General features: G+C 43.7%; 2 protein-coding genes across 2 annotated transcripts; both read left to right on the forward strand.

Annotated features, from left to right (window-relative positions):
• Positions 1 to 5,111: 5,111 nt before the first annotated feature.
• Positions 5,112 to 31,805, forward strand: LOC112080994 (nucleolar GTP-binding protein 2). The gene is made up of 16 exons (XM_024146944.2): positions 5,112 to 5,309; positions 5,747 to 5,837; positions 6,090 to 6,184; positions 6,486 to 6,625; positions 14,513 to 14,697; positions 14,996 to 15,062; positions 16,279 to 16,437; positions 21,190 to 21,303; positions 22,046 to 22,174; positions 26,750 to 26,854; positions 27,636 to 27,794; positions 28,470 to 28,577; positions 29,143 to 29,642; positions 30,078 to 30,151; positions 30,952 to 31,034; positions 31,204 to 31,805. Exons 1-16 carry the CDS (start codon positions 5,246 to 5,248, stop codon positions 31,345 to 31,347), a joined length of 2,217 nt encoding a protein of 738 aa, XP_024002712.1. The 5' UTR covers positions 5,112 to 5,245; the 3' UTR covers positions 31,348 to 31,805.
• Positions 31,806 to 38,268: 6,463 nt separating this feature from the next.
• Positions 38,269 to 45,227, forward strand: LOC112080996 (smad nuclear-interacting protein 1). Its single transcript, XM_024146945.2, has 4 exons — positions 38,269 to 38,555; positions 43,198 to 43,321; positions 43,500 to 44,116; positions 44,583 to 45,227. Exons 1-4 carry the CDS (start codon positions 38,389 to 38,391, stop codon positions 44,860 to 44,862), a joined length of 1,188 nt encoding a protein of 395 aa, XP_024002713.1. The 5' UTR covers positions 38,269 to 38,388; the 3' UTR covers positions 44,863 to 45,227.
• Positions 45,228 to 51,531: the final 6,304 nt, after the last annotated feature.

A 51,531-nucleotide genomic window follows, 5' to 3' on the forward strand; every position in this document is an offset into this window, starting at 1 on the left:
TCGACAAACTCATAGACTTGTCGATCCGGCTGGACAACCTGCTAGCTGCCCGCGGGCGTTCAGAAYGGGTCCTGTCAGTTCCACCTCCCAGCCCTCCTGCTCCAACTCCGATGGAGTTAGGGGGGGCTGCATCGAGGGCGACTGGAGGAGGAGGCTCCTCCTGCACCCGCTGTGGTCGGAGAGGACACACTTCCGACCGGTGCTAGAGGAGCTCGTCTGGGAGTCGAGATGGCACGCGGAACACTTCTCGGTCACCCCAGGTGAGTCAGCACCAAACTCACCCAGAGCTCCCTGTTGGTCACATGTTTTTATTAATTTCTTTCCCTGCGTTTTCTCCCTCTCTCCAGCATAAGGCGCTAGTCYATTCAGGCGCAGCTGGGAGTTTTATGGATCGCGGWCTCGCCCGTAGGTTGGGGATTCCGTTGGTGCCGATAGATCCGCCCTTCRCCGTGCACTCCTTAGATAGCCGACCGTTAGGGTCAGGGCTGGTCGGGGAGGCCACGGTTCCACTGGACATGGTAACGCAGGGGGATCATAGGGAGCGGATCAGTTTCTTCCTTATCGATTCACCTGCGTTTCCAGTGGTGGTGGGGGTTCCCTGGCTGGCCAGTCACAATCCCCGAATTTCCTGGAAACAGGGGGCTCTCCAGGGGTGGTCAGAGGAGTGTTCAGGTAGGTGTATAGGAGTTTCCATCGGTGCCACHTCGGTGGAGAGTCCAGACCAGGTTTCCACTGTGCGCATTCCCTCAGAATATGTCGATTTGGCTATCGCTTTTTGTAAGAAAAGGGCGACCGAATTCACCACCCCATCGACGGGGGGATTGCGTGATAAACCTCCAGGATAACGCTGCACTTCCCAGGAGTCACGTGTACCCATTGTCACAGGAGGAGACGTTGGCTATGGAGACATATGTCACGGAATCTCTGAGACAGGGGTACATTCGGCCCTCCATGTCACCCGTCTCCTCGACTTTCTTTTTTGTGAAAAGAAAGGAGGGAGATTATCGAGGTCTCAATTCTATCACAGTGGGGTTTAGTTATCCGCTACCTCTCATCGCTACGGCGGTGGAATCATTCCACGGAACGCGTTTTTTCACGAAACTGGACCTCAGGAGCGCGTATAGTCTGGTGCGTATTCGGGAGGGAGATGAGTGGAAAACAGCGTTTAGTACCACATCTGGCCACTATGAGTACCTTGTCATGCCGTATGGGTTAAAGAATGCTCCAGCCGTCTTTCAATCCTTTGTAGATGAGATTATCAGGGACCTGCACGGGCAGGCTGTGGTGGTGTATATTGATGACATCCTTATCTATTCCGCCACACGCGCCACGCATGTCTCACTGGTGCGCAAGGTACTTGGGCGACTGCTGGAACATGACCTATTCGTCAAGGCTGAGAAATGTGTGTTCTCCAAACGAGCCGTTTCCTTCCTGGGTTATCGCATTTCCACCTCGGAGGTGGTGATGGAGTGTGACCGTGTTAGCGCAGTGCGTAATTGGCCGACTCCGACCACGGTAAAGGAGGTGCAGCGGTTTTTAGGGTTTGCCAATTACTACCGGAGGTTTATCCGGGGTTTTGGCCAGGTGGCAGCTCCTATTACCTCACTGCTGAAGGGGGGACCGGTGCGTTTACGGTGGTCGGCCGAGGCAGACGGAGCMTTCAACCGGTTGAAGGCGCTGTTTACTGACGCTCCCGTGTTGGCGCATCCGGACCCCTCTTTGGCGTTCATAGTGGAGGTGGACGCGTCCGAGGCTGGGGTTGGAGCCGTGCTATCACAGCGCTCGGGCACGCCACCGAAGCTCCGCCCCTGCGCTTTCTTTTCGAGGAAGCTAGGTCCGGCGGAGCGAAACTATGATGTGGGGGACCGGAAGTTGTTGGCTGTGGTGAAAGCCCTGAAGGTGTGGAGACACTGGCTTGAGGAGGCTAAGCACCCTTTCCTCATCTGGACTGACCACCGCAATCTGGAGTATATCCGGGCGGCGAGGAGACTGAATCCTCGTCAGGCTAGGTGGGCCATGTTCTTTACCATATTCAGATTCACGATCTCTTATAGACCAGGATCCCTCAACACTAAGGCRGACGCGCTGTCCCGTCTCTATGACACTGAGGACCGGTCCATCGATCCTACTCCCATCCTTCCAGTCTCTAGGCTGGTGGCACCGACACGGACATTGAGCGGGCGTTACGGTTGGAACCTGCGCCTTCAAAGTGTCCTACCGGTCTTAGGTACGTGCCGCTTGGTGTCCGTGATCAATTGATTCGGTGGGCCCACACACTACCCTCTTCAGGTCATCCAGGTATTGCGAGGACAGTGCAGGGTCTTAGGGGGAAGTACTGGTGGCCCAACTTAGCTAAGGACGTGAGGCTCTATGTCTCCTCCTGTTCGGTGTGCGCTCAGAGTAAGGCTCCTAGGCACCTGCCTAGAGGGAAGCTACAGCCCCTCCCTGTTCCACAACAGCCCTGGTCTCATCTGTCGGTGGACTTCCTTACCAATCTTCCCCCGTCTCAGGGGAACATTACGATCCTGGTCGTTGTGGACCGGTTTTCTAAGTCCTGCCGTCTCCTCCCGTTGCCTGGTCTCCCTACGGCCCTACAGACTGTGGAGGCCCTATTTACCCACGTCTTCCGGCACTACGGGGTGCCGGAAGACATCGTTTCTGATCGAGGTCCCCAGTTCACGTCCCGAGTTTGGTGGGCGTTTATGGAGCGTCTGGGGGTCTCGGTCAGCCTGACCTCTGGTTATCACCCCGAGAGTAATGGGCAGGTGGAGAGAGTGAACCAGGAGGTGGGTAGGTTTCTGCGGTCGTATTGCCAGGACCGACCAGGAGAATGGGCGAGGTACGTCCCGTGGGCGGAGTTGGCCCAAAACTCACTCCGCCACTCATCTACGAACATGTCGCCCTTCGAGTGTGTACTGGGGTACCAGCCGGTCCTGGCTCCGTGGCATCAGAGTCAGACCGAAGCTCCTGCGGTGGAGGAGTGGGTGCAACGCTCTAAGGAGACCTGGAAGGCAGTCCAGGAATCTCTCAAGCAAGCTGGTGGGCGGCAGAAGGTGAGCGCTGACCGCCACCGCAGTGAGGCCCCTGTGTTRGCACCAGGGGACAGGGTCTGGCTCTCGYCCCGAAACCTGCCCCTCCGCCTGCCCTGCCGGAAGCTGGGGCCGCAGTGTGTGGGGCCGTTTAAAGTCCTGAGGAGGATAAACGAGGTGTGTTATAGGTTACAACTTCCCTCTTACTATCGTATTAACCCCTCGTTTCATGTGTCTCTCCTCAGGCCGGTGGTAGCTGGTCCCCTACAAGAAGGTGAGGTGCCGGAGGTCCSTCCGCCCCCTCTGGACATCGAGGGGTCCCCGGCGTACACGGTACGAGCTYTTCTGGACTCGAGGCGCCGGGTGAGGGGCCTGCAGTACCTCGTGGACTGGGAGGAGTACGGTCCGGAGGAGAGGTGCTGGGTACCGGTGGGGGACATTTTGGATCCAGCACTACTAAGGAATTTCCATCGCCTCCATCCGGATCGCCCTGCACCTCGCCATCCGGGTCGCCCTCGAGGCCGGCGCGCTGCMGGAGCCGCGCGTCAGGAGGGGGGTACTGTCACGAATCCCGCCGAAGGTGGTTCCTCTTCCTGTTCGGGCGGCGGTCGGAGGTCGTCGTCGCCGGTCTACTAYCTGCCACCGATCCCCTTTTCTGTTTAAGTTAGTTTTGTCTGATTTGTTACACATGRTTTTCTGTTCATGTGTGTGTGTATTCTCGTGGACTATTTTCTCCGGACTGTTTGGTCCTGCTTTTGGGCTGGTTTAAGTGATGCGCCTTAGTGTTTGGTGTTACCGTTACTTGTTGTTCTGGATTAAAAGATCACGATTGAACTACCTCTGCTCTCTGCGCCTGACTCCTCCACCCACTACTCCTAGAAGTCGTTGACAGTTACTTTGTAACTATAACATTGATAAGATTCATACAAAATTAGCTGCTTTTCATAGACAAGTATTCTTAGCGTGATCGTTAATATATAAACATCATTCTTTTCCCCGCATAYGTATTTCATTTGGACGGATATTTTGTATAGAAACAAGTCTTTATTTTTTAAAGAACTGGTTAAATAATCATATCCTGCTGGTGCGTCAACTTTTTAATGCAGAAGGATTGTTACTTAATCATGAGGAATTTTCATCTCGTTACAAAATCCCTGTTACACATTGAGAGTTTGCCATAGTTTTTGATGCTATTCCATCTGGAACTCTCATGTTGTTTAGAGTTGTAACCACACCTCACCTTCTTGAACTACCCTCGCTTAATCCAGTTGACTCTCCAATAGGAATAATGTGTTTCTCCTTGCTCCCTCAGAACAACAGATCTATACGTGCTTTATTTCAAAGGGATATTGTATCCATTCCTTATGTCACAACTTACTGGAATACATTTGTCAATAATATCTGTTGTAAAAAAAGTCTGGTTATTACCACACAAATACCTGCTTGTTAACAAGGTCAAAGAGGTCTCTTTCAGAATGACCCATAAGTATTATCCTGTGAATAATTAACTGAAGAAACTCAAAAAATGCATTAACATTAACTGTACTTTTTGTGTTGAGCATCCAGAAACAGTCTTACATTTATTTTGGCATTGTCTACATGTAAATAAATTATTTGTTTGTATGTATATTCGTAGTTTTATAYTTGTTAATATTCTTGATGAKGTTTGTTTTTTTATGGGAGAGTGTGCTGCTCGGGTTTCCTTAACTATAATCGGGATAAAGAAACATAATTTTACCTCATAAAATCGAATTGTGCAAATGTAAAATTCATATTCATAAATGTAAATTAATTAATAAAAAAAAACGCTCTTCCGTGTTTTCTATAAGGAATTCGAACAGTACATTCTACATTATTCTAATAAGAAAGCTGCTAAAACAATCAATATGTGTGTATATTTTAAGGTCTTAGTATAATCTGTAATTTGTTGTACCCCTTAGCATATGTTATCGTTGTCTGTTTGTATACTTKTTGTATGTATACTGGTTRGTCTGCAATAAATACAATTTAAAAAAAAGACAAATAAAATATATATACACAAAAAAAGAAATACACGTKCTGTCGCTCTCTGATGACGTCTTTCCGGAATGTGCAGGACTCTGAGTTAAAACACGTGGTTCGGGTACAAAGAAGAAGTTGAAGATATAACTTTACATTTTGAAGAGTGATTTCGCTTATTGTTCATCGTCTACGTGTGTGTCAGATAACCTGCCAAGATGGTGAAGCCACGGTTCAAGGGGAAAAGCACGATAAACACCTCGACTTCCAGCAGTAATCCTGGTAAGTTACAGTCCATGCGCGATGTAACGTTACTGTTTGTTTACAGCTAATGTTAGCTAGCTAACCCGATAGACTTTCTCTCTGAAAAMACGAAACGGACAGATCCAACCTTACCTAACTATCTATGCAGAAACATTTGGTCCATATGTGACATTCGTGTTAGCTACAAATGGAAAAGTATACAATATGTTTGGCACTGACATAATTAGTTCGCTACAGTAACTAGCTAATTTAGCTACACATTATGTCTAACGTTATGCCAAAAACACAACATAACTTCCATAACAACATTGAGAACTACACGTTATATGGATTTCCAATATTGTTCTGACACTGACATTTAATTAACCCAAAATACCACCACRTATAATCTCCAACACTGTGTGACATGAAATTGCTATATCACCATAACTTTACCTTATGACTACCTTTTACAGACCGACCCAAGACTCCTGCAGGTTCAGGCAACAGCATGAGGGACCGAGCAACTGTCAGGCGTCTGAATATGTACAGACAAAAGCAGAGATGGTAAATGATGGGTGGGGGAAAAATGTGACACTTCCCCTGTGACTTACATATGAACTATTTCCTTTAATGCTAGTGTAACGCTCAGGTCAGGGTTTGACACATTACCCAGATGGAGCACACTAGTTCCTGGTATGCCACAGTTAGCTCATCTTCATTCTTTCTTGTTTAAAATGATTGTTTTGTAATATATTTGACTGTAACATCATTTCCATGCACCTGCTTTCGTGACCTGACTATTTCCTCTGCCATTAGCAACAACAGAGGCCAGGTGATCAAGCGTTTGTCGTACCAGTCCACTGTGGCTGATGGGACACAGGCCAGAGTGGAGCCCAACATCAAATGGTTTGGTGAGTAGTGCAATTGCCACACTGTCACTGGTTAACCCACAAATTCTCTTCTGTTTTTATTATTGCTTGGACATGTATAATGGCAATTTGTCTAACAATTGATCGGCTCTGAGCAAGTTCAAACTGTATACAGAATGGTGAAGTTCTTGTCAATAATGACTGGCAAACCCTTGATTTAAGAATACATCTGTTTTTATGCCTTTTTAAAAAATATCTGTGTACAGAGAGAAGATTGCAGCCTCAACTCACACACACACACACACACTGGATAATTCTTCCCCTCTGGTCTCCTCTGTCTCAGCAAACACTCGGGTCATCAAGCAGTCATCCCTACAGAAGTTCCAGGATGAGATGGGTGCGGTGAAGAAGGACCCATACCGTGTGGTGATGAAACAGAGCAGGCTGCCAATGTCACTCCTGCACGACAGAGTCAAGGCACATGTGAGTACCAAACAGGGTCGCATTAATTTGGGCACACTATAGTGTGGTCACGATACCAGCATTTTGACCTCGATAGCAGGTCTAGTATCATGATACGGAAACAATACCATTGCAAAAAATGTCACAGCATAACCACTGGCCTTTTTTTAACATATGTTGATAACTAGTTTTATTTAACCTTCATTTAGTACAACATCTAAAATAATATATTCAWTTTCTTTCAAAAAATAAAACACCATATTAATAACCCCCTAGAGTATGTATGTATGTGAGACTTCTTATATATCCTAGATATGACAGACACTTCAAAATGTTGTTCTTTATTTATTTTTTGACTGTCATTTTTGCCATTTGTGAATGTGCTATTCAATTTGTTACTATGGACTACAGTAGTAAATGCCAAATTCAATATTTTATCACATTTTTATACTCTTAAGCATTAAATAACAGAAMAATATCTCTTCTAAAATGTAATTTGAGACATACAGTATCAGGGTTAATATAATCATCGATGGCCATAATATTGTGCCAAATGACATTCATTAGACCTATGATCCATTTTTCATTACAGCTAAATAATGTAATAGTTCCAAAACAACGTAAAGAAGTCTTTGAAGGTCATTTCTGAAGCTTCTATACTGCAGTAGTCTACACCCCTCAAACTCGACCCTGGACCTCGAAGCCAGTTCCACTGCTTGTTTTCATTGTTCCCCTCGAATCAGGCACCGATTTAGACCAGGTGGGTATAGTACATTTTCAGGTAGAACAGCAAACCAGCAGGCTCCGGACCCCGTATAGTAAGAGTTGAATACCCCTGGTCTACGCAGTACACACCATAGGAATACAATGGATTTTACATAGCATATTACAATTCCAAGAGTGTATTTTAACTCCCAGGATGAAATGCTCCGCCCAGGGCTGCTGGCTGATGCTAGCAAGCCCAGACAAATGCAAAATAGTCTAAATATWTTGCCTTCATACTTAAGTTATGCAGCCAACAAGTGCTCAGCATTTGTGGGAACTCCTTCAAGACTGTTGGAAAAGCAACCTCATGAGGCTGGTTGAGAGAATGTCGAGTGCAAAGCTGTCATCATGCAAAGGGTGGATACTTTGAAGAATCTTAAATATGAAATATACTTTGTTGGTTACTACATGATTCCGTATGRATTTCATATTGTTGAGGTCTTCACTATTCTACAATGTAGAAAATAGTAAAAATAAAGGAAAAACCCTGGAATGAGTGGTTCTGTCAACTTTGACTGGTACTGTATGTTTGTRATTGTCACTCAAATCATTCAAATGTAGTTGCTAGTAGAATAACGTTACAATGCAAATGTTCTGTGTACAGTGGCAAGAAAAAGTATGTGAACCCTTTGGAATTATCTGGATTTCTGCATAAAATTGACATAAGTCACAACAATATCCAAACTCGGTGTGCTTAAACWAATAACACACAAATTATTGTATTTTTCTTGTCTATTTTGAATACACCATTTAAACATTCACAGTGCAGTTTGGAAAAAGTGTGAACCCCAAAAGCTAATTGGAGTCATGAGTCAACTAACCTGGAGTRGAATCAATGAGACGAGATTGGAGATTTTGGTTAGAGCTGCCCTGCCACACCCCATAAAAAATACTCATAAAATGTTAGTTTGCTATTCACAAGAAGCATTGTCTGATGTGAACCATGCTTCGAACAAAAGAGATATCAGAAGACCCAAGATTAAGAAGTGTTGACCTGCATAAAGCTGGAAAGGGTTACAAAAGTATCTCTAAAAGCTTTGATGTTCATCAGTCCACGGTAAGACAAATTGTCCATTTATAGAGTTCAGCACTGTTGCTACTCTCCGTAGGAGTGGCCGTCCTGCAAAGTTGACTGCAAGAGCACAGCGCAGAATGCTCAATAATGTTAAGAAGAATCCTAGCGTGTCAGCTGAAGACTAACAGAAATCTCTGGAAGATGCTACCATCTCTGACGAGTCTACGATAAGTAAAACACTAAACAAGAATGGTGTTCATGGGAGGGCYCCATGGAAGAAGCCACTGCTGTCCAAAAAAACATTGCTGCACGTCTGAAGTTCATAAGTAGACCTGAATGTTCCACAGCGCAACTGMAAAAATATTCTGACGGATGAAACTAAAGTTGAGTTGTTTGGAAGGAAGGAACATACAACACTGTGTGGAGAGAAAAAAGGCCCAGCACACCAACTTCAAAACCTCATCCCAACTGTAAAGTATGGTGGTGGGAGCATCATGGTTTGGGGCCGCTTTGCTGCCTCAGGGTCTGGACAGCTTGATATCATCGATGGAAAAATGAATTCCCAAGTTTAAAGGTGTTTGATGGGGTTGAGGTCAGGGCTCTGTGCAGGCCCGTCAAGTTCTTCCACACCGCTCTCGACAGGTGCACTGCCAGAGCCCTGCAAAATGACCTCCAGCAGGCCACAAATGTGCATGTGTCAGCATATGGTCTCACAAGGGGTCTGAGGATCTCATCTCAGTACCTAATGGCAGTCAGGATACCTCTGGCGAGCACATGGAGGGCTGTGCGGCCCCACAAGAGAATTTCCGACCTCCAACATGACTGACCACCGCCAAATCCGGTCATGCGTGAGGATGTTACAGGCAGCAGAAGTTCTCCACGGCGTCTCCAGACACTGTCACGTCTGTCACATGTGCTCATTGTGCTCATGTGAAACCTGCTTTCATTGTGAAGAGCAAGGGCGCAAGTGCGAATTTGCAATCTTGGTGTTCTTCTGGCAAATGCCAAACGCCCTGCAACGGTGCTGGTTAAGCACAACCGACCTGTTGGACGTTCGGGCTCAATACCAACCCTCATGAGTCTGTTTGTGAACGTTTGAGCAGCACACATGCACAATTTGTGGCCTGCTGGAGAGTGATTTTGCAGCTCTGCAAGATGCAACTCCTTGCACAGGCGAGGTAGCGGTCCTGCTGCTTGGGTTGTTCCTTCCTACCGCTCCTCCAACGTCTCCCATTAGATAACTGGCCTGTCTCTGGTAGGTCCATGCTTGACACTACGCTGAGCAGACACATGCTAAACTTTGCCACAGCTCGCATTGGATTGCCCAATCCCTGATGACTGCACTACCTGAGCACTTGTGTGGGTTTAGACAGTCTCATGCTACCATAAGTGAGAGCACCGGACATTCAAAAAGTGACAAAAACATCAGCCAGGAAGATAGGATAATAGAGAAGTTGTCTGTGGTCACACCTGCAAAGAATCATCCTTTTTGGGGGTGTTTGCTTAATTGCTATAAATGTTCCCTTTTGTCTATTCAGTTTGGCACAACAGCATGTGAATGTTATTGTCATGACAGTGTTGCTTCTTAGAGTGGATCGTTTGATTTCACAAGAAGTGTGATGATTTTGGAGTTACATTGGGTGTTGTTTAAGTGTTCCTTTTATTTTTTTGAGCAGTCGTATATGATATTGATGTTAGAGAACTCTCTAGGTTCTGTTGGATAAATAACTCTGCAACCATGTGATGTAAAGCCATAGCAAGTGAGGTTTTTCTTTTTTTTCTCCAATTTATGATCAATAAAAATAAAGGCTTCTAAAATAAAATCTAACAATACAGCTCCACCTATCATTTTATTATCCGTTTATTTTAACCATCAGTCATCTGAGTCAGTGCAGTACAAGTTGAGTGCCCTTCTCTTTATTTTTGCTGAAAGTCAGTAGTTAACTTATTGTAAAATCATTACTCRGTTTTCCTRAGGTAGCTGATTTCTTCGAGCCTGGTTACACCAGATTGAGCATTCTTTCGGGTTCAACCAGGCTAWGTTTGTGACCTATTGGCATATTCCCGCTTGTTTTGCTCCACTTCACAGTGAACTAACCTGCCTGTATCGTGTTGTTTTGCAAGAAATAGTTTGATGCAGTCAGCCAACTTTGCACCCCTGCCACCGGTGATTTTGCTACACAACGTTCCTGTAGAACTTTTTCTAAAARCATTATTTTCTCAACTGTAATAGCCTATGCATTATGAGGATTCCTGCTATGAAAGTATCTGCCTGTCCCTGTTTTGTGGCCGGCTGCTGTGTGTGCGAGCCACTCTCACTCCCTCTCCTAACTGTGCACATGGTGGAGGGAGAGAGGCATTTTGAGAAGCTCAAAACGCTACTACAGGAAAATGTACAGTTTTCAAAGCTACTGTTTTAGTTACATCAAGTAGCCTTCGCCTAGTGCTGGAAATGTTATGTATGTATGTATGTACAGTTGAAGTCGGAAGTTTACGTACACCATAGCCAAATACATTTAAACTCCGTAAAAAAATGTAATCCCTGTAAAAATTCCCAGTCTTAGGTCAGTTAGGAGCACCACTTTATGTTAAGGATGTGAAATGTCAGAATAATAGTAGAGAGAAATTATTTATTTCAGCTTTTTCACATTCCCAGTGGGTGCGAAGTTTATACACTCTTGGTATTTGGTAGCATTGCCTTTAAATTGTTTAACTTGGGTCTAATGTTTCGGATAGCCTTCCACAAGCTTACCACAATAAGTTGGSCYAATTTTRGCCCATTCCTCCTGACAGGTTTGTAGGACTCCTTGCCCGCACATGCTTTTTCAGTTCTTTGCCCACAAATTTTCTATGGGATTGAGGTCAAGGTTTTGTGATGGCCACTCCAATACCTTGACTTTGTTGTCCTTAAGCCATTTTGCCACAACTTTGGAAGTATGCTTGGGGTCATTGTCCATTTGGAAGACCCATTTGTGACCAAGCTTTAACTTCCTGACTGATGTCTTGAGATGTTGCTTCAATATATCCACATAATTGTCCTGCCACATGATGTCATCTATTTTGTGAAGTGCACCAGTCCCTCCTGCAGCAAAGCAGCCCCACAACATGATGCTGCCACCCCCGTGCTTCACGGTTGGGATGGTGTTCTTCGGCTTGCAAAACTCTCCCTTTTCCTCCAAACATAATGATGGTCATTATAGCCAAACAGCTCTATTTTTGTTTAATCAGACCAGAGGACATTTCTCCATGTGCAGTTGCAACCGTAGTCTGGCGTTTTTATGGTAGTTTTGAAGCAGTGGCTTCTTTCTTGCTGAGTGGCCTTTCAGGTTATGTTGACTTAGGACTCGTTTTACTGTGGATATAGATACTTTTGTACCTGTTTCCTCCAGCATCTTCACAAGGTCCTTTTGCTGCTGTTCTGGGATTGATTTGCACTTTTCACACCAAAGTACGTTCATCTCTAGGAGACAGAACGCGTCTCCTTCCTGAGTGGTATGACGGCTGTGTGGTTCCATGTTGTTTATACTTGCGTACTATTGTTTGTACTTATTAACGTGGGTACCTTAAGGTGTTGAAATTGCTCCCAAGGATGAACCAGACTTGTGGAGGTGTACAATTAGTTTTTTTCTGAAGTCTTGGCTGATTTCTTTTGATTTCCCATGATGTCAAGAAGAAGCACTGGTTTGAAGGTAGCCTTGAAATACATCCACAGTACACCTCCAATTGATTCAAATGATGTCAATTATCCTATCAGAAGCTTCTAAAGCCATGACATCATTTCTGGAATTTTCCAAGCTGTTTAAAAGCACGGTCAACTTAGTGTATGTAAACGTCTGATCCACTGGAATTGTGATACAGTGAAATAATCTGTCTGTAAACAATTGTTGTAAATAGGAGTTGTGTCATGCACAAAGTAGATGTCCTAACCGACTTGCCAAAACTATAGTTTGTTAACATGAAATTTGTGAGTGGTTGAAAATTTTGTTTTTTGACTTCAACCTAAGTGTATGTAACTTCCGACTTCAACTGTATGATTTAATAAAAAATAAAAAACAATTGTAGGGACATTAGCCCACATTTTACTAATTGATTAATCAATTATCCTACATGGCTATATAGAAACACTATCATATTTTAGTTATCAATCTAGCTAAATGTTTTGAGTACCCTCCTTCCTTCCTTAGGATGTGAGTATTATCGCTTATAGATGTGCCAATATGCACAAAGATGTCAAATTCTCTGAAGAGCAAAAAATAAGTCTAATAATTCTGGTCCTATTTTGACAGGTTTCACATCAAAATATCTATCATGCATTCCCTGTATATGTTGGATGAAATAATAGCTTTTTTTAATCAAAGTCTACCATCTCGGTCTTACTTGGCACTGGGTAATTGTCCAGAGCCCTGCCACTAATGTGCAGTGAATGTCCTTGTATTTGTTATCGAGGAACATGGTCAAATTATCACAATTTGACTTATTGTCCATTTCGCCAGCCCCCCCAAAAAATGCCCCAAAAGTCTCCAAGCAACACTTCTGTCCAGTTCTTCATGTTCTCTCTGAACATTGTTGTGACTGAGTTCAGTGTATTCTTTTCCCTTCTAAATAGCTCCATATGCGTGCAAGACCTTTCAAGACGCTCAAAGCTGTTGGAAATGAATGGCCTTTTCCTTTTTTACTCTCCCTCCTTTCCCCACTCCTCCTTCCTCCTGCCATTTTATGTCTTACGCCATTTAGGGAATTGAACCCCATGCCAAAGCAATGTGAGCAAGTCCAGATATGTTGCATAAATCATTTTTAATTGGATGCCAATTTTGGTACTCTATCTTTTGATCTGTTCCTGATCTTCACTGTTTGTTGGCAGAGAGGTCTTTGTCAGGTCTCCTATTTTATGGTGATGTTTTCACRATAGTTTCTGTCTTCAGTCGTTAACGCGTATTTGGATTATTTTTCTTTATAGTATTTATTATTATTTAATTTTTGCCCCTCCCCCCCCTTCAAGGGAAAAAAATTTGTCATTTACTGTTAGATTCAAATTTTAAAAGCCAGGGCTAGCAATAGAATACTGCAAAAAAAAGACCAGAAGGGGTGGAAGAATGAAACGGGAGGTGATAGACGCATAGTTTTAGAAAGAACAACCTCAAACATCCTGGCGGATGGTCATAGTGAAGCTGAAATTTTAAACATCATTGCTTTTGACAAGATCCATAAACTGTTTGTTTTCTCTCTCTCTCTTCATGTTGGAATAGGACTAAGGCTTCCTTTTACGGCTGTGTTGGAGGGTAATTTAACTCCTAATCAGATCTGGCTCAGACAATGCAGTTTATTGACAGTTTCACTGCATACTTGGGGTTCTGCGTGTTGTGTTTGTTCTCCACCGTTGTTTATTGGTGGAACCCCTGGAACATGGCCACAGCTCCGTCGCATAAAGCTTTGCGGTTTGKACCAACTAATTATAACCTAACATATACCTCACACGGAACACACATGGAATTCTACATCACTGTTCTTTCTCTCCACTACTGTTCCACCCAAGAGTTTTGTTCCAGCTGTAACCACCTCCAAGCCGCTGGGTTTTTATTCTGCTTGTTTRTTCGCAGTGCGAGAGATAAGCTGTTGCTTTAGTGGAAGCATTTATTTTGCATTGCATGCAGCATTACAAAGCCACACTATAGCCACACTATACAACGCAGGCGGCCATAAATCTGTTGTGCGAGCACAGAGCTGCTTTCCTCCAGCCCCCTGGGTTGTGGTTTGTCTGTAAGGCAGCTGAACAACTTGCAGACATTACGTTTTGAGGACACTTGTGGTTGTAGAGCTCAGACACCCATTGAAAACCATAATAAGAGAGTACAGCACAGACGTAATTGCCTCTATCATCCCACATTTCCACATCCGTCTTTCACGTCTATTGTAAAGTCTTCCCCTTGTCTGTCTTCTGAATGTCTCCCTCCTGCCGCTTCTCTCCTTTGGAAGCAGCTGTGATAGAATAGCCTGTCAAATAGATTGCAAAAGACCATTTTTCTCCTTCTGTTATCTCCTCCTGTTATTTAACCAATGCAGTGTATGTCAAGCAATTTTGTCTAAATTATCTCTCCCCATTTCCTCCCCTTGGCCACCATCTTCTGCAGAACTCTAAGGTACACATCCTGGACACCGAGGGCTTTGAGACCACGTTCGGGCCCAAGGCACAGCGTAAACGACCCAACCTGATGGTGGGAGACATGAAGGACCTGGCAGAACAGGCCGAGGTCTCGGCACAGACCTACAGCGCTGAGAAGGACCGCGACCTGGTCACAGAGGACGACGGGGTCAGGTAAGTGCAGTAGCTCCTGTCACTTTGGCACTGTTAATTCTGTCACTGATGTCACTTTGACTGACAGTGACAATGCCTTCAAACAGTACTGTGCTTTTTCAGGTATTCAATGTCTACCAATAACTACTAACCGTTTTCTATTTACTACTACCCCAATTCCATGATTGATACTCCATAYTTTTCTTTGTTTTGATAATATAGCCTAGGTTTTGACTGTGTCAGACCACATGAGCAGTTCCAGTCTGTGGTTATTGTTAGGGTGTGCGCACCTGTTGAACTGTATGTTATCTACACACAGAGCGGAAGCTCGTGAGGAGATCTTCAAGAAGGGCCAGTCGAAGAGGATTTGGGGAGAACTCTACAAGGTACAGCATCTTTCTATCGGATTGATATAGGAATGTTTATTGTAGTTCACCTTGGTCTTTCCTAATAGAGACTACGTACGGTGCAGGTATCAGGGTTGCGAACTTGCCGCTGTATCTTTCTCATATCGAAGTTAATGACAGAATGCGTCCCTACGCTTCCTACAAATAGAATATCAAAGTTCAMAGCGGGATGTCCGATATGGCATAACAGAACTCTTCATCCAATAAAATGACGTGTGACAGCTGTGACCAGCCATCCCTCGTCCCCTAACTAGCCATTAGTCTACTCAGTTGCTTTTCTCCCTCTGTTCTTTCTGTTTATCTCTATCAGTTTAAAAAAAAAAATGTTATTTAGCCTTGATGGCGAGCTGGGGTGTGCAGGCAGTGATGGGGTTGAACACGCGAGCGAAGTGGATACGCGTCTTTTCATTTCACCTGTAAGGACAAAGCAGGCCAGTCTGACTAAGCTTTGTTGTCATGCAGCCTCAGAGTCACTGCCATAGAGGGAAAATGGAGCACAGTGACAGTCATGCTTGTACCTTTACATCACTGAAAATGAAGTTTCAAACCCAAACCACTTTCTACTGCAAATTGGCGCTAATGTTCTGTAATTTTATAAACCATGTTTTTAAACTACTCCTGGGCCGCACGTTTTTGGTTTGATGACAAGCAACCTTGTTTAGTCATGTTGTTTACCATGTCAACATGGTACCATGGTTATGCAAACATTTGGTGGGCACGGGGATAACGGAATAGGGATAGATGGCCCACTCAAAGAGATGCTTCAAAGGTAGGCTGCATATGCCTAATCAATGTAATTCTAAGTTAAATCTGAATAGAAATGTATTTGTCTGGTGTTCCTTAAATTCTGTTTGGTGCCCAACTTTTGGGAGGAGTGTGTGAATGAGTGAGCGGGAGAGAGGATCATTATGCATTTATATTTCTTACTACATTGAGGCCTTTAAATATGAGCAAATCAGCTATTTTCTGCCTTAGCCTTTTCTATTATACCGTGTGAAGTATGAAGTTGAAGTTGTGTTATATTGAGTAGAAGTGTTTGTAAAATGTTGGTATTGTAACAACCTCGTTCTGAAAATAGGCACATTTTGGGGCCCTCATCAGTTTGCATCCCTGAAGTATAGTGATTTTTAGATCAACTAAGAACTCTCAAACCCTGACTCTGCTTCCTCTCTCAATCTCACTCCTTAACTCGCAGGTGATAGACTCGTCAGACGTCATCATACAGGTGCTGGATGCACGCGACCCCATGGGTACGCGCTCGCAGAGCATCGAGACCTACATGAGGAAGGAGAAGCCTTGGAAGCACCTGATCTTCGTGCTCAACAAGTGCGACCTCATCCCCACCTGGGTCACGGTAAGAGACCCCTTAACTTTATCCCGAGACAAATACACGTGTAGTGGGGTAATAATTATCGTATATGAGTATTACACTGAACAAAAATATCAATGCAATATGTAAAGTGTTGGTCCCATGTTTCATGAGCTGAAATAAGAGCCCAGAAATGTTCCATACGCTCAAAGTTTGTGCACAAATGTGTTTACATTCTTGTTAGCATGTATTTTTTGCCAAGATAATCCATCCTCCTGACAGGTGTGGCATATCTAGAAGCTGATTAAACAGCATGATCATTACACAGATGCACCTTGTGCTGGGAACAATACAAAGCCAGTAAAAAAGAAGGCCCGCACACTTTTTTAYAGGCTCATCTTAAATGTGCAGTTTTGTCACACAACACAATGCTACAGATGTCTCAAGTTTTGAGGGAGATACGAATTGGCATGCTGAATGCAGGAATGTCCACCAGAGCTGTTACCAGAGCATTGAATGTTAATTTCTCTAACATAAGCCGCTTCCAAAATCATTTGCYAATTTAGCAGTAAGTCCAACTTGCCTCACAACCGCATACCACGTGTAACCACGCAGAGGACCTCCACATCTGGCTGTTTCAACTGCGGGATCATCTGAGACACCCGGACAGCTGATGAAACTGGGTTTGCACAACCAAAGAATTTCTGAACAAACTGTCAGAAACCGTCTCTGCGTGCTCGTCGTCCTCACCAGGGTCTTGACCTGACTGCTTTTCAGTGTCGTAACCGACTTCAATGGGCAAATGCTTACCTTTGATGGCCACTGTCGCGATGGAAAAGTGTGCTCTTCAGGGAAGAATCCCGGTTTCAATTGTACCAGGCAGATGGCAGACCGCGTGTTTGGGCGAGAGGTTTGCTGATGTCAACGTTGTGAACAGAGTGCCCCGTGGTAGGGTTGTGGTATGGGCAAGGCAAGGCATAAGCTATGGACAACGAACACAATTGCATTTTATTGATGGTAATTTGAATGCGCGGAGATACCATGACAAGATCCTGAGGTCCGTTGTCGTGGAATTCATCCGCCGCCATCAACTCATGTTTCAGCATGATAATGCACGGCCCCATGTCGCAAGGATCTGTACACAATTCCTGGAAGCTGAAAATGTCCCTGTTCTTCCAAGGCCTGCATACTCACCAGACATGTTACCAATTGAGAATGTTTGGGATGCTCTGGATCGACGTGTACGACAGCCTGTTCCAGTTCCCGCCAATATCCAGCAACTTCTCACAGCCATTGAAGAGGAGTGGAACAACATTCTACAGGCCACAATCAACAGCCTGATCAACTCTATGCTAAGGAGATGTGTCGTGCTGCATGAGGCAAATGGTGATCACACCAGATACTGACTGTTTTTCTGATCCACCCCCCTACCTTTTAAGGTATCTGTGACCAGCAGATGCATATCTGTATTCCCAGTCATGTGAAATCCATAGATTAGGGCCTAATGAATATTTATATTTTTGTTCTGTGTGTATATACACCTCCCGTACGTCTCYTAATAAGACTAAGCAATTAGCCTATTAAAATATGTTTCTGACTCCAAAAGATAAATGGCTATATGCATGAGACTACGTTTGAGTTAAAGTCATAGGCAATCAAGAAATGTCTGATAATGGAGTTCTAAATAGAAGTGTATTTAGTGACTTTGTAAAATGAGGCATGAAGCTTAAATTGCAAGCATTACAAAACATTATTCCAAGTGCATAGATCTTAACCTTAMCTTTCAAGACAAAGCATGAACAAATATGCCTATTAGGCCAGAGACCTAGAAGCCTAGGAAATGAGAATTGATCATACAACTTTGCTCCATGGACTGGATACAGGATAAGAGAGCGAACAGACCTTGAGTCCATTGATACCCTCTGAGGTGTAACCTTTTCAACCTAAAAACAACTACAATTGACCAATCAAACGATACCAGGTTTATAGTAACCTGATCACCAAGGCCCAATCTCCACAGGATGTCACAGCATTTAAAGGCTTGTGTGGGGTATGAGACCATTGTAAGTAAGACAGAATTCCTGAAGACAATAACCCCTTTGCATAGAGTAATTCGGTGTTCACCCTGTACAGATATTAGTTACCACTTCTGACTCACTTCTGACACCATTTGTTGGTGGCTCCCGAGTGGCACAGCGGTCCAAGGCACTGCATCTCAGTGCTAGAYGCGTCACTACAGACCCTGGTTCGATTCCAGGCTGTATCACAACCGGCCGTGATTGGGAGTCCAATAGGGCGGTGCGCAAGTGGCCCAGCGTCGTCCGGGTTTGGCTATCATTGTAAATAAGAATTTGTTCTTAACTGACTGGCCTAGTTAAATAAAGATTTAAAAAAACACAGATCATACATCCATATAGATAGCATCAGTTATCCTCACCCTACAGCTCCAGGTGACAGAGAGCACATCAATTAGGGCCGAGCCCAGAGGTGAGACCAAGTCACTATTATTCGAGTCGCAAGCAGATCTCAAGTCACAAGGGCCGAGTCTCAAATCCAAGTCATTCATTCTGAGAAAGTCAAGTAAAAAAAAATCTGTACATGGGACAAGGTTATATCAGATTTTATTTCATGTCTGTAAAGTTAGATTTTTGAAAAAGTACATTTTAAGTGAAAAATAAACTAGGAAGTTCTATCTGCAGTCCAATCACAAGCCTGAACAAATCAGACCAATCAGAACACATGTCTTTGCCATCTCCCTTAATGTATTGTTTAGGCTAGTCTAACCAGCAATAATGGCACGCAAGCAAAAAAACGGTGTCAAATCTTTTAATTACATTTCACATTGTTGTTCAGTGAAAACAGTCATTTGTCTGATCATAATACATTAAATGCATTTGTTTTCTATTTTGGTAAACAGTGCTATTCTATCATTTATGTATTCAAATAGCTGAAGGCTTCTTAAAAACATAGAAGAAGTGTCAAACTTATGGCTGAACCCATATTGACATTTCAGAGCCATAAGGTTCTATCTGCAATTGCACCCACCCCACCCCCAAAATGTTATTATTAACAAATGTCGCAGGATTTTGATACTCTGTACTTTTGGGACCTTTTATGGTGAGGACCTTAATGGGTTTGACAACATGATTCACTACAAAACAGTTCTGATATCTGGGATGTGAAAATTGATGCTCAATATCTCAGAACTATGCTTTGTGCAGATAGAACCTTTTTTAAATAGTCAAACGATTTTGTGACCGTAGGACTATCTATTGAGGCTACCAGACAGCCCATTTCATTATTTTGATTATTATTAATTTGGCAACAAATTCCTAATGCACGCTATAACTCAAGCTATAACCCAAGCTATTTTGACATGCCAAAAGACCAGCTATGCTAGTAATTGTTGCTTGACGCTCCCACCCACACATGCACGCGAGCTCACGTTATGCAGTTTCAAAATTATTACAATAATATGATGCAATTCCGTAGGCCTAGGTTAGTGATCAGATCGAATAAGCAAAGGTATAAATACAAAAATTCCTATTGAAATATGTTTGAATTTATGCATTTTCCCCATTTTTAATTTCACACTCGTGACCCCCCCCCCCAAATAAAACACTTCACTGCGCAACTGTAGCGCCCGACCTGTGTTGATTTGACATTTTGCTGGTCCAATCAGAGGGCCGAGTGTGCATTTCACTAGGCAATCAGTTTCTTTGCAAGTGCAATGCGGTCTCTGGCTGCATGGAGAGTAGTGACAAAACGTTACAAAACCTGCCCAGATAATTTCAAGTTATCAGTCTCAAGTCTAAGTCGAGTCCTGAGTCTTTAGGGTCGAAGTCAAGTCTCAAGTTTATTTTCTGTCAGGTCATCAAATTTGTGGTTTGAGTCTGTCTCGAGTCCAAGTCATGTGACTTGAGTCCACACCTGGCCAAGCCTACACATGTACCCCATTCACACTATTTTGCCGGCCCAAACTGTACTCAGCTGAGTTTCTTTTCACATTGTCTTTTTCAACACGGTTGCTGCAACTATGATGGATGGGAAACAAATCAGCTCAGTCCGGTTTGGTTTGGCTCAGTAGTGTGAAAATCCCTAAAACTGTGAATGTGTGATCGAAAGACTAATATACGAGCAAGACTGGCAATGCCTTCTATGTCAATTGTTTTCTGGAGGGAGTTGATGTTCTCAGGAGTTTTATGTAAGTAGTTATCGTCAACCTTTTTTTCAATCCCGGATCATGCTTGATCTACCTTGACAAATGATAGCCTGTGGCCTCAAATAACGTGTGTGTGGATTCAGGGTTCACCAAAACAGGAAGGATGGTGTCAGCGCCAACCGTTTTCATAATGTGCTGCTGGATTTTGCTGCAGTGCCATTAGAATACACTAGAGGATCACTTGTAAAGCACACATTATGAATGAATGTCAGACTTAAATTGAAATGACACATTGTGCCTGTGTCGTTAAATGGGCTTATTCTTCGGTGCTAATCTTGTGTAACCAGCCCTCATTCCCACTCAGAAGTATATTATTTACTCCATCAGCATCAGAGAAGATGATGCCTTACCCTAATGATACATTTGTAGACATACATTTTTCCACGGCCAACTGAATCGTGCGTACTTGCAGGATATTTGATGGGTTTGACATTCGCCTGGTTTGTAGGCTACAATCTACACACTTTCCTTTCATACTGACACACGTGCTGTGCAAACTAATTACAATTTCACATAGAGTAAATGTATGTACATGTCTGTCTGACTTAGGTCTGTCTGTTTTGTCTTCAAACCAGAAACGCTGGGTAGCCGTGCTCTCTGCAGAGTACCCCACCCTGGCCTTCCATGCCAGCCTCACCAACTCGTTCGGCAAGGGCTCCCTCATCCAACTCCTCAGGCAGTTTGGCAAGGTAGGTTCCGTCTTCTCACACATGAGTCTCCCACTCCACACGGACCGAACTAAACTCCCCATTTGGTCAAAAGTAGGTCCCTAAGGGGCAGAGGTTGGTACAAATGGACAACTTTTGTCATGGCACCCTACTCTAACCACCCTTATGAGCGTGCGGCTCCACACAAGGTTCTCCCATCTGCTGCCGAGCTATTTTTGGTATGCGCGGGCCATAAAACAGGGCCTTGGATGCTCAGAGGAGGCTTAGTTAACATAAATCAAGTTGAAAGGTATATCGCTGACACTTTCTCTGTTGGGTTTAAGATAACCGTGTTGAGTAGAAAACATACTAAGGTTTCCGTGATCGGTGTGTGTGTGTGAACTGAGGTTCTTTAGGCATTTGCCCCACTCCAGCGGTTTAAGTTGTTTGCCTCGGCTCACAGACATGTCAGAGAGATAACGAGGCAAAGAAACGGTTAAAATAAATGGCTGTTAGAATTGACCTTTCGGGACAAAGTGTAGAGACTAATATTTATACCTCTTGGTTTTGACCGATTTTTCATCCATGGTGTAGACTTATCTGCTTCCAGTAGCTATTTTTCTCCTGTGAAAACAAGCTTTTTTAGATTACATGGTCACATGTTTTATTAGTATTGGCCTCCGTCAAAGTGCTGTGTAGAGTTGTGGCTGTTCGGAATTGAAGACAGGTTAAGTTTAGACTATTGTTCAGGAAACTGCTATTTTAACTTGTTTTGCCTCTTCAGCTCCACACAGACAAGAAGCAGATCAGCGTTGGATTCATCGGCTACCCCAACGTGGGAAAGAGCTCTGTCATCAACACGCTACGCTCCAAGAAGGTCTGCAACGTGGCACCCCTCGCCGGTGAGACTAAGGTATGGTATCATTCCCCTCAAAAATAACTTCAAAATAAAAAACACTTGAACATAAGCCCATATTGATACCTGAGGTGTCATGAGCAATTTACATACGTCCATGTAATCTCAATAAAGGCCAATGCAGGGGGGACAATCTCACGCTATTCCCTTGATTGCTAAAAGAGCACACAAAATGGGATGTTGCAGGCAGCACTGTTTGTGTATCAATGTGGTACTCATAACCTAAGTAACTTCCCGATGATGTGCTGAAGTATATGTATTTAAACCTTTCGCCTCGGCTATATGCTATCGTTCAAACGTTTGGTGTCACTTAGAAATGTCTTTGTTTTCCATGAAAACATACATGAAATGAGTTTGTCAAATGAATAGGAAATATAGTCAAGATGTTGACAAGGTTATAAATAATGATTTTTAATTGAAATAATAATTGTGTCCTTCAAACTTTGCTTTCGTCAAAAAATCCTAAATTTTCAGCAATTACAGCCTTGCAGACCTTTGGCATTCTAGTTGTCAGTTTCGTTGAGGTAATCTAAAGAGATTTCACCCTGTGCTTCCTGAAGCACCTCACACAAGTTGGACTGGCTTGATGGGCATTTCTTACGTACCACACAGTCAAGCTGCTCCCACAACAGCTCAATAGGGTTGAGATCCGATGACAGTGCTGGCCACTCCATTATAGACAGAATACCWGCTGACTGCTTCTTCCCTAAATAGTTCTTGCATAGTTTGGAGCTGTTGTAGAAGGAAATTGGCTCCAATTAAGCGCCGTCAACAGGGTATGGCGTTGCAAAATGGATTGATAGCCTTCCTTCTTCAAGATCCCCTTTACCCTGTACAAATCTCCCACTTTACCACCACCAAAGCACCCCAGAGCATCACATTGCCTCCATCATGCTTGACAGATGGCGTCAAGCACTCCTCCAGCATCTTTTCATTTTTTCTGCGTCTCACGATTGTTGTTCTTTGTGAGCCGAACACCTCAAACTTAGATTTGTCTGTCCATAACACTTTTTTCCGATCTTCCTCTGTCCAGTGTCTGTGTTCTTTTGCCCATCTTAATCTTTTCTTTTTATTGGACAGTCTGAGATATGGCTTTTTCTTTGCAACTCTGCCTAGAAGGCCAGCATCCCGTAGTCGCCTCTTCACTGTTGATTTTGAGACTGGTGTTTTGTAGGTACTATTTAATGAAGCTGCCAGTTGAGGACTTGTGAGGCATCTGTTTCTCAAACTAGTCACTCTAATGTACTTGTCCTCTTGCTCAGTTGTGCACCGGGGCCTCCCACTCCTCTTTCTATTCTGGTAAGAGCCAGATCTGTTCTGTGAAGGGAGTAGTACATAGTGTTGTACGAGATCTTCAGTTTCTTGGCAATTTCTCGCATGGAATAGCCTTAATTTCTCAGAACAAGAATAGACTGACGAGTTTCAGAAGAAAGGACTTTGTTTCTGGCCATTTTGAATCTGTAATTGAACCCACAAATGCTGATGCTCAGATACTCAACTAGTCTAAAGAAGGCCAGTTTTATTGCTTCTTTAATCAGAAAAACAGTTTTCAGCTGTGCCAACATAATTGCAAAAGGGTTTTCTAATGATCAATTAGCCTTTTTAAATTGATAAACTTGGATTAGCTAACACAACGTGCCATTGGAACACAGGAGTGATAGTTGCTGATAATGGGCCTCTGTACGCCTATGTAGATATTCCATAAAAAATCAGCCGTTTCCAGCTACAATAGTAATTTACAATATTAACAATGTCTACACTGTATTTCTGATCAATTTGATGTTATTTTAATGGACAAAATGTTTGCTTTTCTTTCAAAAACAAGGACATTTCTAAGTGACCCCAAACTTTTGAACGGTAGTGTACGTCTGATACCTGGGAGAGACGTGGCCAAAAAGCAAGAAAAACAATAACCCTCATCCTTCATTTCCTCTCTCTGGACCTGTTTATCTTGTTTGGAACCAAACGGTGGATCTGGAGGTCTGGAAACCCCACTGAGGGTGATACTATCGGAGTTGGCCGTCTGTTGCCAGAACTGTGAGCGTGCAAAAGAGATCAGTTTTTTTTTCTCCCCTTTGGGATCTATCAGATCGGCGTGTAACCAGCAAGAGTTTATCGCCCAATGCAAGGTGGCTCTTGCCAGAGGCTGCTAGCGTCTGTCTGTCTGCGTTTGTTTGTGGCCAAACAAGGTTGTTCAGCATTGGGCTGTCCCTCCTCTCTCTCGCCCCGGTTGTTTGAAATGATGTGCAATGCGTTTGTGTTTCTGTGTAAAAAAGCTTGTCAAATATTTCCTTCTGTCGTCCAAATTGGGATATGAATATTGGTTTTCAGGCAGAAGAGAAAAGTAATGTGATTCTCAGTACAGTAGCCAGCTCCTCTCAAAAGCAGGGGAATAGACCTTCTTACCAGGGGTTGGAACTGAAATTATTTTCCAATCGTTTCGTCCATAATTTTTTTTCATTCTGTTCCTTTTCAAACCTCTGAAATCTATACTTTTTTTCCATTTACCTCAACTTTAAATTACTTCACCAATGGATAGAACTGCTTGCTATGGAGCAGGCAAGCTATGTACATGCATTAGACAGACAAGTGTAGTGTAGGGTGCGCGATGCGAGTGGAATTGGGAATCTTGTTCTTATGACATGCATTATCTGAATTAGGCCTACAGAATCATACCTACAGAGGAGTGGCTTCTATGAAGGAACTTTGAATGTCTTTGAATTTCAGACATTTGGCTTAACTAACGTTGGACCAGAGTTAGCCCTTAATCATGACGCTGTTCCATTACATTACACATAATGCCGCCTAGAGTTTGAGAGCTAGACCAGAGCTAGCTAGCTAACAAGCCTATGTGCAGAGTGGCACCAGAATTAAAATTCAACCGTCTTACCTTTTTGTAGTTACTAAATTCAATGTGAAACGTGATAACTATAGTATCCTTAACTAGCATGGATTTAAAATATATAGTTAATTTCACTGATAATCATAAGAAACGAGATTCTATCCACTTCCTCATGTCCCCGTTGTTGCATAGAGATTTAAAGAGCTAGTAATGTTTTCTGTCCCATTATGGCGTCTGTAAGCACACAGGCAGCGCCATTGAGACCAATACAACATTGCGATCTCTATACAACAACTGGTCAGAGAATGAGGAAGTGGATAGAATCTCATTTCATATGATTATCATTGAAATTAACAAATGTATAAAATATTGATTACTATGTATAGATTTGTAAGACTATAAATGACCAACCACCCAGTTTTGCTGTAGTTATGTCTATTTCCCTGCTTTTGAGAGGAGCTGGCTACTGTACCGGGAGATTTCCAGCAATTGCGCTAAGCTAACTTCAAACTGCACGCTGCCATATAAAAATGGTATTCATGAGTTCGTCTGACTCTGGGCAAGTAGATAAACGACCTAAATTAGATCTTGACTGGCAACAACACATCTGCCTCTCTGACCCTCAACATGGCGGCTCTCTGGGTGTGTGCTTAGTCCCCTCCTGTACTGCCTGTTCACCCACAACTGAGTGGCCACGCACGAATCAACACATTAAGTTTCCCGACGACACGGTGGTAGGCCTGATTTAGGGCTGTGACCGTATTACCACCACACCAGCGGTCATGAGTCATGAAGGCAGTCAAATTCTATGTGACCGCTTAGTCACTGTAATTAGGCTTCTCCAAGCTGTGATGCTGCTGATGGTCATTTGTAGCCTACCAAACTGCCAGGTACTCAGCACTCTATTGTCCCCTCTATTCACTCTGATATCAATGCAAATGTGATCAAAAATCTAATCAAACACTCCATGAGAGCCCATGAGCTCATGTTGCGCAACATTTCTATAAGCTATGCAATTGTGTGAGAACAGCGTGATGGCTTCTATTAAGAGGAGGATCCCATCAGTGTTCTATAGGCTAGGCCTACTATATTAATTTCTCAACTTTCCTAATATTAAGCACATTGCTTGTCTTTGCAACAGGAGTATAGCCTACCTGGCTGGCATGAAAGTGAACCACGGGAAAAGCGTCTTCCATTTGCTATTTAAGCTTAGATGACATGTATTGTTTTCCACCTGCCCCTGTTTCGAGACTGGACCATTACCATGCACCTTTCTAAATCTAAACAAATTTCACATTTTATTTAGTATATGTAAAGACAAGATTTAATATAAGCATTACATGTATAATCGCATTTGTGGTCACTTTTGATAATGGTGTTTTCCCGCTAATGGAACATTAAGAAATATTTATTTCTTGCACCGAATACAATAGTTCAACTTTTGTACTATGGGGGATAGTCGATTGACATAAGCTAGTGCTTTTGCTGTTCGCTAGTCCTACTCACCTTTTTGGCTGACAAAGTACATGTGGACAGTTCTGGGGTCCGCTCTGAATGGTCTGTCCTCTTTTAAGATCTGTTTTGTTTATGTTGATGCACTAGGGTCTTCATTTCTGCTACATTATCAAATGTGATTGTCCCAAACCGGTGAAATGTTGTGAAAGTGCTCCGAGTATAAAATCAATAGATCCTGTGACTTAGCTGATCTTGGGCCCGGTCTCTTCTTCCAGGTGTGGCAGTACATCACCCTGATGCGACGCATCTTCCTCATCGACTGCCCCGGTGTCGTTTACCCCTCTGATGACAGCGAGAGCGACATCGTGTTGAAAGGAGTGGTATGTTATTATTTTTCTCCATCAATAATCTATATGGTTGTTTTTGTTTTGTAGTCAACCATTTAATTATATTTTATTTGAGCAGGCAGGGTTATACAGTGAGCTCAAAGTATTGGGACGGTGGAAAATGGTTTGTTTTGGCTCTGTACGCCAGCACATTGGATTTGAAATGGTTAAAGTGCAGACGGTCATATTTAATTTGAGGGTATTTTCATCCATGTTGGGTAAACTGTTTGGAAATGTACTTTTTGTGCCTGGTCCCCCCATTTTAGTTGAACAAAAATATTGGGACAAATTCACTTGTGTATTAAAGTAGTCAAATGTTGAGTATTTGGTCTCATATTCCTAGCACGCAGTGATTTCATCAAGCTGGTGACGCCAAACTTGTTGGATGCATTTGTTGTTTGTTTTAGTTGCGTTTCAGATTATTTTGTGCCCAATAGAAATGAATGGTAAATAATGTATCATTTTGGTGTCACTTTAATGGTGAATTGAATGTTTCTGAACACTTGTATATTAATGTGGGTGCTACCATGACTACAGATAGTCCTTAATGATTAGTGAATAATGATGGGTGAGAAAGTTAGATGAACAAATAGCATACCCCTCCCAAAAATGCTAACCTCCCCTGTTGTTGTAATGGTGAGAGGTTAGCATGTTTTGGGGGTATGATATTTGTGTGTAACTTTCTCACTGATAATTTTGTATACTTCCATGTCTAAACCTGTACCATTTCTAACTTAACAAGTGTATCATTGTACGCTTCACTGCTGTTTCCCAGGTGCAAGTGGAGAAGATCCGTAACCCGGAGGAGCATATCCCGGCAGTGCTAGAGCGGGCCAAACCTGAGTACATCCAGAAGACGTACCGCATCCCCACCTGGAGCTCCCCAGAGGACTTCCTGGAGAAACTGGCAATGCGCATGGGCAAACTCCACAAGGTCACTGCCTGGGTCATATTAATTAGCGCAAACCGTAGCAAAACATTTTAACGGAAAACAAAAAGTGTTTCTTATTGGACAAGCCCAGATAGTCCCTCCCTGTTCCAGTCAGTTGTCTCTTGTTTGGTACTTAATTAACATCACCCTGGAGTGTATCTATGGGGGCTGAAGTCACAGTCCAGGGTGATTGACTGTAGGCTGTTGGTCGATCCAGATCTGTTTGTGCTTCGTAGCCAACTCCTATGATTGTCGTTTGGCATGCTAATGACCGTAGGGATTGGCAAGACAGCGCAGATTTGAGACCACCGGGCTACATTGTCTGGGCTGCTTGTCTTCATTTCTGACCATCTTTCATCTGTCTCAATTAGCTTTATAACTCTTTGTGGTCAATGGAATTTGAACGTCAGAATATATATTAGTCCTGAAAGGTGTATGTTCAGGATTTATCTTTGTGTATTTGAGAAGCTGTAGGTCAGTGGTTAAAAATGATCTTCCCTAAACATACACTATGTTTTTGTATGGGCCTTTTCTTGATCAGTTTGAAATTGTACACTTGACCCTAAAGCTTATTTGGAACTCATCAATCCAGGTGGCACATAAGGTCTATATAAGGATGCTCCGTTTATTCCTACTTGATTTTCTTCTCATGTTTCCCTAATGCATGATCTGTTGCAGGGGGGTGAGCCAGACCTTACCTGTGTCTCCAAAATGGTGCTGAACGACTGGCAGAGAGGACGCATCCCCTTCTTCGTGAAACCCCCTGGCTGTGAGGGAGAGCATGAGGTGAGGGGTGGACGAACGGCTGGAATAAAACCCTCCGTCTCGCATACAAATACAAAGAGACATTCCCAATAGTAATGTTAGCACATATTCTGGTTATAGTCTGCCACCCTCTGGCTAAATGTAAAATATCATCACAGGACTTGCCAAGAGTGCATGCATGGTCACATTGACTTTCTTTGCTCAAGTTATCTTTTTATTTGATTTATTTGACATGTAAAAATAGATATAAAGCTGCTCCAGCCAGGTACAACAATGCATACATTAAAATGATTGAGGCTAAATCCCAAAGTCTTATTTCCGTTGTGGTCCTCTCAGGTGAGCAACAAGATTGTACACTCAATCTGAAATGTACACATGGTCTGCATGCATCCCGATTCTCTACCTTTCTCCTGAAGTGTGCACTTTCACACACTCCCCAATGTGGATTTAATTGGATTGGTGTAAGCATTGGCTGGAGGTAGTTTCCATTTTTAAATCCATGCGAATGAGTGCAAGTGCACACTTCAGGAGAATCGAAACCTAGTCATGATTATGAAAACTGTACTGACTGGTGTTTTGTTTTCAGGGCAAGGATAAACTGCCGGTGGAGGGGGCACCAGAAGCTACAGAGTGTGTACAGGAAGAAGGAGCAACAGAGGAGCAGAGCAAGGAGATGGCTGCAGTGTTGGCCGAGCAGGAGGCCCAGCAACAGCAGAAACACAAACATGAGCAGGTGCAGAAGATCCTCTCCAATGTCCGGCAGAATTTCGGCAAGATCAACGTGGCGCCCGAGTTCAACGACGAAGACCTGGTCCCCGTGCAGACCGACGACCTCGCTTTCTCTGACCTGTCCGGCTCGGACGTGGAGAAGGATAGCGAGGAAGAGGAAAATGGAGATGAAGAGAAGGGGGATGGGGAGCCAGCAGCCGGAGACGCCGAGGCTGCCGCCACCACCCCAGCCGGTCAGCCTGCCAAGGTGGAGGAAAAAAGGAGTTCGCGTGAGACGATCCGCGAGCTGGACGGGAAGATTGCGAAGTACAAGCAGTTCCTGGACCGGGCCAGACTCAAGCGCTTCTCCACCATCCGGTTTGTCTTATTCTTCTCAGTTCTCCCCACCACTTATCATTTCAGTCTTGTTTTGAATATGTGCTTAATTACTACAAAAGTAGTGCTCTATGTAGGAAATAGGATGCCATTTGGGACGAAGCCATAGAGGGAGAGAGATGAAGGGTGCCTGGGTCCTTTGAGGTGAAACATGATTGGCAGTTGCTCATACTGTTCTGTCTGATCGATGGGGTTTTATCATTTGTTGATTTGCTCCACGCACTCACCTACCGTCTCTCTCGCTGGAGAACTTCAGCTCACGCCCCCTCGCTCAACAACGTCAAATAAGAGTCGGCGGCGGCCAATTTGCTTTCCATTGTCGGCTCAGCGAATTCCAACGGGACTAAACCATCTGGATGTGTAGGGAGTAATGAGGTTATATTTGACGTCTCTTTCTACTTTTCTTTTTTTGTACAGGATTCCGAAGGCGCTCTCTGACAAAATGCTCACAGACATGAAAGTGAAGGCGGGGAATAAACCACAACCTAAAGGTAACAACTTAATTTCAACTTATTTGTGATTTTCCTTCCTTTTACCTGACATCCCAAATGCAGGGGTTAAAGTTCTGTCACTGACGGATTTCTGTCGTATGGATAATTTTTTTGGTAATATTTCCAATTGAAAAGGACTGGAATTGGTCAAACTTGCAGTATAATACATTTACAAAATGATCCTCTTTCCCTAAAAGCATGATGGTCATTACTTTTTTGTTACATGAAAGGGGAGGTTAACTTCCCTCCAGACATTTGATCTGAGATCAACTTAAGTTTCAGTCATGGGATTTATTTTCCTTTAACCCGCCAAATGTATTCCATCAAAGAATAAAAGGGCCTTCTCGCAAAATATGCACCTTCCTTTACACAAGTCTTCATGGATAGCAGCAGATAAAATGTATAATTAGAGTAGGTGTTTGGCCAAAGACCACTGTTAAACTGACCACCAAACAAGCAATCAAACCATATAAAGGGGGATACCTAGTCAGTTGTACAACTGAATGCCTTTAACTGAAATGTCTTATACATTTAACCCAACGCCTCTGAATCAGAGAGGTGCGGGGGGCTGCCTTAAATTGTAATCTTCGGCGCCCGGGGAACAGTGGGTTAACTGCCTTGCTCAGGGGCAGAACGACAGATTTTTACCTTGTCAGCTCGGGGATTCGATCCTTTCGGTTACTGGCCCAACGCTCTAACCACTAGGCTACCTGCCGCCCCATTGGGTATGTCCTATTAACTGTTTTATGAATTCCATGCCTAAGGAGCATCCACTTACTGGCCAACCTTTTGTACCTCAGCTGTAACACAGGTCGGCAAGAAGAGGAAAAACGAGGAGGCAGAGGAGCCCACGCGTCCACACAGAAGTTTAACATCCAAGCAGGTACTGCATGTTCACTTACCCTGCTGTTTGACATCAAACAGGCCCATCTATCTTGACTGGACGCTTCTGATGGAAAGCCACTCCCCTACCGCTATTGTTAATGGAATGAAGGCACTGTTTTTCCTCAAGCTAAAATCTCACTCATTTGTCTCTCTCTCCCCCTCTGCAGAGGAGAGCAGCGGATCGTGCTCAGAAGGTGAAGAAAGTTGGAACGCGCTATTACGAAACACACAACATCAAGAACAAGAACAAGAACAGAAAGATTCCTACGGCGCCCAGTGAGGGCAAGAAAGCCAAGAGATCGAAGCGCTAGTCTGGGGTCCAAGACACCAAATTGGGACATTTATAATAAGTATTTGTTTTAATGACCCTGTCATTGTATTGAATTGTTTTAAGGTGTCTTGGTACCTACCCTTGGTAATCTTGATGGAAAGTGATTTGGGTTAGGGTGCATTGAGTGAGTTAGGTTTTGATGAACCTAATCGCTTGACGCATTAACCTAATAAGGAGCTTCACTGCGAAGTGAAAGGATGAGTGTCATCCCAAAAAAAGTACACTTGTACTGCATAGCCTGGATGCCAGTCTGTTTTCATTCTTTTGCTAGCTCCTTATGGAACTGTCAAATTTGGCATGACAATTACATAAGGAGTTGGCTAGAGAGGAGAAACGCACTGGCACCCAGGTTATGTACTGCACTTTTGGGGGGAAAAAACATGTGACATTTACTTTTCTTCTCCAAATATACATCATAAAATAAAGAATATGAACAAATTTTGTATTTTTTTTTGTTGCTATAGTAACGCAAGGCTTTATGGTTATGAAGTACACTTTTATTACATAATGCTGTGTTGGAACATCTGAAATCTGCCGGTTATAGATCACTTGTGGAATGAAGGGGTCACTTTTTGGGGGCAATGAACCCCTCCAGCTGGGCCTGTAAAGGATAAGAAATTGAAATGTTAAAAATATCTATCATATATATATATATAAGCTTAACATCCTTATCATTTATCGCCCTCCAGGTTCCCTTGGAGAGTTCATCAATGAGCTTGACGCCCTGATAAGTTCCTTTCCTGAGGATGGCTCACCTCTCACAGTTCTGGGAAGTGACTTAACTCCCCACGTCACCTTGACTCATTCCTCTCTGCCTCCTTCTTTCCACTCCTCTCCTCTTTTGACCTCACCCTCTCCACTTCCCCCCTACTCACAGGCAGGCAATACGCTTGACCTCATCTTTACTAGATGCTGTTCTTCCACTAATCTCATTGCAACTCCCCTCCAAGTCTCCGACCACTACCTTGTATCCTTTTCCTCTCGCTCTCATCCAACACTTCCCACACTGCCCCTACTCGGATGGTATCGCGCCGTCCCAACCTTCGCTCTCTCTCCCCCGCTACTTCTCTCCTCTTCCATCCTATCATCTCTTCCTCTGCTCAAACCTTCTCCAACCTATCTCCTGATTCTGCCTCCTCAACCCCCTCTCCTCCCTTCTGCATCCTTGACTCTCTATGTCCCCTATCCTCCAGGCCGCTCGGTCCTCCCCTCCTGCTCCGTGGCTCGACGACTCATCGAGCTCACAGAACAGGCTCCGGCACCGAGCGGAAATGGAGGAAAACTCGCCTCCCTGCGGACCTGGCATCCTTCACTCCCTCCTCTCTACATTCTCCTCTTCGTTCTGCTGCTAAAGCCAATTTCTACCACTCTAAATTCCAAGCATCTGCCTCTAACCCTAGGAAGCTCTTTGCCACCTTCTCCTCCCTCCTGAATCCTCCTCCCCTCCTCCTCCCCCCCCTCCCTCTCTGCTGATGACTTCGTCAACCATTTTGAAAAGAAGGTCGACGACATCCGATCCTCGTTTGCTAAGTCAAACGACACCGCTGGTCTGCTCACCTGCCCTACCCTGTGCTTTGACCTCTTTCTCCCCTCCTCTCTCCAGATGAAATCTCGCGTCTTGTGACGGCCGGCCGCCCAACAACCTGCCCGCTTGACCCTATCCCCTCCTCTCTTCTCCAGACCATTTCCGGAGACCTTCTCCTTACCTCACTCGCTCATCAACTCATCCTTGACCGCTGGCTACGTCCCTTCCGTCTTCAAGAGAGCGAGAGTTGCACCCTTCTGAAAAAACCTACACTCGATCCTCCGATGTCAACAACTACAGACCAGTATCCTTCTTTTCTTTCTCTCCAAAACTCTTGAACGTGCCGTCCTTGGCCAGCTCTCCTGCTATCTCTCTCAGAATGACCTTCTTGATCCAAATCAGTCAGGTTTCTAAGACTAGTCATTCAACTGAGACTGCTCTTCTCTGTGTCACGGAGGCGCTCCGCACTGCTAAAGCTAACTTCTCTCCTCTGCTCTCATCCTTCTAGACCTATCGCTGCCTTTGATACTGTGAACCATAGATCCTCCTCTCCCACCTCTCCGAGCTGTGGCATCTCCGGCGCGGCCCACGCTTGGATTGCGTCCTACCTGACAGGTCGCTACTACCAGGTGGCGTGGCGAGAATCTGTCTCCGCACCACGTGCTCTCACCACTGGTGGCCCCAGGCTCTTCTAGGCCCTCTCCTATTCTCGCTATACACCAAGTCACTTGGCTCTGTCATATCCTCACATGGTCTCTCCTATCATTGCTATGCAGACGACACACAATTAATCTTCTCCTTTCCCCCTCTGATAACCAGTGGTGAATCGCATCTCTGCATGTCTGGCAGACATATCAGTGTGGATGACGGATCACCACCTCAAGCTGAACCTCGGCAAGACGGAGCTGCTCTCCTCCCGGGGAAGGACTGCCCGTTCCATGATCTCGCCATCACGTTGACAACTCCATTGTGTCCTCCTCCCAGAGTGCTAAGAACCTTGGCGTGATCCTGGACAACACCCTGTCGTTCTCAACTAACATCAAGGCGGTGACCCGTTCCTGTAGAGTTCATGCTCTACAACATTCGCAGAGTACGACCCTGCCTCACGCAGGAAGCGCGCAGGTCCTAATCAGGCACTTGTCATTCCCGTCTGAGATTACTGCAACTCGCTTTGGCTGGGCTCCCTGCCTGTGCCATTAAACCCTACAACATCATCCAGAACGCCGCAGCCCGTCTGGTGTTCAACTTTCCCAATCTCTCACGTCACCCCGCTCCTCCGCTCTCTCCACTGGCTTCCAGTTGAAGCTCGCATCCGCTACAAGACCATGGTGCTTGCCTACGGAGCTGTGAGGAACGGCACCTCCGTACCTTCAGGCTCTGATCAGGCCCTACACCCAAACAAGGGCACTGCGTTCATCCACCTCTGGCCTGCTCGCCTCCCTACCTCTGAGGAAGTACAGTTCCCGCTCAGCCCAGGTCAAAACTGTTCGCTGCTCTGGCACCCCAATGGTGGAACAAACTCCCCTCACGACGCCAGGTCAGCGGAGTCAATCACCACCTTCCGGAGACACCTGAAACCCCACCTCTTTAAGGAATACCTAGGATAGGATAAAGTAATCTTCTAACCCCCCCCCCCCCTAAAAGAGTTAGATCACTATTGTAAAGTGGTTGTTCCACTGGATATCATAAGGTGAATGCACCAATTTGTAAGTCGCTCTGGATAAGAGCGTCTGCTAAATGACTTAAATGTAAATGTATATACACACAAGTATGTGGACACCGGTTCAAATTAGGGTATTCAGCCATACCTGTTGCTGACAGGTGTATAAATTTGAGTACGCAGCCACACAATCTCCATACAAACATTTCAGTAAGGGCATTCTACTGCCAGAGCTCAGTGACTTTCAACATGGCACCGTCATAGGATGCCACCTTTCCAAGAAGTCAGTTCGTCATATTTCTGCCCTGCTAGAGTTGCCACGGTCAACTGTAAGTGTGGTTATTGTGAAGTGGAAACGTCTAGGAGCAACAACGGCTCAGCCGCGAAGTGGTAGGACACAAGCTCACAGGACGGGACCGCCGAGTGCTGACGCGCGTAGTTTGGAACTCCCTACCGAGTTCCAAACTGCCTCTGGAAGCAACGTCAGCACAATAACTGTTCATCGGGAGCTTCATGAAATGGGTTTTCCATGGCCGAGTAGCCGCACACAAACAATGCCAAGCGTTGGCTGGAATGGTGTAAAGCTCGCCGCCATTGGACTCTCGAGCAGTGGAAACGTGTTCTCTGGAGTGTTGAATCGCGCTTCAACAGACAAATCTGGGTTTGGCGAATGCCAAACAACTCTCTGAATGTCCTTGAGGGGCCCGGACTTCAACCTGATCGAACATCTCTGGAGAGACCTGAAAATAGCTGTGCAGCAACGCTCCCCATCCAACCTGACAGAGCTTGAGAGGATCTGCAAAGAAGAATGGGAGAACACTTTTCCAATATTACTACCGTCCATGCATCTCATCTCATCTTTCCTTCCTCTCTCCTTACCAAAGCACTGGGAGTAGAGCTCCCTGAGGACTGGGCAGATGCCAGTCTCCCTGGCCTGTCTCTGCTGCAGCTTCAGATCCAGCTGTTCCTATAGGTGCACCACGTCCATGAGGGTACACGGCGTGCTAGACACCTGCTGCACCCACAGCTGGTTGGTCTCCATCCATTCCCTGTAACAGTGGTAGAGCTGAGATTAACACAGGGTTGCCAGATTTCAGGTTTTACAAAACCGGGAATATTGGTTAATTTCCCGAAGGGGAAGAAATAGGGAGAAGGGTGTTAATCAGTAAAGATGTGTGTGTGTGTGTGTCATGTCATACCGGGGTGGTAGTATGGCATTGAGGATCTCCTCGGTTTACTGTTTGTTGGCATCGGCTGAGGGGGTCTTGGGTTTGGGTAGAGGTGGCACAGGGCCAGTCATGGCAGGCTGTTGTGGGGCCACTTTCAGAGTCCGTGCTTGAATTTGCAGTACACATTTAGGTTAGAAGAACATCCATCTTCAGCCAATTTGATGTTGAGAAAAAGCAAAGACAATTGTTTGACATCTCTCACCGCTCACTAGGAACATTGGCATGACATTGATTTCAAAATAATGCCCCTGGATGTATGTTAGATACCACTATATGGATACATTTAGCTACCTGTAGCTGGGGGATTATACAACTTTGGACACTTTAGCAGTGCAAACTTTCAGAAATTAAAACTTATTCAAACACCATTTTACCAGTATTGTACTTGTCTTTGATTTGTCTAGAAGCTATATCTGATAATGGCTGCGATCGTACTTTTCAGGAATTTATGTTTTTGTCATTTTTCCCAGACAGCCATAGACAAATGTAATTTCCATCACGTCATTAAACATCCATTTTAGTTGAAAATGAAATATCATACAATTGATTTATAATGGATTTCTTATACATTTGTACATGAACTTGTATTGAACAGTATTTAAAGTGATTTTTAAGGTTTTCCTAATATTAATAATTCAACATGACGCCTGAATGTATAAACTTGCCTTGGTGACAGCTGAAAACATTTATTTATCATGAAAAATAAGATATTTCCACCCAACCTTTTTGTGAGATTATGATAACAACCATATGATTTCCCTATCTAAAACAAATAAATGTATGTAAATTATACATAATATACTCTTCTACCTCAAAAATATGGGTTGTGATGGAAATGACAAGGTGTGGTGGAAATGACATCTATGTAAAAAAAAAAAATATGAAAACAATCTTTTATGGCAAACATTTTGAACAACAACCATTGTTAAACATTTCAGACCTATACTGGGTTGTAGGCCCATCACTCACAACGTGTACAGCAGTAGCCGATGGGCAGAGCTCAAGGAAGTAGGCCAGTGTTTTTGCGAGATGGGCCCAGATAGCAGAGGGGTCATGCCGCATAGAGCACAGTGAGCAAAGTGAAACTATCATTTGTGGTATATCCAACACAGGTGTGGAGGGTCACCTGCTTGTGAGAATCACCAAAGTGAACTGCCTGGATTTCACTGGTGTATTTACACAGGTAGTTCTCTGCAAAGTCAATATGCACAATGATCACCTCTTTCCCCAGATTCTCTTACTTTTCTCAGTTTGGAGTATTGGTGTCGACTGTTGTACACGTGTTTCACCAACTTCTCTTTCAATCCTTTGGAGAAGTCCTTCAATAGAATCTGCAGTGTGCCACATACCTTTTATTTTACTGTCAAATGTACAGTGAACTTCTCCATGTTTCACTCTGTTTTTCTACACAAGCAATATTTACCTCGAATTTCCTTCAACTTCTGGACATCACATCTGGAACAACTTTCCACTGCAGCCATGCGCTTCAGTGTCACAATGTTTCCATGGTAACTAAATTAACATTCTCTTGAAAAAACTTTATTAATGAGGAATTTGTCCTCAGTGGTGGAAATGACATCACTCCCAAAGGACAGGTATATTTTGTGTAAAAAACAATATAAAGGGCATACTCACAATAAATATTGATATAGATTTTATTTAATTGACTCTTTCTGTAGTACCTAACATTATATAATGTGTAATTATTAATGTTTTCTCATTGAAAAACATAGTAGAAGCTTAAAAGGCTGGGTCAGGGACAAGGGCAAAATAGTGAAATTGAGGCATAAAATGCATCTGAAAAGTAACTAGAATACTTGATAGAGAGGTGTTTAAAAAAGTATGGGGTGATTCCAGTGTGAATTTAACATACAAATATACATATATATATTTTATATATATATTTTTATAGAATCCCCAAAATTGACCAGAGGACATGGAAGTGCCCGTAGTTGCAGAATCACCCAGCTACTGTAACTAACGTTAGCAGCCAGCATTAAACACGTGTTTTGTTAACGTTACTCTCTACCTTTGGTGACTTATTTTCTGTTTCTGCTCACCAAGACTGGGTTGTCATATTTCAGCAGAGAATCAGCTGGAGGAATCATTGTGATACTTTGATTACACTACACATAAAAACGTGGTTTGTTGTAGCAAGTACTGTCTTAAGGAATGTATGTATATGTTGTTGAAATGTGAATTGATAACTTATTTGTTTATTTTTACCATGGCAACTTAATTCCATGCGCGACTCACTAACCTCTCCGAGCTGCTCGGTGGCATGATTCAGAGTTGTTTCAAACCTTTGATGCTATGAATTGGTTAAGGAAAATTAAGTACATTTAATTATAATATTTGTAGGTGCATGACCTCATTGAAGATATGATAGAATAGGTCTGCAATATTACAACGGAACTAAAGTGAAGTAGTCCATAGCCACGGTGAAAAAAATATATAGCGTTCTGCCGGAAGCGGAAACGCGTTTCCTTGCGCACAATAGGAAAACTTTCTCAGCGTTTGTAGTGGAGTTTGTTGTTCACGTTTTATACATATTTATTCGCTGTGAACTTTATTTAGTCGATTAACAACGATTGGTTGAGTTTCATAATGGATAAAGAGAGACGGCATAAAAGAGTGGAATCCCCTGTGCGGGACTCAAAACCGAAAATCAAACAAGAGAAACTGAGCCCTGCTAGGCCCCAGAGATCACGCCGCTCGAGTTCGGGGTCCAACGGCAGCCCAAGCCCACCGCCGCAGAGGAGACGAACGAGCAGGTAGCTAGCCTGATTTCATGGGTGTATGGTATTGTAGTTAGCGAGCACAAATTACACAGTGGGGTTGCACGTCCATGAGTTTACACAATGTCAATAATAGCAACTAGTTAACCATTTAGCTAACTAGTAGGCGTTATTGTTATGCGTTAGTCTTGGAACGTTAACGTCAGTCCTCAATTAGCCATTGATCATGACTCTGTTACATTACACAAGGCATTGTACAAAGGCGTCTTTGCAACGCGTCGCTGGCGGTACGGCTTTGGAAGTATAAGGACCTTATTTTTAGTATCATTATATAATTTCAAAAAACAAAAGGTTAAATTGATACACGCCTTGATAGGGTTAAGGTTAGTGTTACCACACTGAAATACCTCCATGTTAAAGTGCTTGTTTACGGAAGACGAGGCGACCAACCACATGTGTTATCTAGCTAGCATGCTCCACCCCAACACCTGTGTGTAAGCATAACTCAGGAAGTGTAGCTGAAGTGTAGTTTCGTCTGGTGGAGGCTACCATAGCCGAATGGATCTGCAAAACTGTTTGATCAAGTGTTTTTTTTCTTTCTCCCTCATGATGGATGAGTGCCATATGTTTTGAAAGACGTATGGGAAGTGATTATTATTGACGTTTCTCAACGTTAAAACGGTGTCAGGATTGTACCTAGTTCACATGAGGTGGTAGTGGGCAAAGAAAATGAATGAGCTGTGGGGTCAAAGCAGAATGCTGCCTAGTTTCCCCTCAATTAGCTAGCTAAGTCTCATTTAATGTTAGTTGACTGGAAACAGTGAGAGCTAGCTAGAATTCAAATATAATTGTCACAAGCACTGGAGACTTTACCGTAAAATGCTTGCTTATGAGCCCTTTCCATTGATGCCGAGTTTAGAAAATGAAATGGTAAGGAGGAATAGAATAGCGCTACCATTGACTAACCTGTACCCCTGCACATTGACTAACCTGTACCCCTGCACATTGACTAACCTGTACCCCTGCACATTGACTAACCTGTACCCCTGCACATTGACACGGTAGCTGTACCCCCTGTATAAAGTCTAATTTTTTTTATCTGATATTGTTAATATATAATATATATATACTTTAGTTTATTTAGGAAATATTTTCTTAACTGCATTGTTGATTAAGGGCTTGTAAGTAAGCATTTCATGGTAAGGTCTACCTACACCTGTTGTATTCGGTGCATGTGAGGAATAACATTTTATTTTATTTGACAGTATGTACAGCGAGTACCAGGTCATTGTGCATAGGTACGAGGTATTTGAGGTAGATATGCACATGAAGACGGTAAAGTCACTAGGCATCAGGATTGATAATAAGAGTAAAATAAAGAACAGAGCAGCAGCAGCAGCAAATGAGTGTAAAAGTGTGTGTGAGTTTGTATTGTCTGTATTAATGTCTGTGGGAGTGTCAGTGTAATGTGTATGTAGTCTAGTGAGTGTGCATAGGGTCAGTGCAAGATAGTCAATGCAGATAGTACTGGTACCATTAACTGGCTATTGAGCAGTCTTATGGCTTGGGGGTAGAAGCTGTCTCAGAGCCGTTTGAGAGCCGATCGTCCGGCAGCAGAGTGAATAGTCTATGGCTTGGGTGGCTGGAGTCTTTGGCAATTTTTCAGGCCTCCCCTGACTGTGATGTACTGGGCTGTCTGCACCACCCTCTGAAATGCTTTGCGCTCAAGGGTCAGTGCATTTGCCATACCAAGAGGTGATGCAGCCTGTCAAGATGCTCTCGATGGTGCAGCTGTATAACTTTTTGAGGATCAGAGGGCCCATGCCATATCTTTCCAGCCTCCTGAGGGGGAAGAGATGCTGCCGTGCCCTCTTCACGACTGTGGGTGTGCGTGTGGACCATGTTAAGTCCTTAGTGATGTGTACGCCAAGGAACTACGCATGCTCTCCCCTCTTTCTCCTATAGTCCACAATCAGCTCATTGATCTTACTGATGTTGAGGTTGTTTTCCTGGCACCACACTCCTAAGACTCCGACAACCTCCCTGTAGGCTGACTCATCGGCGTCGGTGATCAGGCCTACCAGCGTTGTTGTCAACAAACTTGATGCGTGTTTTGCTGTCGTGCACGGTCATGCAGCTGTGTGGGTGGACAGGGAGTACAGGAGAGGACTAAGCAAACACCCCTGAGGGGCCCCCGTGTTGAGGGTTAGCGTTGCCGGAGTTGTTGTTGCCTGCCCAGGATCCAGTTGCAGAGGGAGGGGTTCAGTCACTGAGTCCCCTAGCTTGGTTATGAGCAAGGAGGGGACTATGGTGTTGAACGCTGAGCTGTAGTCTATGAAAAGCATTCTCGCATAATTATTTCCGCTCTTGTCCAGGTGGGAGAGGGCAGTGTGAAATGCAATTGAGATTACGCCATCTGTTGGGGCGGTATGCGAATTGGAGTGGGTCTAGGGTGTGTGGGATGATGGGGTTGATGTGTGTCATGACCAGCATTTCAAAGCACTTCATAATTACAGATGTGATTGCTACAGGGCAATAGTCATTTAGGCAGGCTACCTTGAATCTCTTGTGAACAGAGGCAATGGTATTCCGCTTGAAACATGTTGGGGTTACAGACTGGGACAAGGAGATATTGAAAATGTCTGTGAAGACACTGCCAGCTGGTCTACGCATGCTTTGAGAACATGTCCTGGTATTCTGGCCTTGTGATTGTTAACCTGTTTTAAACATTCTGCTCACATCGGCCACAGCTGTATCACAGTCATCTGTAAAAATTGACTTTTAAGCAAGGCACAGTGCTCTATTCTTTGAAGCGAGCATGAAAGGCATTTAGCTTGTTTGGGAGTTCTGCATTGCTGGGCTACTCTGTGTTTCCCTTTGTAATCCCTTATCGTCTGCAAGCCCTGCCACATCACGAGCATCTGTACTAGCAAAACAGTCTTGTGGCCTCGCGCTCGCTCCCGCCACTTCTGTATTGAGCACATCACTAGTGCTTCCTTTTTGAGCTTTGGTTAGTTAACAGGAAGCAGGAGAATGGAGTCATGGTCGGATTTGCCCAACGGAGGGCCTTGTATGTGTTTAGTCTGATTAATCAGGCAGTAATACACAGTTAATTGGTACACAGCCCGAAACTAATGTCTCCAGAATGTTTAAAAAAATTACATTTAAACATTACTGGTTGTCTGAGTGGTTTGTTCTTCATCTTCTCCAAATTTGAGAAAATATCCACAGGAAGGTATTGTTTACCCAACTTTTTAGAGAGCCGGGAGGTATATGGTTCGGAACGAGGTAAAGTTCGTTTTAAGGAACCGTTACATGATTTTGCAGTCATTAGTTTCAGGCTGTATATACCAATTAATTATCTATTACAGCCTGATTAATCAGACTAGCTATAAATGGTACATTTGCCAGTGGCACACCGGCCCAGTGCCAACTGAAAGCTACTGGCCCAAATGGGGAAAAATTATATACTGTCCCGGGCCAAGATCTCACGTGAAAAATTATAATGTGCGCAGAATTTCAATATCAGGTAATTGTATACATATTTTGCGGGCTGAGCAAGTAGCCTATTATAACCTACCCTCCATACACTAATAATTGCATTTTAACTTGACAATTGAATGTTTACATTTATTGTTTAGAGGGAAAAAATCTTACCGTAATCTCAAAAAGGTTGTTATTGTTAGCGATTTTGAACAGTCAGCAGGCTACTATAGGACCCTATAAAATCAGTTTTATCTTTTGCTAATTTCCATTTTCCCAGTTTTGTTATTCACGGTTTCTGAGCTTCCTATTTTTGTCATGTTTCACTCTCAAAATCACACTTTTTAAAAAAATTTATAGAAAAGGATAAAATGTGACGTTCTACATCCCGACGGGTGTAGTTGGGAGGGTGTGTAGTTGCCTTTCGATTCAATTGCGCACCTAGCCAAGAGACAGTTGTTTGGCTAGTGGTGTTTCTGTACGGTACAGTGTAGCCTAAATTTGATGCCAGAGTTTGCAAAACAAATGCTGACCCAATTGATCAAAATCATCATGATATTATTCTGCCAGGTAGATCTACATAGCAGTCCTAATTGTAATTTGAGTTATTTTTAGGAAAGCATTCAGAAATGTTCATTCAAACAAATCATGATGACTGAATGGCGCATCGCAGGGATTTAACCATGACTTCGAACCAAACTTTTTAAATACCTGGTTTGAATACCCATTTGTTGCCTTAGCTTTTACTGGTAGTTATCATGAATTGAAACGTCTTCCCTACTGCTGTCGTTCTTCTGTGAGCTGCTCTACGTGATAACCGGTTGAGAGCTGCATCCTCTTTGCTGCCCGACAGATTATATTCCTCTCAAAGGCAATGTGTGCGGTGCGTGTAATAAATAATGTACATAAAGAAGTAACCGCTTTGGGAATTTCTGTTTTTCATCAATTATATAGCCCAAATTGAAAATAGCATTATTACAATATTTTTTTTCATTGGCCCAGGCAGGCCATTGACAGGGATGATTGACTCCCTAGGCCAGCGATCATCCTGTATGTCAAACCCTGTATTACTAATTATTTGTCAGATGTCGCTCAGAGAATCCAGTAGGAGCTGTCCGTTGTAGCTAGCTAGCCTTGGTGTTAAATTATTCAACTATTGGTTTTAAAGCCTTTCCTTGTTGATTTGATTGACTAGATCGCCACCCAGGACAAAAGGTCATTCGCCAGGTAGAAGGGCGTTGGGAAGACGAGACAGATCGCCCAAAAACACCGGCAGGAGCCGAAGCCCTCCACGCAGTGCCGATGTCAAAATAAAGCGGGTGATTCTGCCACTACTTATGAGTAAATGTAACAATTGGGGAAATGTATTCATGTAAAATTTTAATGCAGCAAATATCTTCTTTAAATAGTAACACTTTACCAACTAATTTTGGCCCTATGCTTGACTCTGGAATCAGGCTAAATCCCCTATCTCCTGTCCCACTGTCTCCCCTACAGGAGCAGGATGACCACCGCGGTGCCGATGACCGTAGAAGGCGTGACCGCAACGACAAGCCAGAGCCCTCGGAGCCACCAGTGCGGCGAAGTAGGTGGGAGCAGGCTGACGGACCCAGAGAGTCTGACAGACCCAGGGAGAGAAAACGAGGTGAGAGAGAGCGGGGTGGAGGTGGGGAGAGGCCCAGAGAGCGCGAATCCCGCTCCTTCCAGGAGCAGCAGGCTGAGAGACAGCAGCATGACAATCAACGACGGGACAACCGGCACCGGTTTGAGGAGAACAATGGTGAGGGACAAGCTTTCGGACAAGGTACCCAAGAGGGGGGCGAGGGCAAAGACAGCCCCCCAGTCGATAAAGAGAAGCCCAACTTTGCACTGTCTGGCGCGCTCACGGAAGATACCAACACGTTCAGGGGGGAAGTGATCAAGTACAACGAGCCCCCCGAGGCTCGCATCCCRAAGCGCAGGTGGCGACTGTACCCCTTCAAGAACGATGAGCAGCTCCCGGTCATGTACGTTCACAGGCAGAGTGCCTACCTGATGGGGCGGCAGAGGAAGATTGCGGATATCCCCATTGACCACCCCTCCTGCTCCAAACAGCACGCTGTGTTCCAGTACAGGTGAGATCTGACAATCACTTGGTTGCTCAAATCAGGCCCTCGGGATGACATTATTTTAGCTGCTAATCCTTCGAAAATCATCTCTCTATGTTTTGAAATTCTGCCATTTTCCAGTTTGACATAATTTCCCAACATTTTGTTGAAGTCTGACACTTAACATCTGGTTAATGTAGTTCTGTTGGGTTTATGTGATTTCAATCTCTAGGTCAGTGCTCTCCAACACTGTTCCTGGAGAGCTGCCCACCTGTAGGTTTTTGTTTCAACCCCAGTTGTAACTAGCCTGATTCAGCTTATCAACCAGCTAATAACTAGAATCAGATTAGGGTTGGAGCAAAAACCTCCATGGCGGTAGCTCTCCAGGAACAGTGTTGGATAGGCCTGGACAGGCCTGCTCTAGGCTACGTAGTTCTGAGTTGGGACAGTTTCAACCTCTGGGTAATGTAGTTTTGTGTCTGCTGATTTCCAGGCTGGTGGAGTTCACGCGTTCGGATGGAACTGGTGGGCGGCGGGTGAAGCCCTACATCATTGACCTAGGTTCGGGCAATGGCACCTACCTGAACAACCAGCGCATCGAGGCGCAGCGCTACTACGAGCTCAAGGAGAAGGACGTGCTCAAGTTTGGCTTCAGTAGCCGCGAGTACGTTCTGCTGCATGAGTTCTCCGACACGGCCGAGGTGGACGCCAGGGCGGAGGAAGACGACGAGGGCCTGGACGAGGGCCCAGATGAGGGAATGCAAGACCTCTGAACCTTTTCGAATAGTTGACTTGCGTCCTTCCGTCCTAATTTCCTTTGAAGTAATCACAGATCTTAATTGGTTGGATTGTTGAAAGTAATAGGATTTTGCTTAGTTAAACCTATTCAGTCACTTATAAATATGTGCTTACCTCAGGGGAAACAAGGAAGGAAATGCGCATTCTTTCAAGTATTCTGACAGGGCCATGGATTATCCCATCAAGTGTATTGTGGGAAAATAATGTTCTCACCGATGCCTACCACCTGTTGGCCATCTCCTTAAAAACACGAATGGAACAATGACCTGACATGATGGCGTGTTGGGTTAAGCATCTTTCAGGGTTAACGGAACAAATAAAATCAAAAGTGGTAGGAGAAGTCTGTGTGGTCTCTATTTGGCGGTCATAAAAACCTGCTTTAACCTGCAGTAACCGGTCTCAGTACTCCCTATTCTCAGGACATTAGTATAAGATCAGTAGTGTGGTTGATTTCACCCCCATATCTGACTGCATACGTTCAACACAAGTGCTCAATGCCAGAAAGAAGTTCCTTGACAAAATAAATATTTTGTTATTATATTTTTGGAATACAACATTGAATACAAAGTAAGGCTAGCCTTCAGCAATAGACTATGTCCAGACCTTAACTGTAAATACACTGGATGTATTGAATGTGAACGCTGGATTCATCATATGGTGTACTGTATTTGGGTTTGAGCAGGAGTAAAGAAAGCATAGGCGTATATGTATCTGCTTTAAATGTGTTTCTTGTGATGTAAGAAAAACGTGTGTATCGCAGTATATTCTCGTTTGTCCGTTCTTTACCACCGAATTGACTAGGCTATGGAGGTTTCTGGAGAAAGATCATACCACACTGTAAAGCATGACTATTCCTACTACAAAGACAATTTTGTTTTTTACTTTTTCAGACACCATCTACATTGTAGTTCCATTTTAGATGTTTTGTATTGTACATAAAGGTTGTAAAAGACTATTAGTTTTGTTGATGTTTGTTCGTAGTTCAGGTTTACATCTGCCATTCCTTTGATGATTTACTGTATGGTCAAGTAAACCATCGTAACCTTACAGTAAACCATCATAACCTTACAGTAAGCCACATACATCAAGTGATAAACCAGAGATAAATGTTGCAACTTCTACAAACTCTAATTTACCCCAAATTCTGATAACCACGGTTATTTCAGTTTTATTAGCCTTGCCTGCAGTCCTATGGCGCGCTGCGTTGTGTGAGTAACGTTTTCTCATACATTTCTGTCATATCAGTAATAGTATTGCGTAGACCCCTCAAACTTAACTCTGGACCACACTGCATTTTTTCAGGTACCGACTTAGACCTGGGACACCAGGTGTGTGCAATTATCAGGTAGAACAGAAAACCAGCAGGCTCTGGACCTCGTAGGTTGAGTTGAGTACCCCTGGCGGTTCTCAGTGTGGGCCACGGGGGTACTGCAAGATGATAATTACATGAATATTACAAAACGCATTTTGGCCAAAGACCGGTATCTGTCGAATAAGTTTAGAGGGTGTAATGCAATACAATGTAATAATATTACAGTGATAGTATTTTTCCCCAAAAAATGTTATTGGGGGCGGACACAATTGCAATCTAATGGTGCAGCCTTATTGGTCAATGAAAGGCGAAAGACTTGTCAAATTGACTGAGGCCAGCAAATGTTAAACATGTAGAAATCGCTCAGCCCCAGTCAATTTGACGAGATTTGCTGGCCCCAGTAATTTGGTTGTCACTCGTTTTTACAACTACAAAGTCATAAACCCCGCCTAATTCTACAATTTCTCTAATTAACATTTGAATTTAAACCTAACCCTAACAACGGCAATGATAACCTTATGCCTAACCTTAAATTAAACCCTAACCTATTTTTTTTGTAGCCAATTTTGACTTTGTGGCTGTGGAATCTTACTTTGGGGTTATAGTAGGGGTTGATTGTTTAGCAAAAAAAAACGCCAGGTGCGCAACTATGGGACAAAACACGGGGTTGGCGTAGATTTTTGACATCATTTGTTAACATATTCCATCTCCAATGTTTATTGAAAACACATAGTTGAACAATGAGCACTTGTTTCTCAAATACATCGTTAGGTTTTGTTAGGGTTGCGTAAGTTCAACTGAGATAGGAACAATAGGACACCTGAACTTGATTAAAATAATTGTTTAATTCAAAAGTTAATAAATGGCAAATGCATTTTTCGTATATACGGGTCCACTGCCCCACCCCGCAGGGTGGWAACAGAGAAGACACTTGTTACTGACAAAYACATTATAATAAATACTCATGACAGAGATAGTTCCCACTTCCGAGCCGGCCTGTCAGAGTAGAGACTGGGCGTGGTTTAGACTCACCCAGCCTATCGTTGGTGTTGGCACATAAGCTAGTCCTAGCCCCTTTGCGCTCTCTGTTGTCCCGTCGCTGTTGGCTGTTGTAGATTACGCTTCTTCACCCCAAAGACTGGGGTCAGACAGCTCTGTAATAATTGTCTGAGCTATTCACACCTGTTATACAATGTCCACTGTTCTCGCTCAAGGCTAACTACAGTTCCCAGCTTCTTATCTGAGCTAACTGTACTATTCGGCACACACACACAGACACCCAGGCGCCCAGACCAACAGTCAGCTAATTTCAATCACGTTTGTTGTAGTATTCAATCACATATCATACAGTTCTAATATTCATCATGTTTGTTATAGTATTCATCACATATAATACAGTTGCTAATATTCAATCATGTTTGTTATAGTATTGGGTTATAAGTGCATGACTCAGAACCTCACATATGTTTTTTCGTGTGTATAGTTTATCTGTTATTGGTTCTGTCAGCAGTCTCCTGATTCACCCCCCTCCTGTGTCTCTCTAAGATTAGCACAGTCTCGGCCACCAGTACAGCTTCACACTACTGATACATTTGTTGCTTCTCTCCTTTTAACACACACACATTTTCAGGCTGATATTCATGGTTAGGCCCTGAGCACTGGTAAGAGTGAGAACAATGGAAAATGCAGGAGTCAGCAATTCAACTTTAATGCATAAGAGCGCTACTAGCTTATAGTTGTTAAGCATGTCAAACAAACCTTTATAAAACCACAATCCCGTTTGAAACACCAAAAAAAGGTGTCAACATAGACGTTTTTGATTCCCCCGTTTGACACCAAAAAAGGTGTCAACATAGACGTTTTTGATTCCCCCGTTTGACACCAAAAAAGGTGTCACATACAATAAACATTTCATCCCTWTTCCATATACTAGGTGGGCTCGTTACCACCCAGGAACTTATAACCTTCTTAGGGAGAACAGTTTTATTCATAGACCTCTTTCTATAGCATTTCATGAAAATAATAAAAAATCAACWAAGAAAAAATCCGCAAATACAAAGATTAAAAGAAACACACCTTTATTGTATAGAAAATAAAAACCCTCTAGTCTACCCTGCTACCCCTAACAGGTACTAGGTTGGCTACCTCCCACCCAGGAAATTTAAACCTTGACATAAGGTAGGACAACATACAGGGTAAAAGATTACAAGGATATATTGTGCAACAAAAAGCAATGAATTAAACAAAAAATAAGCAAATTTTTATTATTTTATAGCAAACCATGGATCACCCTCAGTTGACCCCATCTGTTCACGATAGTTTGCTTCAGTATCCTCCCCGCTGGCTGTAAGCAGGGGCATCATGCCAGAAGCTTTGGCAGCATCTGCAATAGATCTCTTGGCACAAGGTAAAATGCAAGCAGCGCAACATAGTAGCACAAGAAACGCGACTACTAGGGTCAGAAATCCAGTAACCAAAATGGCAGTGTACTCACCAAACCAACCACCCAGCCAGGGGAACAGTCCACTCTCCTCCACACCTGCAAGACCCTTCATCTCCACAGATAACTTTTCCAACCCGCTCAGAGCTTTTGAAATGCTCCCATCCGGACTGGTATTGTTAGYGATAAACGTGTAACATTGTTCTACAAACATTTTACATACACCTCCCTGGTTGGCCAGAATCATGTCTAGTGCTAGCCTATTTTGTCTAGCGGTTCGAGAGGTGGCATCCAATTGTTCAGCCATCCCCTTAAGTGCTGTGTGGGTGTAGTTAACAAATCGTTGTTGATTATAGTAGATATAATTGATCCAGGCATTCTGCTTAGCATCAACAATAGCTGGGCCAATAATGGGCAATAAATGCCACAGGCCATCATTCCTGTTTAATGTCTAGAATTCGTGGGGGACCCCTATTGGGACCCCAACAGGTTGGTGTGGATGTTATCTGTACCCTCGGACCAAGGAGCGTCACGTTTCTGCCGTCTCCTGGGTTGGTCTCGAGCCTCTTTGTCATGTGCAGCTCCCAAGAGTTGGTTAGCTGTAACCTCAATAATAGTCAATGGTGTTATCAGACTGGCCAAAGCACATGTGCCCTGCCATTTTCCTTTCAAAATTGGGGTCAACCGCCTGGCAGGTCCACACATCCACCATACATCAGCAACACCTCTAGTTCATAGTGACATTAGTGATGCAGGCAGTAGTAGGGAGCCTCCCATAGTCTATACCCCTACCTGTACCAGTGTTACAGCTGTAATTTCCCCCATARGCCTTAACCCCCCATGGTGRCTTCTGGGGAGGGACTTCTGGGAACACAAGACTCAGAGTTTTACACAGGGTTGAATTTGGCTTAGTATAATAGAAACTTTCCAATATGCACATCCAACCTTTCCCATTGCTTAGGGCAAATGGGTGAGCAGCCAGAATAGGTCTGGCATGTCCACATACGACACAGTCCTTTCTATTAAGTGTTTTGGCAGTGTATCTCATATAGGCCAACCACATYTTCTCCCRWCCRTCATAACCAGWWTCAGTCCCCAATTGGTCACTATCTGAGATGTCTTTTACATTTATTACCTGTACCGGATTGGAGAGCTTAGGCGATGGCGTGGGACTTGGTCTTGAAGTGGTGGAGGAGACCGGCTGAACCACGGTCTGTTGGAACTGGTGGTGGCTCTGGCAGCACTGTGATGGTAATCAGACAGCTCAGGACTACCAACAGTCCTGTAAAGCCCCACCCTCTCCCAGAGAACACATCATCAGCCAGAGACCAAGCCACACCTTCACTTCTATGAACGCTCACAGTGATGAAAGGTCGGGGTCAGGGATTTTTCATTAAGGAGTTGACCCCCGAGCTTTATTAGCAACAGTTCTTCTCCTTAACTCTGTGATCATTCGGCAGTGTCAGTGTGTCTCACCCTCCAAGTGCGATATGCCCCCAGGTCGAGTGAATCACCTTCTCCTTTAATTCACCTGTAATGCATAAAATCTTGGACATACAGGTTTGGTTAACAAACAGTTTCTCATTTGTTCTATCTGATTATATATTTAACTTCTATGCCTATTTGTTAGCTAGAATCTTTTTATTTTTTATTAGTTTATTATCCAATAGGCCCCATCCTATCCTAGACCACAATGTACCCCTAATGGGCCCCATCCTATCCTAGACCACAATGTACCCCTCCCCCGTTTGATACCTGGCCCTGGCCAGGTAACAACCTTACCTATTCTAAATAATGACTTAGGTAAGATTAGTAAAATATCCTTATGTTCTGACATTATCATTTAGGAGCGGCCCTTCCAAAACTCCCCTCTCTGCTCTCAAACCTTCAAGGTCTCAGCAGTGCGGGGAGGGCTCCTCTGTCTGCCCTTTCCCTTATCTGTCTGTAACAACTGTGTTGTCAAATTTTAACTAAATGTCTCACTGTTTGGCTTTATCTAAACTCATGGATTTTTAGAAAAACATGTCTATGGTGGCAATTTGCTAGGGATTGTTTTATTAAAAGTCTTATATATAAGACTTTAGGGAAGTGATTGGAGGACAATGGCCACATAACCACCGTGAATGCGGAATATTGGAAATAGACAAGTTCTAATAATTGAACGACAATATACCGACTTCACGGATTTTTATGTATTTACATGGTATTGGATATAAGACAAATTGTCGATTAATAAGTCTAGGTGGACCCTCGACTAAAAGTGGACGGCACATAGTCCAGGGGAAGGCAGAAGTATTGGAATATAAGATAAGTCTAGGTGGACCCTCGACGGCAATACACTGAATAAGACAAGTTCCTGTAACAAGTAAACGGCAAAGCATTGATGAAGAGAGGTTACGTTATATGCGCAAATAATTTAACGGCAATGTTTTGGAGATAAGATAAGTTTACTGATTGAAAAAGACGTGTTGAAATAAGATAAGTCACACTGTATGTCTGTTGCTTTATGATTGTATCCCTCTGTATGTATTGTACAGGCTTTTATGCAAGGAAAAGTAAGACAGATTATTAAATTGCATAACCATATATACTTAAGTGTAAATATTAACCACATACTATATTCTCACATTATTTGACACGTGTATTGTGTCAGGCTGCTATAATAACAGAAAATGAGGACATGTATATAAATTACATAACCATATATACTTAAGTTACACATTAACCACATACTATATTCTCACATTATTTGACAGACACAGTAGTCCCCGGGTAATAATAGATAAGAACAAAATAACATAAAATTGAACAAAAAATAAAAATAACTAACTATAATGGCCCACATTGAAAAAGTGATAACACTGAAATCTACTCTAGAAATAAATGCGAGAA

This window comes from Salvelinus sp. IW2-2015, unplaced genomic scaffold (assembly GCF_002910315.2).
Source record: "Salvelinus sp. IW2-2015 unplaced genomic scaffold, ASM291031v2 Un_scaffold16642, whole genome shotgun sequence".
NCBI lineage: Eukaryota > Metazoa > Chordata > Actinopteri > Salmoniformes > Salmonidae > Salvelinus > Salvelinus sp. IW2-2015.

Excerpts from the sequence above, each read along its gene's own strand:
- LOC112080994 (XM_024146944.2), top strand. The coding sequence starts at position 5,246 with ATGGTGAAGCCACGGTTCAAGGGGAAAAGCACGATAAACACCTCGACT. Across the intron at positions 6,185-6,485 it reads GCCCAACATCAAATGGTTTG|CAAACACTCGGGTCATCAAG; the intron begins GTGAGTAGTGCA and ends CCTCTGTCTCAG. Across the intron at positions 22,175-26,749 it reads CCCTCGCCGGTGAGACTAAG|GTGTGGCAGTACATCACCCT; the intron begins GTATGGTATCAT and ends CTCTTCTTCCAG.